We start from the raw sequence: 72089 nt of genomic DNA, 5'->3' as shown, positions 1-72089 counted from the left end.
AACACCAAGCATGCGAGGCTGCTAGGCAGGCTGGTGCTAGCTGCATGGGTTGGCTGGCACTGCTAGCTGGCATCAGCCTAGCAGCCCTTGTTTGAGCCGGTTTTGCATGTGGGGACCATTGCTTGGAGCAATGGCTTAGGGATCAAGGCAATGGTCCCCCCCAAGCCTTTGGTCCTCACTTGGCTTTCTCTTTTATTGTGCCATGTGTCGATTTATGATTGAATTGATTAATCATTTAATTTCAGAATTAAATAATTATCATTTCACCAACTCTCCCACATTGATGGGAGATTGATATCCAAGGGTTCATTTCCCTATAAATACCAAGCTTGGGTATTTGGGAATGAACAACCTTAAGTGGAATTAATAAGGCAACTCGAATTAAGAGTAAACCTTTGATTCGTAAAACTCATAGTTTTGCTTTGTCCGGGTCTTGACTAACCTTCAAGACTTAGGACGCTCGGGTCGGGTCGAGGGTACAATCCGTTGGAGATCTCGTGGTTTCGGGATTTTGAAGTAAGAGCTCTTCGGGAGCGAAGCACGCAACAAAGGTATAATTCTTGTTCTTAGTCTTGTTTGATTAAGTTTATTATGCTTGATAATTGTTTTAATTAAGGGGCGGGTCTTGGGGGGTTTCCTTCCGCGTAGTGTCGGGTCACTACGAAACCCTACAATTGTATCAGAGCCACGCTCCTTTTAATTTTTGAAATTAATTTTTAATTAAGGTGTTTTAAAAGAATTTATTTTTCTGGTTCATGTTCTTCTAATTAGATTAGATGCTCGTTTTAATTAATTTTAAAACTCGATTTTATTCTCGATTTGGCTGCCGAAACAAGATTTTGGCTCAAAAATAGTGATTTTTGGGTGGAATCGACATTCTGGAACAGATTCAACCCTTTTAGAACTGTCCAGAAGCCAAATTCGAACCAGAAACCCATTTTTTCTGGGTTTTTTTCGTTTTTCAACGAAAATTTTAATTCTTTTTAATCCTTGATTAATGAAAGCATTACAAGGTTATATTAAATGCACTTTTGCATCACTAATCTACTGGTTTTAAAATATCCTTAAGCATAATAATGGATTTTTTATTAGTGCTTAAGTTGATATGCCACTTTTCACATAAACTTGTTTTTCACAAATTTTGCAAATAAATTGCAATAAAATGTGAAGCTTGTTGTGATCTTGTAATTTTAAGTTCTTATAATGTTGAAGTTCTAATCTTTAAAGGTTTAAATGATTGGAACCCTAACCCTAAATTCCATGTGGAACAAAGGTTGGATTTTTCATGTTTGGTTGATTAAAATCTATCAAGTTCAATTACTTGTGAGTAAAATTTGATTAATCTTCATATTGGAAGATGTTCTTGGTATTTTACACAAGTATAAAAGTTGGAAAATTTTATCATTGGATGGTTAATTTATTTTTCAAAATCCCATTTGTCAAACCCATTGTTAATTTGCATATTGGCAAGATTAATTATGGACATAGCTCATTTTATTTTAAGCATAAAGTAAGACCTAATTTTGTTCAAAATAATTTTTTTTGAATAATTTAGGCTTGTGCACCAATAAAATAAATTTTATTTAAGTGGGACTTATTTTTATTTTATTTTATTTTTCCTCAAATTGATTCTAAAATGTAATTCAGAATTAATTATTGTCACACACAAATCGGAATTAAATTTCGAGAATTTGCACGCAAATTAAGGCAAGAACACCTAAGCGCCACCAAGGCTAGCCGGGCTGCCTAGCAACCCACATGTGGATGCCTATGGTGCGCACAGGGGTGTGCTATGATGATGCGTGTGGCTGTGTGGCAGGGAGCTGGCTGGGCGTAGCATTGCGTAGGAATGGCTAGGCAGGGGCTGCCTATGCATGATGGCTAGCATCAGTAGGCGCCAGCCCAGCACGTAAGTTGCTCGCAAGCACTAGCGTGCTAGCAAGCATGCGCAGCATGCTAGCAGGTAACTGGGCTAGCAGCGATGCTTGCTGGGCATAGCAGGCCTCACCCACGCACCATGGCGCCATGCCATGGACTGCTTAGCAGCCATGGTGCGCACCCTCAAAGGGTTATGTTGGGGCATTTTGCTTAAAATTTGGGTTATGATTTTTGCATTCCGTCTTTAAAATATTTTATGTAATTATTTTAACGAGGCTAAAAACCTCGATTTTCGGTTTTGCAAAATTTTGACAAATTATAGGTTATGTCGACTTAATTAATCGGATTAATTAAGTGTGGATGCGAAATTTAGTGGGAGCTTAATTAATTGCGTAAGCATTTTGCGTTTAAAAATAATGGATTAAACAACTTTGACTATTTTAATTAGGCGCGTTAATCGGATTAACCACCTAAGTTAGTTACTAGTTTTGCGTGTTTAATTATGTATTTCGTAAAATTGCATGGGCCATTCACAAATAGTGAATGGGTGAATGGAAGATTGTTTTCAAAACAGGTTATTGAAAATGGCAACTAGTGGGGCCCAACTAGGATAGAAAATACGAACTGCGTTCCGTTATGTATTTTTGTAAATCTAAATACAGTCTGCGAACCGTTAAGTATTTTTGTACATTTAGATTAATCTTAGTCGTTCTAGCTAGCTTTATCTTATTTTTGGCCAAGATGTCTCAAGACGGCGTTTCGATGAAGACGAGCCAAAATGAAGACCCATGGAAATTGTAGATTTCAAGGGGTCATGCTAGTTGCCAAATGCATATATTTTTATGCCTTATATATATTTTTGTTATTATATATATATGATTGCTAGATGCATGTCTAGGATTTCTATATGTTGCGATGATTAGTTAAGTTCACTTAAATCAACCAACATAGAAACCCTAGGTCCCTTAATAATATTGAGCTAAAAATTTCCCGTTCCAAGAACAACACTTACCGAACTAATGCGCGTACGTGTTGGACTACGCCAAAGCGAGACATCACTACTTCCCTAGGAACGTAAGGTATACTGGGTATACAAGTTGTCTTGGTTAAGCTCAACGATATCAGTATGGAGTCCTTAGATGTCGTGGCAAAAGAGATAAAATGTCAAGAATGCATTAGATGTGACATTTTATCAAACCGAGAGTAGCTTGGAGCTATTAGCAATTGGATTGCTTACCTTAAGATATTTAATGATTAAGACAAGCCAAAGCATGCTTAACCATTTCTTGATCTTTAGGATCTCGGAATCATTTTATTCTCGCCAAAAAGGGACATTCTTATAAATGCGTGGATAAAATGTTCAATAAGATTGAATATGCATGAACGTTTTAAATTTCAACTTATTGATTTATGAATGGTTTTTCACTTCAAATTCTTTCAATTGTAGAACAATGTCTGCAAGTAATTCAAACAACAACCAATTCTCTTTTTTGCTCAATTCTCGACAAGGAGAAGTTGAGCGTGCCAAACTTTCCCTATTGGCAAAGAAATCTCCGCATTGTACTAATGCAGGAGCAAAAGGAATACGTCCTTGATGAGGAAATGCTCGACGCTCCCAATGAGGAGGTCACTCAAGCTGCCCTTAACCGATGGCAAAGTGCCAATCGGGATGTCAAATGCATCATGTTGGCCACCATGTCTCCGGACCTTCAAAAGACTTTCTTTGAAAAGGAGACGGCTTTTGAGATCATTTCTGAGCTTCAGAATATGTTTCAAGAGCAGGCCCGAACTGAAAGTTTTGAAACCCACAGGCAGATCCTTGAGAGCAAGCTAAAGAAAGGAGAGCCAGTCAGCCCACATGTCCTCAAAATGATTGGATTATTTAAGAACATGGAAAGACTTGATACTGGGTATTCAACCGAAATGGAAATTAACTTCATTCTCCACTCGCTTCACAAAGGCTATGATTAGTTCAAAATGAACTATAATATGCATAGTATGGAGAAAACCCTCACCGAGCTTCATGGTATGTTGAAGCAAGCTGAGCAAACCCTCAAGGATGAGGGCAAACATGACATGCTCATGGTGAGGAAGGGTAAGCCATTCAAACGTCCGGGTAAAAAGAAGAGCTTCAAAGGGAAAAAGAAGAAGTTTCCGCCTAAGTCAAAATCTGCCAAGGGCAGCAAGGACAAAAAGGCAGCCTTTTCTAAATCTGATTCTGAATGTTTCTACTGCAAGAAGAAGGGACATTGGAAACGGGACTGCCTCAAATTCAAGGAAAATAAGAAGAACGGCAACGTTGCTTCTTCATCAGGTATTTCGTTATAGTCTTAAACTTCACTAGCAAAACATCATGGGTATTAGATACCGGATATGGCTCACACCATTGTTCCAATGCTCAGGGACTAAGGATAAATAGGAGGCTAGAGAAGGGAGAGGTCGAGCTTCGGGTCGGCAATGGAGCAAGGATGTCTGCCGTCTCCGTTGGAACTCTCAGTTTGTCTTTGCCCTCAGGGCTTATTCTAGAATTTGAAAACTGCTATCATGTTCTAAGAGTGACCAAAAACATTATTTCAATATCGGCGTTGGATGCCAAAGGATTTGAATTTCGAATCTAAAACAATAGTTGTTTTATTTATTTTGATAATGTTTAATATGGTAAGGCACATTCAGAAAATGGTCTTTATGTGCTTTCACTAGACAAACAGGTTTATAACATCGATAATACTGCCAAAAGGGCTAAGACCATCGAGTCGAATCAAACTTACTTGTGGCATTGTCGTCTTGGCCATATTAACATCAAGCGCATCAAGAAACATCTTCAAGAAGGTGTTCTTGACTCATTCGACTTAGAGTCGTTTGAAAATTGCGAAGGATGTCTATTAGGCAAGATGATAAAACAACCATTCTCCAAGTTGGGAGAAAGGGCAAGTGACTTATTAGGTCTAATACACACGGATGTATGTGGAACAATGAGTACACCCGCAAGACAAGGTTACCGATATTTCATCACTTTCACCGACGATTATAGTAGATATGGCTATATCTCCTTGATGTCGAATAAATCTGAATCTTTTGAGAAATTTAAAGAATTTCAGAAAGAAGTTGAAAATCAGCTTGGCAAGAAAATTAAAGCACTTCGATCGGATCGAGGTGGCGAATATTTGAGCCATGAATTTGACGATCACTTGAAAGAAAATGGCAATCTTTCAGAGTTGACACCTCCCGGAACTCCTCAATGGAACGGAGTTTCTGAACGGAGGAATCGAACCTTGTTAGACATGGTTCGATCAATGATGGGTCTTAGTGAACTCCCTATCTCTTTCTGGGGACATGCGCTACAAACTGCAGCACTAACACTGAATAGAGCTCCGTCAAAAGCTATTGAAAAGACTCCATATGAGTTATGGACTAAGAAACCTCCAAGGTTGTCTTTTCTCAAGATTTGGGGATGCGAAGCATATGTCAAGCGATTAATTTTGGACAAACTTCACCCCAAATCGGATAAGTGTTTCTTTGTGGGATACCCAAAAGAAACCAAAGGGTATTACTTCTACAATAAATCCAAGAACAAAGTATTTGTTGCTCGTGATTGTGTCTTTTTGGAGAAGGAACACCTTTCGAAAATGACAAGTGGGAGGAAAATCGAACTCGACGAAGTTCGAGAGGACGAGCAACAATGTCAACCTGACAAAACTGACAATCTAGATGCTTTGGAAGCATCTAAGAAGATTAGTCAGAATCAAATGACAATGAAAATGCTCAACCGATTACCCTACGTAGGTCGCAACGACAAAGATCTCAACCAGACAGATACCTCGGTATCATCTTAACCGATGATCAGGACATCCTAGTCATGGATGGAGATGAGCCGGCGACATACAAGCAAGCTATGACGAGCCCCGAATCTGCAAAATGGCAAGAGGCCATGAAATTTGAGATGGACTCCATGTCTGCAAATCAAGTCTAGGACTTGGTGAATTTGCCCGAGGGTTATATACCCATTGGTTGCAAATGGATCTTCAAAGTGAAGACAGACAAGGATGGAAATGTATCAATATACAAAGCTAGACTGATGGCAAAAGGTTATAGACAAATCCATGGGATTGACTATGATGAAACTTTTTCACCAGTTGCAATGCTAAAATTCGTCCGGATCATCCTAGCGATTGCTGGATATTACGATTATGAAATATGGCAAATGGATGTCAAAATCGCCTTCCTTAATGGAATTTCGGAAGAAACTGTGTATATGACACAACCAGAAGGTTTTGTCAATCCAGGCAACGCTGGAAAGGTTTGCAAGTTGAAGAAGTCCTTTTATGGACTAAAGCAAGCTTGCAGAAGTTGGAATCTGCGATTTGATGAAGCCATTAGCAGGTTTGGTTTTATCAAGAATCCAGATGAATCTTGTGTATACAAGAAGTTCAATGGGAGTGATATTGCATTCCTAGTCCTCTATGTTGATGACATACTTCTCATTGGAAACAACACAAAATTACTGGAGTCCGTAAAGGGCTGGTTGGTAAAGTGCTTTTCAATGAAGGACTTAGAAGAGGCACAGTACATATTGGGCATCAAGATCTATAGAGATAGATCTTGATGATTGGATTAAGCCAAAGTACTTACATTAATAAGGTACTGGCTCGATTCAACATGGAGAATGTCAAGAGAGGGCATTTACCCATGTCCCATGGCATAAGTCTCAGCAAGAAACAGTGTCCACAGACACCTTTTGAGCGAGAAAGAATGAATCAGATCCCATATGCTTCGCTAATCGGATCGATCATGTATGCCATGATATGTACAAGGCGAGATGTATCGTATGCCCTGAGTGCAACGAGCCGATACCAATCGAACCCAGGAGAGGCGTATTGGATTGGTTGTTCCTGGTGTATGGAGGACACAAAGAACTGGTAGTTGAAGGTTACACCGACGCTAGCTTCCAGACAGACAGAGACGACTTCAAGTCACAATCGGGGTACATATTCTGTCTGAATGGAGGAGCGTTCAGCTGGAAGAATGCCAAGCAGAGCACCACTACAGACTCTACAACTGAAGCCGAGTACTTGGCCGCTTCAGAAGTTGCCAAGGAAGCTGTTTGGATTCGCAAGTTCATCAACGAACTTGGTGTTGTACCCTCAATCAAGGGGCCAATAAACCTCTATTGTGATAACAATGGAGCTATCGCTCAGGCTAGGGAGCCTAGAGAACACCAGAAGGTCAAACACGTGCAAAGGCGATTTCACATGATAAGGGAATGGAAATTCGAAGGTGAAATCAGAATTTGTAAGATTGGCATAGATGATAATGTGGCCGATCCCTTGACTAAACCGCTGCCTCAGGTAAAACACAACAAGCACATTGAGGCGATGGAAATCAAGCATGTTGGAGACTGGCTTTGAAACTCCCTATACATGTGTTTTAATTAAACTGGTAGTTTTAATGTAAAACACTGTATTAAAACCATTCATTTATGGAGTAATTAATTTTTGTGCAAAATTATCATTCACTCCATTACTATTTAATTGTGGTTTAGAATTAAATAATGAGTCTATTCGATTTACGGAAATATTCAAAACAGGGTATCAAGACCATGTCTTGGATAAAGAAACACCTGTTAAGTGAACATTGAATGTTTAAATCGAAAATTGTCCCTAATCGAGGTCATCTAAAAGATGAACGATTGATGACCGCCATAGATTAGTGTGTAGTATGATTTACAACACCGTTTCTTGTGCTGCCAGGACGTGACAGTCATAAATCATTTGCACAGGTACAGTTTGGAACTGTACTGGATAAAACCTATGAGAGTACTTTAAGAAATTTTAAAATTGTCATAAGTACATTTCTCATTATGACTATCAGAACCTGTTTCCTCCGACCATGAGTATTGTGAAGTTTTCTTGTTTGAGTACTAGACTCTTTGATGTTTCCTAACGTCTGCCGTAACTAGGGATCATAACGGGAACACTCAGGAGACTAAGTCCTCTTAGTAAGATGAACTTACAATGCAAGACTGGGATTGTCCCCCTATTAGCAATAGGGACAATGTTTTGTTGTTTACAAGGCCGCTCGAAGAGCGAGACTGTGAAAATGCATGGCCGTGCTCAGATGGATTTTAGAAATCATCTTCTTATTGACATTCGAACTCGGAGATCGAGAAACACTTCTGAAAGTAATAAGGATGACGATGAATCTTACCTTATAGTTCACGAATAAACATTAAGAGACATAGGAAATGGGCTATACACTGTATGCACACTTGTCCGGAAGGACAAGTGAGAGATTGAAAGGAATGGTGTCCTTCCAACAAGTGTATTCTTCCGATAGAGGGTTAAGAACTATTACAGAGTTAATTCTTCAGTAAGATCAAGCGATCGGAATGCCTAGGTGGAGGCCGCTTCCGATTAGTACTATCGAGGTACAATTGATATTACAGCTTAATCTTAACTAAACCCTTCGGGTCGAACCCAATCGAATCACCGATCAGAGACGACGAATTAATCCGAAAGGATTTAATGAGTCGATAGAGTTTTACGAATACGGACGTCGGATATCGAGCCTAGGGCATCGAGACCAAGCGTCGCAAAATCACTAAGCGACAAGTATGAACATAGCCCTAGCACCACACTAGCCTAGCCATGTGGATGCTAGGCTAGTTCGGGCTAGAATGCACTTAGCATGGCTAGGTGCAGCCTAGGCGTAGCATCGCAGCCTAGGTGCACCATCGCAGCCTAGGCGTGCCATGCCAGCCCATCGCAAGCTCTAGGTTCACAATCGCAGCCTAGGTGCACCATCGCAGCCTAGGTGTGCCATGGCTACCTATCGCAAGCACCACAAGCACCAAGCAGCCCATCGCAGCTAGCAGCGTTCTAGCCTGGATGCCTAGGTGCGCATGGCAGGGCCACACAAGCACCAAGCACAGCCATCGCAGTGCTAGGCACTAGCGCATGTGCATGTGCGTGTGTGCGTGCCTCCCACCAAGCATAGCAGTGCTAGGCACTGGCTGATGTGTGTTAGTGAAAGGGGCACCTGGCAGCATCGCCCAACACGCATGCTAGGCCCTTGCGTGTGTAGGTGCACTGGCTGGGCTAGCATTGCGTGTGGCGCATTTGCGTGAGGTGCATGGCTGATGCGTGCGAGTAGTGCGTGGTGCGATGCATGGTGCGTGGCTAGTGCATATGCTGCGAGGCTGATGCGCATAGTGCGAGGCAAAAGGGGGTCAGCATGCGTGGCTCGCTAGCAGCACGCATGCTGGCTATGCTAACAATGGTGTGCGAGAGGTGCTGCGAGAGATGCGAAGGCCGACACCAGCGCCTAGCATCGCCCAGCACCAAGCATGCGAGGCTGCTGGGCAGGCTGGTGCTAGCTGGCTGGGCTGGCTGGCACTGCTAGCTGGCAGCAGCCCAACAACCCTTGTTTGAGCCGGTTTTGCATGTGGGGACCATTGCTTGGAGCAATGGCTTGGGGATCAAGGCAATGGTCCCCCCCAAGCCTTTGGTCCTCACTTGGCTTTCTCTATTATTGTGCCATGTGTCGATTTGTGATTGAATTGATTAATCATTTAATTTTAGAATTGAATAATTATCATTTCACAAACTCTCCTACATTGATGGGAGATTGATATCCAAGGGTTCATTTCCCTATAAATACCAAGCTTGGGTATTTGGGAATGAACAACCTTGAGTGGAATTAATAAGGCAACTCCTAATTAAGAGTAAACCTTTGATTCGTAAAACTCATAGTTTTTCTTTGTCCGGGTCTTGACTAACCTTCAAGACTTAGGACGCTCAGGTCAGGTTGAGGGTACGATCTGTCGGAGATCTTGTGGTTTCAGGATTTTGAAGTAAGAGCTCTTCGGGAGCGAAGCACACAACAAAGGTATAATTCTTGTTCTTAGTCTTGTTTGATTAAGTTTATTATGCTTGATAATTGCTTTAATTAAGGGGCGGGTCTTGGGGGGTTTCCTTCCGCGTAGTGTCGGATCACTACGAAACCCTACATGGTAACTTAGTCCAATAAAAGGTGATGGGACCATAAATTATCACTTAATTTTCAAGTTTTAATTATATCATTATAGTCATCTTAGTACCATTACAACTAGTTATTATACCATATACTCCAATAGCATGATTTCACAACCATAATCAAATTCCCTTTCCGTTCTTTCTTTATCTACACAGGGTTTCAAATTCGATTTGCTTAATTTGACAAAAGTAATTTTAATTTTTACTTAATTAAGTACAATTTAACCATTTACAGTACTATTGTATTAACAATGATGTTTCAGGGTTTTCTGTGTCCCTTGGGAGAGTTACGTCACCAAGACTGGATTCCGGTCACCTGTACCTGCAAAACCACGGAAGCTCCGGTTGGTCGGAGTTCCGCCTCCGACGATGAAGTTAGTAAAGGTCGGAGTAAAAGAGTGCAGAAAAGTAAATATCTTCTCGGGTTTCGAGATTAGGTGTTTTCTCTGTTTTCGAGAATAATAAGTGAAGTAATGATTGAACGTGCCCCCGAAATGGGGAGGAATCTCCCTATTTATAAGGTCCTTGGGATTTGTGCCCATGTCTTAGGTTACGGAACCCTAGGACTACTAGGCTGCGCCGTTTTAGGGCGGTCTAGGAATTGGGCCTTGAAGGCCGCTAATTCCATATGGGGTATCTGCCTGCCACGTGTCTAGCCCTGGTAGGTCCACTTTGGGCTGTCCCTAGGGTGACACGTGTCACGCTATGGTTGGTCCATGTGGCAGGGTAAAAATACCCAAATCATTTGCTTCTCAAAAGGGTGATGTGGCGTGCCACGTGGCGCCTGTGACAGGTGTCACTTGAACATTGGTAAAGAGTTTTTACTGTTCACCTTCCGGGGTAAAATTAGGGTTGACTCCCAAATTTTCACCCCTTTATAAATAGTTTTCACCCCACTCTCACTTTCGCACGTTTTCGAGAAAGTCTTCGAGAGAGAATCTTTGACATTGAGAGAATTTGTCTTTTTCTAAGAAAAGCACCTGCTGCCTGGAACTTGTCCGTCTGTTTCTAAAGCCGACCAATACCTTTCAATCATTCTCAGTGCCTTCAAATCTTAGGTAACCGCCTGCTTTTCTCTCTTTTTATTTTAATTTTGCTTCTTTTCTTTTGAAAATGCTTTCACCGAGGACGGCTGAATCTAGAACTAGGAGTGCCGACTGCCCCTTCTTGGACTGCGAACTTCCCCGAATCCGACCGTCTCTATGTCTTTGCAGGACACCATGGCTAGAACAAAACAAACATCCAAGTAGCGAAATCGGGATGGCTCCTTTGGGGCGCTTGTTAGTGAAATTTATGATCTGCCACCTGGTACTCCAAGTACCCCCAGTGATTCGATTTTGCAAGGATCAGGGGAGGAGTTAGGGAGTGATGTCTCTGGCTCTGTTCATCAGGCCTCTCATTCGAACGTTAGGTCCGATAACTCTGACGACAAATCGGAGCTGTCAACTTCTAGCAGAATCTCTGTGGACTCTGATGAAAAGCGCTCTCGGCTAGAGACAACGAGATATTCCCTCTCCGCAGAGATGGGAGAGGGATGGTCCAAGCCCATCGCCGAGAGCAGTATGCTACCTAATACCACCACGTCCCCGCTAGCAAGCAGAAGGCTATGGATGACGAAGTATGGAAATTCAGAGTTGACCATGTCATGGGACATGGTTTCATTATAAGCGTCTCGGATGCTGAGGACACCATAGTCTTGCCAGAAGGGTCAAGTTATAGGGACGAATGTTTTGGCTGCTATGAAGTAGCCATTCAAGCTGGTCCTAGATTCCCTCTCCATCCGGCTGTGGAGAGAATTTTAGATGGATACCAGCTAGGTGTCTGGCAACTTTCCCCCAACTCTTGGGTGAATATCCTGGGGTATGTTGCCGCTGTTGAGATGCTAGAGGTTGAGCCGAGCTTTGAGGCTTTCGCTCAGATGCACTATCTCAGTCGGACCCCAAAGGCAAGCATGTCCGGATGGTACACCCTTTTCATCCATAAGGGTCACATGATGGGTGTCAAGAAGGAGTCCAACTGGAAGGACTGGAGGAGTGAGTTTTACATTACCACCTCCCCCGACAAGGTGAAGAACAAAAAATATAACCGGTGGAACCGAAATCCACCTCTGCTCTCAGGCGGAGCTGAACTGCCGTATGTCCCTAGGAGGGCCAGGGAGAAAATCTTGGACAAGAGTCTCTTCAAAGTGACCGTTTGGTCAAATGAGGAGACTGGGGATAAAGAGGTCATTCCCCATAACTACATTCCCCACCATGAATGGCTAGCTGATGGGAATTACTTGGCCACTTGTGGCCTAAGCGTTGAGAGGCCGAGAGGTAGACGACCAATTGTGCTTTAACTTCTTCAGTAAGACTTGATTGTTGTTTGTTTATCTTACTAACAACTTAGAACTTTTTCCCATGCAACTAAAGCTATGGAAAAGCTTTCGGCCTCCAAGAAACTGACTACCCACTCCGGTGCCTACTACTGCTTCATTTTGGGCAAGCGAAAGAACGAGGATCCAGAGGCAGTCAAAACGCCCAAGGTGAGCCATATTCTTTAGTTAGATAGGTTGGATTTCTTTTCCCCATCTGCTATTTACTCACTCTGGTTTATGTGTAGGGTGATTCAATCAAACCTTCTCCCTCTTCTCAGCCGGACCCAAAGCTTCAAAAGCAGTCGGACGGTGATGTGAAGACTCCTGACAAGCTCAGGAAGCATGTGGCCCACAAGCTTGACAAGACCAAGGCAGGAGACGGCTCCCACCCCCCAACTAGGGGAAAATCTCAAGCAAGCCTCGAGGCCTTAAAGAAGCCAGACTCCCATAAAGCGTCGAAGAGTGGTAAGGGTCCACTCAAAGCTGCTATCGGCTTAGAAGATGGGGGAAGAAAACCCCCAAAAGACCGGGAGGCAGCCGGTAGGAACAAGGCCCCCAAGGAGAGGGCGGTTGCTGGTGGAAGCAAGCTCCCTAGAGAGAGAGATGAGGCGGACGCGGGAGGTATTACTGGTTTTAATCCCTTGCCCTACCCTTATAAGGTCAAGTTCAATTAAAAGTCGTCCAGCACTTCTGAAGACACTCGATCTTATGGCCGGATTTACGTCAACTACTTACAAAGTGCTGAATGTGCAGATGTCCCCCAAAGGCCAGATATTCAGCATCTAGCGAAGACCATGTTGAGGGTCATCTTCCCCGAGGACAAGGAGTCTATTAGAGGAGTCGGCTCCCTCAACTTTGATGCCATCCTTGCCCTCCTTGCTGAGGTGCAATGACTTGTAATTTTTCTTTTTTGTGCAACTCTTCGAGCCGCTTGATATTAATGTTTTGCCCCTTTGCTGGATGCAAGCTATGTTGTGGGTGAACGGCCTTAAGAAGTCGTTCAACGAGAAGACCAAAGAGGTAAAAGCCGCGAATGCTCGGGCCACCTCTTCTCTAGATACGGCCGCGTTTGAGATTTCTCAAAATGAACTACTTACCACTGATGTATTGTATTCTTAGGCAACGGCCTATCTACAGGTCAAGGGCGATCTGGATGCAGCAAAGAGACGGATATCCGAGCTAGAGAAGGAGGTTAAGGACCTCAAGGCCAAGCTCGAGCCCCTCTAGGAGGCGGAAAATGAGGCAGACGGACTCCGCACCCGGGTGGAGAACCTCAAGAAGAGGCTGCAAAACCTGGAGGTCCAACTCGGAAAGAAGTATACTTCAAGAGCCGAGGAGGAGAAGAAGGTCTTGGTGAAGCAGTTGATGGAAGACTGCGAGGCCATCATGCTAATGACTTGGGAGTCCCTCTTTCCCGGTACTGGCTGTGACGGATGGAAGCATTAATTTGAAGCAGCCGCCCTTGAGTTCAATGATAGGCTTTTGAAAAAAGCCCAAGAGGAGGAGGAGGAGGAAGAGGAGTCGTCCGTCTCTATTAGGGGGTCATCTGGGGGGACTGATCAGGAGGAGGAGGAGTAGGAGGATGAAAATGACCGGCAATCGACTGAAGAGAAAAAGGACGCAGCTGTCGATACAGAGGAGCTCCCTCCTAATAATTAAGCTTGTTGTTTGTTTTTTGCGGCCAAATGGCCATTTATTATCTTTTCCGGCCTATGTATCGTATATCTCTATATCTTTTACCGACCAAGGGGTCGGGTAACTTGACAATTTATGCCGGTTGTACCGGTAAACTCTTTTTTAGTCGACCATGGGGTCGGCTAAGTTAATCAATGAATCATCCGGCCATGAGTCCAGTTTTATCATATTGCACTTGCTTTAAAGAGTTTTAAGTCTTTGAATTTTTTATATGCATAGATTTTAGCTATGTATTTAACTTGCTTTTTTCTATTCAAATTTTTACTATAACGGCTGTTTTTGCCCCTGGACGGCTGTGCAATTGGTTCCAAAGGTGAATTGATTGACTTGGAAATTTTTGATACTTTAGAGAGTATGATTGGTTTCCAAGTCAATCAATCACTATGGTGATTTCCCCAAACCAAGCGGACAGTCGGCCATCCAGCAGGCGAATAAGCATTTAATATTATCCGGCCATTGGCTTCATCAGATCATTCTAAAACGAACAATGCTAGCTGCTAAGTTTTTGGACTTAGCTTATATTTATTATTTGAAATTTGATCGTCTATGTTGCCCCTATGCAATACCAGGCATTTAACGGTGTATGTACCGGAATAAGGTTGTATCCAAATGAAATAGTAGCCGGTTACCGTTTGTTATAAAACAAGCAGTTATTTTCAGCTTTTTAGGTCTAGTTTCTTGTTAGATAGTTCAATACAAACAACTCTGAGCTTATCTTAATCTAGACAGTTGGTAAGGCCGTTTGTTTTTCAGTTTATAGTGCAATGTGCCACCCAAATGGGAGATGCTCTCTGCGACGAAGTCACCCAAATGGATGTCGCTGGATGTCATACTCATGTTGGAGCAGACGGTTAGAATAGATTTATCCGCCTGCACATTGCACAGGTGGTGTTCCCATTGGGAGACATATCTAGTATAGCAACAATAAGAAAAATGGAAACAAAAAGCCACTTCATTCATAAGCTTTTTATTTACAAAAAATTTACAAGTCTCAGAATTAGTACTTTTTAAAGTTATTTACATTCCAGGTTCTAGCTAGCTTCCCGCCGCTGGAGTTTCTAGGCGGTAGGTGTTGCCTCTTACTTCTTCATAGATCTGGTAGGGACCTTCCCGATTGGGCGTCAAATTGCCTTGTTAATTGGCCCTTCCGGTTGCTTCCATCGATCTTTCGTAGCACAAAGTCCCCAACTTTCAAGGGCTGCTTGTGTACTCTTCGATTGTAGGCTCTTGTCATTCTCATACGGTAAATCTCATGACCCATGGTCGCATTGCCTCTGCGCTCTGGGAGTAAGTCCAATGCTAGTCGCATGGCCTCCCAGTTTGCCTCTTCATCATATAGCATGACTCGAAGAGTCGGCTTATAGTGTTTGATGGGCAAGACGGCTTCAGCACCGTACACCATGAGGAATGGGGTCTCACTCGTTGCCCCTTTCTCTGTTGTTCTAATGGCCCATAGGACATGAGTTAACTATTTTTCCCATAGACCGGCAGCTCTTTCAATTTTCTATTTTATGTCGTTTGAGATTTACTTGTTGAAAGCTTCAACTTGGCCGTTTGCTTGGGGTCGGCCGACTGATGCAAAACAATGTGAGATCCCTTAATCTCCCAGCCAATTCCCTTAAGACGGATCGAGGCGTATCACAAGAGGCGGATAATGCCAATTTTGACAAAGCATCCGCCTAATTGTTCTCAGACCTGGGCACTTGGCTTAAGTGAAATTCATCAAGTGTCCCAGCTTCATCTTTGACCGCATGCAGATATTTGTTCATAACCGGATGGGTGGCCTTATAGTCGTCATGGTATTGGCTAATGACCAGTTGTGAATCAGAGCAGGCGTCAATCTTTCTTGACCCTATCGCCCTGCACATGCGGTTGCCAACTAGTAGGGCTTCATATTCCGCCTCATTATTTGAGGCCTGGAACTTGAACCGTAGTGCATATTCGTACTTGTCCCCTTTAGGAGACTGACATATAATTCCTACACCACAGCCGTTCATAGTAGAGCTCCCGTCTACATACATTTTCCAAACCTAGTCAAGATTCTCCAGCTTAGCCGGCCTTGTCATTTCGACAATGAAGTCGGAAAATGCATGTCCCTTCACTGCCTTCCTTGGTTCGAAAGAGATTTCAAAACTTTGCATTTCAATAGCCCATTTGAGCATTCAGCCAGATGATTCCAAAGTTTTCATTGGCCGCTTGAGAGGTTGATCTGTGTATATCACAACCGGATGCGTCAAGAAGTATGGTTTTAACTTCTTGACTGCCATGAAATGAGCAAGGCCAAAATTTTCAACTGTTGGATATCGTAGCTCAGCATTTCGAACAACATGGCTAATGAAATAGATCGGGAGCTAGATACCGTCTATTTCAACAAGAAGAACGGCACTGAGGGCATGATCTGAGACAACTAAATACATGTAAAGCGTTTCCTTGGGCAGAGGGCTAACAAGCCTTGGCAAAGAGTGTAAGTGGTCTTTCAATTTTTGAAAGGCCGCCTCAGCATCATCCCTCCATTCAAACATAGTCTTCTTTCTGATTGCTTGGAAAAAATTAAAGGCACTTGTCACATGACCAGTTGAGGAATCTCCCCAATGTCGCCAGACAACCTGTTAACTTCTAAACTTCTTTAACAGTGCGGGGTGACTTCATGTCAATGACCACCTGTATCTTCTCTGGATTGGCCTCTATCCCCCTTTGATCAATTAAAAATCCGAGAAACTTCCCTGACTCAACACCAAAGACACACTTCTTGGGATTGAGCATGACCTTGTGCTGCCTGAGTATGGAAAATGTTTCTTGGAGGTCAGCAAGGTGGTCTGCCTGTTTTTGGATTTGACTATAATGTCATCAATGTACGCCTCTACATTCCGACCAATTTGATTAATGAAGACTGTATTAATCATTCGTTGGAAAGTAGTGGGCGCATTTTTCAAACCAAACGGCATCACAGTATAACATTATAGCCCCTAATCAGTAACGAATGTCGTCTTCTCTTGATCTTTCTTCCACAGGGGTATCTGATGAAAGCCAGAATAGGCGTCCATAAAGCTCATCAAAGCATGTCCGGCTGTAGATTCGACCAGACTGTCGATCTTCGGAAGCGGGTAACTGTCCTTTGGACATGCCTTGTTCAGATCAGTGTAATCAACAGACATGCGCCAGGTACCATTTGGCTTCTTTACAAGCACAACATTTGTAACCCAATCTGGGAAGTGACATTACCAAATGAACCCGGCGTCTAAAAATTTTTCACTTCAGTGGATGCCGCCTGACTTCTCTCTTCGCCTTGATTTCTTTTCTTTTGCCTCACAGGCTTCTTTTTTGGATCCACGGCGAGCTTATGGACAGCAAGATCGGGCTGATGCCTGGCATCTCTTCCACTTCAAAGGCAAAAATGTCCTTGAATTTTTTCAACAAGTTGTGCAAGTCTGCACCCAGCTTTGCACAGGAAACCATCCCCACCTTAACAGTTTGCTCCAGACGGGAGTCGTTTAGAGCAATATCCATGTATTCACCAGTCGGCTGGGGACGGAGGTGACAGGCTAAAGTCGTATCACCTGATCAAAAGTAATTCCTAAAACCACTAACTAAAATAGATAAGGAAGTAGGGTCGAATCCACAGGGAAACAATGTTATTTTATTCCTAATAAATTATTATAATCTTAATTATCACGAAACAAGTATTGTGAGAATTATACTATACGGTATAATTAAACTAAGGGAATAATCAATAATAAAAAGCCTAGGGTATAGGTTCACCAATAAATAATATTTCAGGGTAAAACACAACAATCAATCATCAACGCATCAATTAATCAGATCATAAAGGGCTTTTGCTACGTATTACAATCACATAATTAATCTACTGGTATTAAATAGCAACTCTCGAATCTTCACTTAACCATTTATAAATTAACCTGCCTATTGAAACTAAGCCTAAACATAAACTCTCATCTCTCGAATCTCGAATCAATATTGCATAACTCATATAATTAAACCAGGCCTAATCTAATTGCATAGCATTAAATCAATCAATAGGAAATCAATAAAGCATTAACAATCAACAATAATAAACTACCCTTTCATATTATTTATGGATCCCCACAAACCCTTAGAATTAAACTACTTACACATAATTAAATCTAAACTAATCAAAGCAATTAAATTACTGAAAACAAAAGGGGAAGAAATCGTTACCAAAATAAACGGAAATGATGAATTGTATAAATCAAAAGTGTAGAGATAAAACAAGAATATTCACCAAAGCTTAAAACTTAAATCTAGAAATTAACTAATGAGGAGAATCGTGCTCGTCACTTGCTAAAAACGTATTTATACTTCAACTTAAAAATCCTAAATAAAAACAACAAATTAAATCGTCAAAACACCCTCAGAAACACGCGCCCGGTCAAGCAGAGCTTCTCCCGACCGGGCTCGCCTTTTTGAACATCGAATCTTCACTCGCGCATGGTCGGGCGCGAAACAGGGCGAAGGCTTCTTTCTTCCTTCTACCTCGCCCGGCCGAGCGCGCCTTAGGGCAAGGCACCCACCTGGTCGGGCGAGCTCCCAGGCAAGAATAGACTCTCTCCTTTGGGCTATGTTCTCAGCCCAATTCCGGGTTTTCCACCTTGGGTCTTGAATACTTGGTCCATTACCTCAGCCTCTTCTTTGCCGAGCCCTTAATCACCGATTTGACGACTCCAACCGGTCTTGGGCTATGAAATATGGTGATAGTTCTCCAATGCTCGTAGCGGTTAATCATAAGTCCGGGAAAATGCTCCAAATCTGCAATTTCCTATAAAACAATGCCAAAACTACGAAAACACTAGAAAACTCATATTAGTAATAAAAGTGGTTCCAAAGAGCCAATAATACTCCTAAATATGACCAAAGAACAGGGGTAAATCTCTGTATAAAATGAACATATCAAACTCCCCCAAGCCAAACCTTTTCTTGTCCCAAAGCAAAGAGTTCATCAATCAATAACTAAAACATACTTCACCCCAAAAACCAATTAAAACCAAACATAACCAATTCAAGGAAAATCTAACAAATATGTATCAAAATCAACTAATCAAACTCATCCAACTACTCATCCTCCCTTACAATAGTTAAATAGATCAAACCACAAGTGTATATGGAATTCAAGACTAGTGCTCACGCACTCTTCACTCTTTTATGTGGCGGATATAAAATGTATCCGATCACTCTCCATCCAACCCCTTTAATGTGAACAATGCCCTCCCAAACTCACAATACTCATGTGTTTAAAAGACATACACTCAACCTAGTAGTCGACTCGAAATATATCAAATCATTCTTTGCATTGATAAACAACTAATTTCACATTCATATAACTCTATGCACAAAGGTCGGATGGTCTTCAAAGCTTGTAATGTAAGGCTTAGGTAAAGGGTAGGAAATATTTGGGAAAATGTAAGAGTAAAGCCATACTTAAGGGAGGCAAATCTTAAAAAAAAAATATAGGGTCAAAAATGAATAATGACCAATCATCTCCAACACAACTCAACTCTACAAAATATTCACCAAACATCCAATTATATTAAAAATTCCCAACACTTACAACTTCACTCGTGTACAAAAAATATAACATTATAGAACTTGAGTGAACAAACAAACTTTGAACTCTTTTGACATGCTTTTCCATACACAAATCTATAGGTGGAAGTACCAATGGGGGTCTAAAATGCAGTTCTATATGCCCAAATAGTGTCATCTAACTTATCGCTCCAATCCTTCCTAGACTTTGCTACCACCTTCTCTAGAATAGTTTTAATCTCACGGTTAGAAACCTCAACTTGGCCACTAGTCTGGGGATGGTAAGCTAAACCCGTCCTTTTGTAAACACCATACTACTTGAGAAAGGTATCTAACTTCCTCTCATGAAAGTGAGATACTCCATCACTAATAACGGCTCTAGGGACTCCAAATCTAGGAAAAATAGTTTTCTTAAAAAGCTTATGGACCACCTTGGCATCATTGGTAAGTGTGGCAATGGCTTCAACCCACTTGGATACATAATCAACGGCGACAAGGATATAGCGATTCCCTTTTGAAGAGGGAAAAGGTCCCATATGATCAACACCCCAAACATCAAAACTTCCAAAATTCTAGTTTGAGGCATCTCATGCCGCCGCGAGATGTTGCCAGTCCTTTGGCAAGAGTCACAATCTTGAACAAAGGAGTGAGAATCCTTATACATGGTGTGCCAATAGAAACCCGACTCATTGATCTTTGCAACCCTCTTGGTGGGACCATGGTGTGACATCTTTTAAGTACACCGTGGACTTCCCATTCTGGAACACACCTGCGAAATAGTCCATCTGCACACTCACGAAACTAAAAAGGATCATCCCAAAAATAATGTTTTACATCATAAAGGTACCTCTTTTTCTGTTGGTAGGACATATTAGGAAATAGAATACTTCCTACCAAATAATTAGCATAATCTACATACCAAGGGTGTTGCTTTACAACTGTAAACAATTGGTCATCAGGGAAAGAATCATCAATAGGAAGAGAATCCTTTCCTTCATCATACCTGATCCTTGACAAGTGATCTGTAACAACATTCTCTGCTCCCTTTTTGTCTTTAATTTCCACATTGAAATCTTGGAGCAAGAGAACCCAACGGAGGAGCCTAGGCTTTATTTCCGCCTTGGCTATTTGATATTTCAAGGCTGCATGATTAGTAAAAACAACAATTTTAGAACCAACTACATATGATCTAAATTTTTCTAAAGCATAAATCACAACAAGAAACTCCTTCTCCGTGGTGGCATAATTAACTTGGGCTTCATCCAAAGTTGTACTTGCATAATAAATAGCATGTAAAACTTTGTTCTTTCTTTTTCCTAGCACGGCTCCTACTGCAGAATCACTGGCATCACACATGCATGATCTCGAAAGGAAGATTCCAATCAGGTGCACATATGATAGGTGCCGATAGCTTAATCCTGTTAAAAGCCTTAAGACACTCGTCAGTAAAATCAAATGGGGCATCCTTGAGTAAAAGTTGAGTCAGTGGTTTAGCATTTTTAGAAAAATCTTTGATAAAATGATGATAAAACCCTGCATGACCTAAGAAACTTCTAACCCCCTTAACATTAACTGGTGGAGGTAACTGCTCAATCACAGAAACCTTAGCTTTATCTACTTGTATACCCTTATCAGATACAATATGACCAAAAACTACTCCTTCTATCACCATAAAGTGACATTCTTCCCAATTTAGGACCAAATTGCATTCTTCACATCTTTTTAAAATTTTAGTGAGATTAGCCAGACATGCATAAAATGAAGACCCATACACACTAAAATCATCCATAAAGACTTCCATGATAGACTCTATGAACTCAGAAAAGATACTCATCACGCAACGTTGAAAAGTAGCGGGGCATTACATAGACCAAAAGGCATCCTACGATATGCAAAAGTACCATAAGGGCATGTAAATGTGGTTTTTTCCTGATTTTAAGGGTGAATTGGAATTTGGAAAAATCCCGAGTACCCATCTAGATAGAAAAAATATTTATGATTAGCTAACCTTTCTAACATTCAATAAAAGAGAGAAGGAAGTGATATTTCTTGGTGGCAATATTTAATCTACGATAATCAATGCACATACGCCACCCTGTTATAGTTCTAGTGGGAATCAATTCATTGTTATCGTTTTTAATCACGGTCATCCCACCCTTTTTAGGAACTACCTGTAGGACTCACCCATTTTGATTCAAAAATAGAATAGATAATACCTGCATCAAGTAATTTCATAACCTCTTTCTTAACTACTTCCTGCATGTTAGGATTCAACCTTCTCTAGGGTTGACTACATGGCTGGTGATTGTCCTCTAAGTGTATCTTGTGCATAAAAAAATTAGGGCTAATACTATTGAGATCATCAATACTGTACCCATTTGCCTTTTTGTGGGTTCGAAGAACCTTAAGAAGTTGGGAAGTTTGTGGGTCATCAAGTGCATTACTAATGATCACAGGGTGTAATTCCTGCTCATAAAAAAATACATATTTTAAATGAGAAGGGAGAGGTTTTAGTTTAGGTTTCTTGACCTATGCAGGTTTTGATTCCTAAACTAATTTTACTACCTTATTGCTCTCCTTAGAGTCAAGTTCTTCAAGTGCAAGAGCCTTCTTTATAACATCCACCTCACTGCTCCAAATATTAGCATCACCTGTACTAAAATCACCACAAACTACTTCCTCCAAAGGATCCCTTGCAAGGACCTGTGGTAAGCTATCTTCACAAATAACATCAATCACATCAATACTACAACAATTTTCCTCACACATAGAACCTTTCAAAACCTTCCCTAAATTAAAAGTGATATTATCATCTTCGACAGATAGAGTTAGTTTTCCATTTTTTACATCAATAATGGCTCCTACAGTGTGGAGGAAAAGTCTACCTAATATTATTGGAATTTGTGTATCCTCAGCCATGTTTAAAACAACAAAATCAACAGGGATAAAAAATTTACCAACTCTTACAGGGACATCCTCTAGAATACCTAAAGGGTATTTAACAGAATGGTCTGCCATTTGCAAAGTAATGTTAGTAACTTTTAAATCACCCATATTAAGCTTTGAGCACACAGACGATGGCATAACACTAACACTAGCACCCAAATCACATAATTCTTTATCAATTAAGACATTGCCAATATTGACAGGGAATAGAAAAACTAACAGGATCCTTTAATTTAGGTGGAGATTTATTTTGTAATAAAGCACTACATTCCTCTTGATTAGGGTATTTTTACCCTATGCCACCTGGCCCAATCCGAGCGTGACGCTTGGCATCTTCAGAATGGCTCATAAGGGCCAATCTCCTCTGGACATGTGGCAAATGCTTTCAGATCCTATAAATAGGAAGATGTTTCCCTATTGGAAACCATTCACAATTAATACTAACCTACCGAGCACATTAAAGTGCAGATCATTTTACTCCCAATCTCGAAATTCAAGATCATTTACTTCCGCATTTATTACACACTCCATTCCGGTTCTAAATTGATCGTTGGAGGCGCAACTCCCCCATCCAGAGTCTCCGTTATTTTGTAGGCACTAACGTCCGGATCCCAGTCTTGGTGTTGTAACTCTCCCGAAGGACACAGAAAACCCCGAAAAATTTGGTGTCGTCTGTGGGGAGAGTACTTCTAAGATGGCATCCAAAGAATATGTACCTCTTGTTCAGGGCAAGCGGCCTATGGCCGAAACCGAGATCCACACGGACCAAGATAGTGGTGACGACCTTGAGGTCGACACCTACGTGGCCCCAGACGGGTCATTTAGGACAAGACGCACCCGTTCCAAAGAAACGAGGGAACGGGGCGAAGGCAAGGCTAGCCCAAGCAATCCAGCCGGTATACCTGCTGGACAACCCAAGGCGGTGGAGGGTGACATTCCCGTCACCCGAGACGAGCTTATGAAATTCATGACGAGTTTCAAGGGGGAGATCACGGACCTCTTAAACAAGAGGACTGGTGGCTTAGGTAGGGGTCATACAGCTAAAAAGCCTTCTCCCATGGGGAAGAAGAAGCCAGTTCAGGACTGTGTCCCTACTCCTCACCCCCAAACCAAAGGAGGGGAACCGACCCTTTGGCGACTTAACTTAGATCCGATTCCCTGAATTGGGGAAAAGGAAGGTCATCCGGCATGTTCAGTCGGATGGTTCAAAGAAGAAGTTCTCGGATGCTCAGATGTTTATCCAGGAGAAGAGAAGTCAACAATTATCTGAGTTGGCTTCAACGTCGACTTACCCAGACAGTTTCTTGAATCTTGGGGAGCAACCTTCTACGTTCTCCAAGGAGATAACTGAAGCAGCACAGCCTGCTAAGGTTAAGAATGTGTTGGTGGGTGCCTATGATAGTACCACCAACCTAGAAGACCACCTAATAACATACACCAACCTCATGTACTTACAGGGGTTGGATGATACCACTTGGTGCAGATGCTTTCCGACTACATTAAAGGGCATCGCCTAATGATGGTTTGACAACTTGCCAGCCGGGTGTATAAACAGCTTCAAGACGCTTGCTTACTTGTTTGCCTCAAACTTCTCTATGAATATCTCTGCGAAGAAAACAAGTCTGGACTTGAGTGCTATACAACAGGGAGATAGAGAAAGGCTTAGGTCTTAGTCAGATGGTTCAATCTGATGAGAATACAGATTTAGGGACTGTCTGACGAAGTGGCTTACACAGACTTCTTTAAGGTTCTGAAAGATAGATCAACCTTCAAGTTTGATCTCGTCCGAAAGAGGGTCACTACCCTACAGGAAGCTTTGATAGAAACAGAAGCCTACATACAGGCTACTGAGCTGTGCGGCATCAAGAAGCCGCCTCAGACTCCAAAAAATCCGACTAAAAAGAGAGCCAGTCTGCTCAGCTGGCTAAAAAAGAAGAGAGCAAGAAAAAAAAGAGGTCTGGGTGGCGGACAATTCTGGTCAGCCATCCCAGAAGAAGAAGGAGTTGAAACCATACACCCCCAAGTACGAGTTCAACAAGGACAGTTACTCCATCCTCATGGAGATCAAGGACCGGGTATCTATCGATAAACCGGCTGCCATGAAGGGTTCCGTCAGAAATCGGAACAAGAACAAATATTGTCACTTTCATGAGGACATTGGCCACGACACCAATGATTGTTTAAGCCTCAAACGGTTGTTGGACCGTCTGACCTATAAAGGGGTACTGAAGTCCTATATTTCTAAGTCCAAGGTGACCCTTAAAGTAAACAATGGACAACCGTCCAAGAAGGCACCCCAATCTGCTAATAGTTCGGACACTGATGATGAAACGATCTATACTTTAGCAGGCGGCTTTGCCGGTGGGGGTCCTACCATTCTAGGCACCAAAGACTACGTCCAGAGGCTGGAAGTCAACACAGTGGATGAGGGCCAGGCGTTGAAAGACACCTTCCTTGACGTCAAAATCACTAAGCAAGATAGGGGCAAGGTCAGGCGGCCGCATGATGACCCTATTGTGATCGAGTGCAAGATAGCCAACCAGAAGGTAGGCCGGATCCTACTCAACACTGGGAGCTCATCCGACCTGATTAAAGTCACAAGTGCTTGGCTAAGCTCAAGTACAGGCCCAGTAGCATGACCCAAGTTTCTCACCCCTTAGTTGGATTTGGGGGAGGGGTTGTGCATCCGGTGGGAAGAATCGACCTACCCATCCGGTTGGGAGAGAAGGGGGCAGGACACCACATGGTGATCCGGTTCCTTATTGTTGAGGAGTTCACCGCCTATAACCTCATTCTAGGCAAGCCAACGCTGAATGAGTCCAAAGCGGTCATCATTCCCTCCCTCATGCTCCTAAAATTTGAAAGAGATGATGGGTCTGTAGGCATCCTGAGCGGTGATCAGAAGACAACGAGAGAATGTTATCTCTCAGACGTCAAACCAACTGTGACTGTAGCCGGTCAGGATGAGGAGCCTGTAAACCTTGATGAGGTCAAAGAAGCTGCGCCTACTTCAAGAGCAACTGGGAAAAAGAGAAAGGCGGACCAATTGGCAAGCGTCAAGAAAGAAAAGCAATAGCAATTACTGACTGGGGAAAGGTCAGACGAACTAAGTCCCAAGCCGGCTGGTGATCACATTGATATCGTTCTAGATGATACCCGTCCAGATCGAAATATTAAGGTGGGGACGGCTGCTTTTGCTGTGTTGGGTGAAAGGAATTCAAAGACAATTTTTCCTTTGAAGTTGAGGAGATGCGAGGCGTCAGCCCAGATCTAGCTGTGCATAAATTCGCCGTGGATCTTAAAAAGAAGCCAGTTAGGCAAAAGAAAAGGAACCACGGTGAGGAAAGAAGCAAGGCAGGTGCCTTCGAGGTAAGGAAGCTCCTAAAGGCTGGGTTTATTCGGTAATGTCACTTCCCGGATTGGGTTGCAAGTGTTGACTACACAGATCTGAACAAGGCATGTCCAAAGGATAGTTACCCACTTCCAAAGATCGACAGTCTGGTCGACTCTACAGCCGGCGATGCCTTGATGAGCTTTATGGACGCATACTCATGCTTCCATCAGATACCCTTGTGGAAGAAAGATCAGGAGAAGACGACATCCGTCACTGATCAAGGGTTATTCAGCTGTACTGTGATGTCGTTTAGGCTGAAAAATGCGCTTGCTACCTTCCAACATATGATTAATACAGTCTTCATCAATCAAATGGGGAGGAACGTAGAGGCGTATATAGATGATATGATAGTCAAATCCAAGCTACAAACGGATCACCTTGCTGACCTCCGAGAAACCTTCAAAACCCTCGGTTAGCACAAGGTCATGCTGAATCCCAAGAAGTGTGTCTTTGGTGTTGAGTCGGGGAAGCTTCTCATATTCTTGATTGATCAAAGGGGGATAGAGGCAAATCCAGAAAAGATGCAGGCGGTTATTTACATGAAGTCACCCCGCACTGTAAGGGAAGTCTAGAAATTAACCAGTTGCCTAGCGGCATTGGGGAGATTCCTCAGCCGGTCAGGTGACAAGTGCCTCTACTTCTTCCCGGCAATCAAGAAGAAGACAAGATTTGAATGGGGGGGATGACGCCGAGGCGGCACTTCAGAAATTGAAAGAGCACTTGCATTCATTGCCAAGGCTAGTAAGCCCTCTACCTAAGGAGGTTCTCTACAGGTACCTAGCTGTCTCGGATCATGCCCTCAGTGCTGTTCTCCTTGCTGAGAAAGACAACATAAAGCTCCCGGTGTATTTTATTAGCCACGTTCTTCGAAATGCTAAGCTCCGGTACCCCTGGTTGAAAAATTAGGGCTGGCTCTTTTCGTGGCAGTTAGGAATTTAAAACCATACTTCCTAGCACATCCGGTGGTGATCTACACAGATCAACCCCTCAAGCGGCCCATGACAACCCTAGAGTTATCTGACAGAATGCTCAAATGGGCTATTGAAATGCATAGTTTGGAAATCACTTTCGAACCTAGGAAGGCGGTGAAGGGTTAGGCGTTTGCCGACTTCATCGCCGAAATGACAAGGCTGGCTGACCCGGAGAATCTTGACTAGGTTTGGAAAGTGTATGTAGACGGGAGCTCTACCATGAACGGCTGTGGTGCAGGCATAATTTGTCAGCCTCCCGAAAGGGATAAATATGAATATGCTTTACGGTTTAACTTCCGTGCCTCAAATAATGAGGCGGAGTATGAGGCTCTGCTAGCTGGTATCCGCATGTGTAAGGCAGTAGGAGCAAGGAAAGTTGACGCCTGCTCTAATTCTCAGTTGATCGTCAGCCAATATCATGGTGACTATCAGGCCACCCATCCAGTTATGATCAAATATCTGCAGGCGGTCAAAGACGAGGTTGGGACACTTGATGAATTTCATCTAAGTCAAGTGCCCAGGTTAGAAAATAACCAGGCGGATGCGCTATCTAAGCTGGCATCATCCGCCTCTTGTGATACGCCTAGGGAAGTCATGGAAAAGAGAAGCATCGAGCATGATCCCATTAGAATTCTTGACCGAAGCTCGACCTGGATGGATGTCATCCGGGCCTATCTGACAAAGAGCATCGTGTCGGATGTCCCATCAGAGGCAAATGTGTTGAAAAAGTGAGCCGCAAGCTTTGAGGTCCACAAGGGAGAACTCTTCATAAAGGGTTATCTTCAGCCGCTTCTGAAATGTGTCACCCTAGAAAGGGGGTAGGAAGTGCTAGAAGATCTACACTCGGGCTTTTGTGCATCACATATAGGCAGCAAAACTTTAGCGAAAAGGGCCAGGCGGCAAGGCTACTTTTGGCCCACTCTTGCGGTAGACGCCATGGAAATGGTGAAGAAGTGCGATAAGTGTCTAAGGTTTGGCCGGCTCATACACCGATCGGCTACTGATTTGACGGCAATATACAACTCAGTTCCATTTGTAAATTGGGGCATGGACATCCTGGGTCCATATACGCCTGCTTCAAGCGGACGAAGATATATCTTGGTGGCTGTAGATTACTTCACCAAATGGGTTGAAGTAGAGGCGGTCAAGGGCATTAAGACAAAGGATGTCATCTATTTCATCTGGAGGAACATCATCACCCGGTTTTGGGTACCTATGTCTATGGTCTTTGACAATGGCCCTCAGTTCAAAACGCCTACCCTCAAGAGCTAGTTAGGAGATCAAGGGATCTCACATTGTTTTGCATCAGTCGACCGACCCCAAACAAATGGCCAAGTTGAAGCCTTCAACAAACTCATCTCAGACGGCATCAAGAAGAAAATTGAAAGGGTTGGCGGTCTATGAGCAGATGAATTACCTCATGTCTTATGGGTCATCAGAACAACTGAAAAAGGGGCAACCGGTGAAACCCCATTTCTCATGACATACGGCACTGAAGCCGTCCTGCCTATTAAGCATTACGAGCCAACACTTTGAGTCATGATCTATGATGAAGAGGCCAACTGGGAGGCCATGCGTCTAGCATTGGATTTGCTCCCTGAGCGTAGGGGTAATTCCGCCTTGCGTCATGAGATATACCGTCTGAGAATGACCAGAGCCTACAACAAAAGAGTGCACAAGCGGCCCCTAAAAGTGAGGGACTTTGTGTTCCGAAAAATGGAGGCAACCGATAGGGCCAATGAGCAAGGAAAGCTGAATCCTAACTAGGAAGGCCCCTACCGGATCTATGAGGAAGTTAGAGGCGGCACCTACCGCCTGGAGACACCAGACGGTAGGCAGCTAGCCAAAACTTGGAATGTGGATAACTTGAGAAAGTACTATTTCTGAGATTTGTGTAATTTTTTTTTTCTTTGTAAATAAAGTATATCAATGAAGTGGCTTTGTTTGCAGAACATTTTATTTGCTTTCTGTATATATAAACCGTCTATGCAATGCGCAATCGGGTGTGTTTATTTTTTTCTATATCTGCTCCTACATGAGCAATATCAAGCTAAGTCCAAGGACCAAGCGGCTAGGTCGTTCTTTTATGACCAAACTCAGGAGGCCAATGGCCAGATATTACAACTAAGTGCCTACTCCAACAGTATGCACCTGGAGACACCCCTTTCAGGTGAATTCGTCGAAGAGAACATCTCCCATTTGGGTGGTACATTATTCTATAAACGTAAAAACAAGCGGCCTAACAGAGTGTCTAGATTAAGATAACCTAATCGTTTGAAAGCTTAATTGAAGCCTTGATAACTCGTCTCACACCTGTTCCAATACAGCCAGAGACTGTTGATTTGAATGGATAAAACCGTCTGTCGCTCAAAGGCACCACAGACAGCTAATTTATAAATTTAAGCCTCATCTTAGTGGCTAATTCACATCCGGTATTTTTCATAATTATCCTGGATGTCTGGTAGACGGGTGTCTGCTCAATTTAAAATTCAACAATAATCAACCAAGCATACATCCGTCCAACGACAAGTAAATCTAGGACATCTAGCTGACTATATGGAAATAGCTACTTGGAAAAAACTAACAAAAAGCGCAACATGCGAAATTTCAACGGAATTGTAAAAAAATTGAAATCAAACTTGCAAAGCCGACACACTCGGAAAATAATCATAAATCAAACCCGACTAGAAGGCCGGGAGCAAATTGTTGACCGGATGCACATTCGGGAAAAGAGAAAAGATTGTTAAATTACAAAGATACGCGGCACGCAGGCCGGAGAAGGGAATAAAAGATTAAAAGCTTAAGCTTGAGGACCCGGGCGAGGCGCGTCTATGGAGGCTGACTCTAGGGAAGGATTCTCCTGATTTTCCGCTTGGTTCTCCTCCTCATCCCATCAGAGCCCGCATTCGCTTGCATGGCCTCAATCTTTTTCTTTGCCCACTCCTCACACGGCTCGGGCTCCGGTTTGTTCTCCTCTTTGGCCAGAATGGCAAGATCTACATATTTATACGCAAGGTCCTAGACGGCGTACTCCGTCTCCGGATGCACCAGGGACCAGGCCATTTTCATGCGATTTTCGCAGTCTTGCTCATTCTCCTCGATGAGCCGGCTCTGCTTATCATGAAGAGTGGTTTCAAAGTTTTTGCTGGCGGTAGCCGCCTTTTTCTTCAAGCGTTCATTCTCAACTTTGAGGGAGGCGTTCTCTTTCTTGGCGCCCTTCAAAGATTCGAGAGCCTCCCCCGTCTTCTTAAGCTCGTCTTCAGAATTTTTGTACGCCTCCTGAAGATTGAAGAGTTTGGTGTTGGTCTCATCGAGGGTTTTTTTAAACTGTTGATGGGGTCCGCCTGTTGCATGATTTGAATTTTAGTTTCAAGTTCATGCACTATCATGGAATATTGAGCAACTTTATGGGTCTTAGACGCCTCTCTTTTGACCTGTCTTAACTCCTCCTGCTTCTTGGTTTTCAGCCTCTCCACGCACACATTGACTACATGACCACAGCCGGGATTAGAAGTTAGTAAACAAAAAAACGGGGGGAGGTAGAGGAAATATGCAAACTCATACCTTAGCCAGGCCAGCCAGGACCCAGTCGGAGTTAAAGACACCGATCCCTGGGATCGCCTCCTTCTCCTCCTTGAGGATGGCCTTCAGCATGGCCCGGGAGTATTGTTGTACGTCTGGCCACCAGGGGGGAGAGATATGTGAAAGGAATGGTGTCCTTCCAACAAGTGTATCCTTCCGGTAGAGGGTTCAGAATTATTACAGAGCTAATTCTTCAGTAAGGTCAAGTGATCGGAATGTCTAGGTGGAGGCCGCTTCCGATTAGTAATATCGAGGTGCAATTGATATTACAACTTAATCTTAAATGAACCCTTCGGGTCGAACCCAATCGAATCACCGATCCGAGACGACGAATTAATCCGAAAGGATTTAATGAGTCATCATAGTTTTATGAATAAAGATGTCATAAATCGAGCCTAGGGCGTCGAGACCGAGCGTCGCAAAATCACAAGCAACAAGTATGAGCGTAGCCGTAGCTAGGCTAGGCTAGCTCATCGCAAGCCTAGCTGCACCATGTGTGTGCTAGGCACTATCATAGCCTAGGCGCGGCCTGGCAGCCTATCACAAGCAATAGGCGCACCAGGCGCACCTAGCACCCCATCGCAGCTATCGCAGCCCTAGCATGTGGCTAGGGACCATTGCTGCCTATCGCAGGCACTAGGTGATGCGTGCGTGCGTGCCTGGCATGGCAGCACCATCGCAGGCACCATGCGCACCATCGCAGGCACTTGGTGCTGCGTGCGTGCGTGCCTGGCATGGCATGGCAGCACCATCGCTGGCACCAAGTGCTAGCATGGGTGCCTGCCTAGCATCAGCGTAGCATATGTGCTGGCTTGTGTGCTAGCCTTCGCATGGCAGCACCAAGCATCGCACCATATGCGAGGGCCTGGGCGCCAGCGTAGTGCTAGGCCACGCACAGCATCCCAGCATCACCACGCACCAAGTCTGTTGTGTGATGCGTGGGGCATGCGTGTGCGTGGTGTGCAAGGCAAAGGGGGCCAGCATGCGTGGCTCGCTAGCAGCACGTATGCTGGGTGTGCGAGCATGTGCAAAGGGTGAAGCATGCATGCGTCAGGTGCGTGGGATGCCAGGGGCAGCACCAGCGCCAGCACGCACTAGCGCCTAGCATTGGCACGCACCAGCGCCAAGCATCAACCAACACTGCCTAGCTGGGATGCGAGGCTGGGCTGGTGCTGGCTTGCTGGGCTAGCTGGCACTACTAGCTGGCGTGCTAGCTGGCAGCAGCCCAGCACCCCTTTGTGAGTGGCGTTTTAGGAGAGGTGGGGACCAAAGCCTCCAAGCTTCCCTTGGGGAGCAAAGCAATGGTTCCCCCATGGGATATGGTCCTCACCTAACCCATTCTCTCCTTTTGCCACTTGTTGGCTTGTGATTGCTTTTGCCTAATTATTTATTTTGGAATTAAATAAATTATTGCAATTGCACATGATCCCACATTGATCATGAAAAGGGGTTTCAAGTCCCCATTCTCTATAAATACCCACTTGGTTGGGATTTTGACAATACAACCTTGAGTGGAATTAAAAAGGCAACTCTAAGAAAGAGTAAACCTTTGATTCGTAAAACTCATAGTTATTTTGTCCGGGTCTTGACTAACCTTCAAGACTTAGGACGCTCGGGTCGGGTCGAGGGTACGATCCGTCGGAGATCTCGTCTTTTCGGGATTTTGAAGTAAAAGCTCTTTGGGAGCGAAGCACGCGTCAAAGGTATAATTCTTGTTCTTAATCTTGTTTGATTAAGTTTATTATGCTTGTTAATTGCTTTAATTAAGGGGCGGGTCTTGGTGGGTTTCCTTCCGCGTAGTGTCGGGTCACTACGAAACCCTACAATATACACCAGAAAGAGACGGTGAGAAAGCTGCATACGCTCCTCCTATAGATTGCCGGATGCCAGAAGAATCTTCTGGCTGGAGCTGAGAGTGTGACTTGACCCGCATGGGTCTGGCAAGCACTAGAGGGTTGAAGGGATCTGCTGTACCTTGGGACAATATAACTATAGATGTCTCTACACCCGTAGTTTTGGGAGCCTCAGAGGCATCCGGTTGTCGGGCGGTGAGATCGAATCCCACGCCGGTTCTTTTAACGCTCTTGCCCCCAACAGTCACGCGGCTCGGGGCCGCCTGGGCAAATATCTTTTATTTGAGACTTGCTGGGGGAAGCAACCTCCCCCCCTGGCCTTGGCTTGATCAACTTTGTTAACGATCAAGGCGCCTTGCTTCCATCTTGAGTAAAAATCAAAGTCTTTACAGTCAGCCCATGTAAATTAATATTGATGAATGCCCAAAAAGAGAGAAACGGGCGTTTTTACCTTGCTTTTAGCTGCCTAGGCAGCTTTCTTCTTTTCCGCATTTTCTTTGCGGATGTCTGCGGCGGATCTTGCGGGGGTTTTTCTTTCTGGCAACATCCTTAAAGCATTCACTGCAAAAAGAAACCGTCTAATTAGACCATTATGCAAAAATTTCACAAGTTAAAGAGACAAAGGCGGCATAAAATGTGCCGGATGCATTCTAAACATACGTTTCTTGAAGTAAGGGCTCTTTGGGAGCGAAGCACGCGTTAAAGGTATAATTCTTGTTCTTAATCTTGTTTGATTAATTTTATTATGCTTGTTAATTGCTTTAATTAAGGGGCGGGTCTTGGTGGGTTTCCTTCCGCGTAGTGTCGGGTCACTACGAAACCGTACTGCGGTATCGGAGCCACGTTCCTTTTAATTTTTGCAATTATTTTTTAATTAAGGTGTTTGAAAAGAATTTAATTTTCTGATTCATGTTCATCTAATTAGATTAGATGCTCGTTTTAATTATTTTTTTTAAAACTCGATTTTATTTTCGATTTGGCTGTCGAACCTAGATTTTGGCTTAAAAATAGTGATTTTTGGGTGGAATCGACATTCTGGAACAGATTCATCCCTTTTAGCACTGTCCAGAAGCCAAATTCGAACAAGAAACCCAATTTTTCTGGGGTTTTTCGTTTTTTAATGAAAATTTTAATTCTTTTTAAGCCTTGATTAATGCAAGCATTACAAGGTTAGATTAAATGCACATTTGCATCACTAATCTACTGGTTTTAAAATATCCGTGAGCATAATAATGGAGTTTTTATTAGTGCTTAAGTTGATATACCAATTTTTTCACCTAAACTTGATTTTCACAAATTTTCCAAATAAATTGCAATAAAGTGTGATAACTTGTTGTGATTTTGTATTTTAAGTTCCCAAATAATGTTAAAGTTCTAATCTTTAAAGGTTTAAATGATTGGAACCCTAACCCTAAATTCCATGTTGAACAAAATTTGGATTTTTTTCATGTTTGGTTGATTAAAATCCATTAAGTTCAATTACTTGTGAGTAAAATTTGATTAATCTTCATATTGGAAGATGTAATCTTGGTATTTTACACAAGTATGCAAGTTGGAAAATTTTTTTTATCATTGGATGGTTATTTTATTTTTCCAACTCCCATTTGTCAAATCCATTATTAATTTGCATATTGGCAAGATTAATTATGGACATAGCTCATTCAATATGGTTGCATCAAGTTAGACCTAAAATTAATTCAAAGAACCATTCTTGAATAATTTAGGCTTGTGCACTATTGAATTTTTTTTTAAGTTAGACTTGTTATTTTATTTTGCTCCAAATTGGTTCTAAAATAAAATTTAGAATTAATTTTTAACACACAAATATCGAGATTTAAATCCCGAGTCAAAAGCACACAAATCGAGGCAAAGGGCACCCAAGCAACACCTAGGCTAGCCGAGCTGGTATCGCAGCCCACATGTGGCTGCCTTGGTGAGCATGGTGCTGGCCTTGCCTCGCTGTGTGGCTGTTGTGTGTGGGGAGCCAGTAGTGCACATATGATGCGCCGCAATGTGCTGCATGGCTGCTGAGCACTACTCGCATATGCTGCCAAGCAGCGCGAGGCAACCAGCCACACATGCCAGCGCCCACACTCGCATGCCAGCATGCGAAGCGCTATGCGTGCTAGGGCTAGCAGGCGCAGCAAGGCATGCTCGGCTAAATGCTTGCGCCTAAGCACTGCATTGCCGCAGCATTAATGCTAGGCATCCAGTTTTGTTTGTGGGCCATTTTGATGCATGAGCTATGTAATTTTGCGATTATCCCGTTTTAAAATATTTTAATAATTATTTTAAAGAGGTTAGAACCTTGGTATTTGGTTTTGCTAAATTTTGACAAATTATGGGTTATGCCGACTGAATTAATCGGATTAATTAAGTACGGATGCAGAATTTAGTGGGAGCTTAATTAAGTGCGTTAGCCTTTTGCTTTTAGAAATAATGGATTAAACAACTTTAACTAGTTTTAATTAGGCGCGTTAATTGGATTAACCACCTAAGTTAGTTACTAGTTTTACGTGTTTAATTATGTATTTCGTAAAATTGCATGGGCAATTCACAAATAGTGAATGGGTGAATGGAAGATTGTTTTTCAAAACGGGTTCTTTGAAAATGGCAACTAGTGGGGCCCAACTAGGATAGAAAATACGGACTGCGTTCCGTTATGTATTTTTGTAAATCTAAATACGGTCTGCGAACCATTAAGTATTTTTGTACTATTAGATTAATCTTAGTCGATCTAGCTAGCTCCTTTTATTTCATTTTGGCCAAGATGTCTCAAGACAGCATTTCGACGAAGACGAGCCAAGATGAAGACCCATGGAAATTGAAGATTTCAAGGGGTCATGCTAGTTGCCAAATGCATCTATTTTTATGCCTTATATATTGTTATTATATATGATTGTTAGATGCATGTCTAGGATTTCTATTATGTTGCGACGATTAGTTAAGTTCACTTAAATCAACCAACATAGAAACCCTAGGTCCCTTAAAAATATTGAGCTAAAATTTGTCGTTCCAAGAACAACACTTACCGAACTAATGCGCGTACGTGATGGACTACGCCAAAGCGAGACATCACTACTTCCCTAAGAACGTAAGGTATACTAGGTATACAAGTTGTCTTGGTTAAGCTCAACGATATCAGTAAGGAGTCCTTAGATGTCGTGGCAAAAGAGATAAAATGTCAAGGATGCATTAGATGCGACATTTTATCAAACCGAGAGTAGCTTGGAGCTATTAGCAATTGGATTTCTTACCTTAAGATATTTAATGATTAAGACAAGCAAAAGCATGCTTAACCATTTTTTGATCTTTGGGATCTCGGAATTATTTTATTCACGCCCATTAGGGACAATTTTTTAAAATGCGTGAATAAAATGTTCAATAAGATTGAATATGTGCATGAACGCTTTAAATTTCAACTTATTGATGTATGAATGGTTTTTCACTTCAAATTCTTTCAATTGTAGAAAAATGTCTGCAAGTAACTCAAACAACAACCAATTCTCTTTGCGCTCAATTCTCGACAAGGAGAAGTTGAGCGGGCCAAACTTTCTTGATTGGCAAAGAAATCTCCGCATTGTACTAATGCAGGAGCAAAAGGAATACGTCCTTGATGAGGAAATGTCCGACGCTCCCAATGAGGAGGTCACTCAGGCTGCCCTTAACCGATGGCAAAGTGCCAATCAGGATGTCAAATGCATCATGTTGGCCACCATGCCTCCGGACCTTCAAAAGACTTTCTTTGAAAAGGAGATATCTTTTGAGATGATTTCTGAGCTTCAGAATATGTTTCAAGAGCAGGCCCGAACTAAAAGGTTTGAAACTCACAGGCAGATACTTGAGAGCAAGCTCAAGAAAGGAGAGCCAGTCAGCCCGCATGTTCTAAAAATGATTGGATTATTTGAAAACATGGAAAGTCTTGATGCTGGGTATTCAATCGAAATGGCAATTGACATCATTCTCCACTCCCTTCACAAAGGCTATGATCAGTTCAAGATGAACTATAATAAGCATAGTATAGAGAAAACCCTCACCGAGCTTCATGGTATGTTGAAGCAAGCCGAGCAAACCCTCAAGGATGAGGGCAAGCATAACATGCTCATGGTGAGGAAGGGAAAGCCATTCAAACGTCCGGGCAAAAAAAAGAGCTTTAATGGGAAAAAGAAGAAATTCCCGCCTTAGTCAAAATCTGCTAAGGGCAGCAAGGACAAAAGGGCAGCCTCTTCTAAATCCGATTCCGAATTTTTCTACTGCAAGAATAAGGGACATTGGAAACGGGACTGCCTCAAATTCAAGGAAGATAAGAAGAACGGCAACGTTGCTTCTTCATCAGGTATTTTTGTTATAGACTTAAACTTCGCTAGCAAAACATCATGGGTATTAGATACCGGATGTGGCTCACACCTTTGTTCCAATGCTCAGGGACTAAGGATAAATAGGAGGCTAGATAAGGGAGAGGTCGAGCTTCGGGTCAGCAATGGAGCAAGGATGTCTGTCGTCTCCGTTGGAACTCTCAGTTTGTCTTTGCCCTCAGGGCTTGTTCTAGAACTTGAAAACTGTTATCATGTTCCTAGAGTGACCAAAAACATTATTTCAATATCGGCGTTGGACGCCAAAGGATTCGAATTTCGAATAAAAAACAATAGTTGTTTTATTTATTTTGATAATGTTTTATATGGTAAGGAACATTCAGAAAATGGTCTTTATGTGCTTTCACTAGACAAACAGGTTTATAACATCGAGAATACTGCCAAAAGGGCTAAGACCATCGAGTCGAATCAAAACTACTTATGGCATTGTCGAATCAAACCTACTTGTGGCATTGTCGTCTTGGCCATATTAACATCAAACGCGTCAAGAAACTTCTTCAAGAAGGTGTTCTTGACTCATTCGACTTAGAGTCGTTTGAAAATTGCGAAGGATGCTTATTAGGCATGATGATAAAACAGTCATTATCCAAGTTGGGAGAAAGGGCAAGTGACTTATTAGGTCTAGTACACACGGATGTATGTGGACCAATTAGCACACCCGCATGACAAGGTTACCGATATTTCATCACTTTCACCGACGATTATAGTAGATATGGCTATGTCTACTTAATGGCGAATAAATCTGAATCCTTTGAGAAATTCAAAGAATTTCAGAAAGAAGTTGAAAATCAACTTGGCAAGAAAATCAAAAAAGCACTTCGATCGGATCGAGGTGGCGAATATTTGAGCCATGAATTCGACGATCACTTGAAAGAAAATGGCATTCTTTCAGAGTTAACACCTCCCGGAACTCCTCAATGGAACGGAGTGTCCGAACGGAAGAATCGAACCTTGTTAGACATGGTTCGATCAATGATGGGGTCTAAGTGAACTCCCTATCTCTTTCTAGGGACATGTGCTACAAACTGCAGCACTAACATAGAATAGAGCTCCGTCAAAAGCTGTTGAAAAGACTCCATATGAATCATGGACTAAAAAACCTCCTAGGTTGTCTTTTCTCAAGATTTGGGGATGTGAACCATATGTCAAGCGGTTAATTTCGGACAAACTTCACCCTAAATCGGATAAGTGTTTCTTTGTGGGATATCCAAAAGAAACCAAAGGGTATTACTTCTACTATAAATCCGAGAAAAAAAATTTTGTTGCTCGTGATGGTGTCTTTTTGGAGAAGGATCACCATTCCAAAATGACAAGTGGGAGGAAAATCGAACTTGACGAAGTTCGAGAGGACGAGCAACAATGTCAACCTGACAAAACTGACAATCTAGATACTTTGGAAGCATCTAAGAAGATTGGACAGAATCAAACAGACAATGCAAATGCTCAACCGATTACCCTACGTAGGTCGCAACGGCAAAGATCTCAACAAGATAGATACCTCGGTATCGTCTTAACCGATGATCAGGACATCCTAGTCATGGATGGTGATGAGCCGGTGACATACAAGCAAGCTATGACGAGCCCCGACTCTGCAAAATGGCAAGAGGCAATGAAATCCGAGATGGATTTCATGTCTGAAAATCAAGTCTAGGACTTGGTGAATTTGCCCGAGGGTTATACACCCATTGGTTGCAAATGGATCTTCAAAGTGAAGACAGACAAGGATGGAAATGTATCAATATACAAAGCTAGACTGGTGGCAAAAGGTTATAGACAAGTCCACGGGATTGACTATGATGAAACTTTTTCACCAGTTGCAATGCTAAAATCCGTCCGGATCATCCTAGCGATTAATGCATATTACGATTATGAAATATTGCAAATGGATGGCAAAACCGCCTTCCTTAATGGGATTTTGGAAGAAATTGTGTATATGACACAGCCAGAAGGTTTTGTCGATCCAGGCAACGCTGAAAAGGTTTGCAAGCTGAAGAAGTCCATTTATGGACTAAAGCAAGCAAGCAGAAGTTGGAATCTGCGATTTGATGAAGCCATTAGCAAGTTTGGTTCTATCAAGAATCCAGATGAGTCTTGTGTATACAAGAAGGTCAGTGGGAGTGATATTGCATTCCTAGTCCTGTATGTCGATGACATAATTCTCATTGGAAACAGCACAAAATTGTTGGAGTCCGTAAAGGGCTGGTTAGGAAAGTGTTTTTCAATGAAGGACTTAGGAGAGGCACATTACATATTAGGCATCAAGATCTACAGGGATAGACCTAAGAATATGATTGGATTAAGCTAGAGTACCTACATTGATAAGGTACTGGCTCGATTCAACATGGAAAATGCCAAAAGAGGGCATTTACCCATGTCCCATGGCATAACTCTCAGCAAGAAACAGTGTCCACAGACACCTGTTGAGCGAGAAAGAATGAATCAGATCCCATATGCTTTGCTGATCGGATCGATCATGTATGCCATGATATGTATAAGGCCAGATGTATCGTATGCCCTAAGTGCAACGAGTCGATACCAATTGAACCCAGGAGAGGCGCATTGGACTGCGGCCAAGAACATCCTTAAGTACCTGAAAAGGAACAAGGATAAACTCCTGGTGTATGGAGGCCACAAAGAACTGGTTGTTGAAGGTTACACTGACGCTAGCTTCCAAACTGACAGAGATGACTTCAAGGCACAGTCAGGATATGTATTCTGTCTGAATGGAGGAGCGTTCAGCTGGAAGAGTGCCAAGCAGAGCACCACTGCAGACTCTACAACTGAAGCCGAGTACTTGGCCGCTTCAGAAGCAACCAAGGAAGTTGTTTGGATCCGCAAGTTCATCAGTGAACTTGGTGTTGTACCCTCAATCAAGGAGCCGGTAGACCTCTATTGTGATAATAATGGAGCTATCGCTCAGGCCAGGGAGCCGAGAGAACACCAGAAGGTCAAACACGTGCAAAGGCGATTTCACATGATAAGGGAATGGAAATTCGAAGGTGAAATCATAATTTGTAAGATCGGCACGGATGATAATGTAGCCGATCCTTTGACTAAACCTTTGCCTCAAGTGAAGCACAACAAACACGTTGAGGCAATGGGAATCAAGCACGTAGGAGACTGGTTTTGAAAATTCCCTGTACATGTGTTTTAATTAAACGGGTTGATTTAATGTAAGACACTGTATTAAAACCATTCATTAATGGAGTAATTAATTTTGTGCAAAATTATCATTCACTCCATTACTATTTAATTGTGGTTTAGAATTAAATAATGAGTCCACTCGATTTATGGAAATATTCAAAACATGGTATCAAGACCATGTCTTGGATAAAGAAACACCTGTTAAGTGAATATTGAATATTTTAATCGAAAATTGTCCCTAATCGAGGTCATCTAACAGATGGATGATTGATGACCGCCATAGATTAGTGTGTAGTATGATTTACAGCACCGTTTCTTGTGTTGCGAGGACGTGACGGTCATAAATCATTTGCACAGGTACAGTTTGGAACTGTATTGGATAAGACCTATGAGAGTACTTTAAGAAAATTTAAATTTTTTCATAAGTACATTTCTCATTATGACTATCGGAACTTGTTTCCTCCGACCATGAGTACTGTGAAGTTTTCTTGTTTGAGTACTATACTCTTTGATGTTTCCAAACGTCTGCCGTAACTGGGGATCATAACGTGAACACTCGGGAGACTATGTCCTCCTAGTAAGAAGAACTTACAATACAAGACTGGGATTGTCCCCCTACTAAAAATAGGGAAAAATGTTTTGTTGTTTACAAGGCCGCTCGAAGAGCGAGACAGTGAAAATGCATGGTCGTGCTCAGATGGATTTTAGAAATCATCTGCTTATTGACAGTCGAACTCGGAGATCGAGAAACACTTCTGAACGTAATAAGGATGACAAAGAATCTTACCATATAGTTCACAAAGAAACATTAAGTGACATAGGAAATGAGCTATACACTGTATGCACAATTGTCCGGAAGGACAAGTGGGAGATTGAAAGGAATGGTGTCCTTCCAACAAGCGTATTCTTCCGGTAGAGGGTTCAGAATTATTACAGAGCTAATTCTTCAGTAAGGTCAAGTGATCGAAATGCCTAGGTGGAGGCCGCTTCCTATTACTAATATCGAGGTGCAATTGATATTACAGCTTAATCTTAACTGAACCCTTCGGGTCGAACCCAATCGAATCACCGATCTGAGACGACGAATTAATCCGAAAGGATTTAATGAGTCAGCAGAGTTTTACGAATACAGATGTCGGAAATCGAGCCTAGGGCGTCGAGACCGAGCGTCGCAAAATCACAAGCAACAAGTATGAGCGTAGCCGTAGCTAGGCTAGGCTAGCTCATCGCAAGCCTAGGTGCACCATGTGTGTGCTAGGCGCACCATGGTGTGCTAGGCACTATCACAGCCTAGGCGCGGCCTGGCAGCCTATCACAAGCAATAGGCGCACTAGGCGCACCTAGCACCCCATCACAGCTATCGCAGCCCTAGCATGTGGCTAATGACCATTGCTGCCCATCGCAGGCACTAGGTGCTGCGTGCGTGCGTGCCTGGCTAGCAGCACCATCGCAGGCACCATGCGCACCATCGCAGGCACTGGGTGCTGCGTGCGTGCGTGCATGGCATGGCAGCACCATCGCTGGCACCAAGTGCTAGCATGGGTGCCTTCCTAGCATCAGCGTAGCATATGTGCTGGCTTGTGTGCTAGCCTTCGCATGGCAGCACCAAGCATCGCACCATATGCGAGGGCCTGGGCGCCAGCGTAGTGCTAGGCCACACACAGCATCCCAGCATCACCACGCACCAAGGCTTCTTTGTGATGCGTGGGGCATGCGTGTGCGAGAGATGCTGCGAAGGTGTGTGCGTGGTGTGCGAGGCAAAGGGGGCCAGCATGCGTGGCTCGCTAGCAGCACACATACTGTGTGTGCGAGCATGTGCAAAGGGTGAAGCATGGATGCGTGTGAAGCGTGGGATGCCAGGGGCAGCACCAGCGCCTAGCACTGGCACGCACCAGCGCCAAGCATCAACCAGCACTGCCTAGCTGGGATGCAAGGCTGGGCTGGTGCTGGCTTGCTGGGCTAGCTGGCACTGCTAGTTGGCGTGCTAGCTGGCAGCAGCCTAGCACCCCTTTTTGAGTGGCGGTTTAGGAGAGGTGGGGACCAAAGCCTTCAAGCTTCCCTAGGGGAGCAAGGCAATGGTTCCCCCATGGGATATGGTCCACACCTAACTCATTCTCTCCTTTTTCCACTTGTTGGCTTGTGATTGCTTTTGCCTAATTATTTATTTCGGAATTAAATAAATTATTGCAATTGCACATGATCCCACATTGATCATGAAAAGGGGTTTCAAGTCCCCATTCTCTATAAATACCCACTTGGTTGGGATTTTGAGAATACAACCTTGAGTGGAATTAAAAAGGCAACTTTAAGAAAGAGTAAACCTTTGATTCGTAAAACTCATAGTTATTTTGTCCGGGTCTTGACTAACCTTCAAGACTTAGGACGCTCGGGTCGGGTCGAGGGTACGATCCGTCGGAGATCTCGTCTTTTCGGGATTTTGAAGTAAAAGCTCTTTGGGTGCGAAGCACGCGTCAAAGGTATAATTCTTGTTCTTAATCTTGTTTGATTAAGTTTATTATGCTTGTTAATTGCTTTAATTAAGGGGCGGGTCTTGGTGGGTTTCCGTCCGCGTAGTGTCGGGTCACTACGAAACCCTACAATATGCACCAGAAAGAGACGGTGAGAAAGCTGCATACGCTCCTCGTATAGATTGCTGGCTACCAGAAGAATCTTCTGGCTGGAGCTGAGAGTGTGACTTAACCCGCATGGGTCTGGCAAGCACTAGAGGGTTGAAGGGATCTGTTGTACCATGGGACACGATAACTATAGGTGTCTCTACACCCGTAGTTTTGGGAGCCTCAGAGGCATCCGGTTGTCGGGCGGTGAGATCGAATCCCACGCCAGTGCTTTTAACGCTCTTACCCCCAACAGTCACGCGGCTCGGGGCCGCCTGGGAAAATATCTTTTATTTGAGACTTGCTAGGGGCAGCAACCTCCCCCCTGGCCTTGGCCTGATCAACTTTGTTAACGATCAAGGCGCCTTGCTTCCATCTTGAGTAAAAACCAAAGTCTTTATAGTCAGCTGAATTAAATTAATATTCATGAATGCCCAAAAAGAAAGAAACGGGCGTTTTTACCTGGCTTTTAGCTGCCTAGGCAGCTTTCTTCTTTTCCGCATTTTCTTTGCGGATATCTGCGGCGGATCTTGCGGGGGCGATACACCTTTGGAACCCCCATCCTTAAAGCATTCACTACAAAAAGAAACCGTCTAATTAGACCATTATGCAAAAATTTCACAAGTTAAAGAGACAAAGGCGACATAAAATGTGCCAGATGCATTCTAAACATACGTTTCTTGAACTGAGTGCTCAGCCCGCAGGCGGACAAGAAAGCCTCATCCCTTATAAATTCGTGTTTGGGTACCTAATTCTTGGGTACGCTTATTAATTCACCGGATGAAAGGGAGGTGGTAGGTATTTCAAAGAACCCCGCCTCTATTGTCCTCTCATAGTCCTCATCCAGGACTTGGGGAAACTTGCACTTCTGCCCTAACACACTCGACTTCCTGTTGTATATCCTAAGCTCAGAGTTCTCTTGCTTTGTTTGGGCAGAGACGAGTTAGAAGCGGTTCTTCTAGTTTGACTACTTAGATGGCTTGTCTAAGGTCATCAGGTACATGGGGTGGGTAGTCAGGGTATACCATGCCCTCCACCCGCCTGGACTTCGGCTTAAGTAATGCATGTGGGCAAAGGCCTCCCAGCCGGGATGGAGGCCCTGCATTTCACAGGCAGCGATGTAGCCTAAGATGTTAACCCAAGAGTTGGGGGTTAACTGCCACACGCCTAGGCCATATCCTCTTAGGATGGCCTTTATTGTATTGTGTAAAGGGAAGCGGAGACCGGCTAGAAAGGCCGCCTCATAGCAGCCAAAATACCCGTTTGCATTGCGCTGGTTGTCTTCCCAAGCTATAGTGCTCAACTCAGGCGGCACCCGGATGGTATAACCCGGTCCTAGAGGTCGTTTGCGAATGAAGGTTTCTAGGTGCCTTTCCATATTGGCCCTATCTCTGGCTGAGACTTGAATCTGGAGGGGATCACCCCTATTATTCAAAGTTGGCCTCTCTTCTTCCTCGCTATCTACAACCGGTTAAAGATAGCTGCTGCTGCTATTTTCATCAGATCGAGACCTAGAGGCGGCCTCACTGTTGTCTCCCTCATCGGAGGGCTCTCCTTTCTCAGCTCCAGAGATAAAGGCGGCTTCTTCACCGTCTCCGCTATCAGACCCCAGAAATCCATCGCTAGGGGTGCTAGGGGTACCTCCCGGAGGACCCCCTTGTCATCTCAGCTTGATCCATCTCAAGCGGACCTTCTTCAGAGCTTTCCCCTCTATACTCCGGGTCTATAGCCGTCTTTTTAGTTTGAGCCATAGTGTCCTGCACAGACACGAAGATGGTCGGATTGGGAGATGGACAAGGGGAATCCCAGTACCTAGAGGCGGTTCCCCTAATCCTAGACTAAGCCATACCAGGGGACCGGTTGCCCTCTAAATTGTGGTGTGCCGTGTGTGTATTTGGTGAATCCATTTACTTTTATAAAAGCAAAAAAGAATAAGGCACAAACGAAAATACATGAAAGAGCTAAGGGAGGTAGAGACGGTACCTCAAAAGAAAGCCGAAAGAAACAAAGTGTTGACCGGCTGAAGTAGCAGGCAAAAATAAGATGATGGCTTGCAAAGGGCACAAGCACTTGACCGGATGTACCCTCTGTGAAAGCAGTGGTATTTGTAGGGGGGTACTCAAACGGTTTGAGAAGTTTGAGCTAATTGATGCACAGACAGTATACCCGTATGTGCCTTTGGAAATGAAAGGGATTGCTTGTAAACCCCTCAGACAGTTTTTAAGAGGTTGTGCTGTCTAACAAATCACAGACGTATTACCGGATGTGGTGGAATTTGAGAGCAGGCGAGTTTTTCACTCTAATTCTCTCTGGAAGCCGGCTGAGTCTCTCTCTTTCGGAGCTTTGGAAAATGACAAAATGAGGGGGGTGAACGACTATATAAAGAAGGGTAGTGCGAAGGGTCACCAAAGAAAACTACCCTATAAGGCAAACTGTTATTGCCGTTAGCCAATGATTGAGTGACAAGTGTCACAGATGCCACGTGGCCTGCCACGTCACATCTGTGAGGGGAAAATGATTAGGGTATTTTTACCCTATGCCACTTGTCCCAATCCGAGTGTGACGCATGGCATCTTCAGAGTGGCTCATAAGGGCCAATTTCCTCTGGACATGTGGCACATGCTTTCAAATCCTATAAATAGGAAGATGTTTCCCTGTTGGAAACCATTCACAATTAATACAACCTACCGAGCACATTAAAGTGCAGATCATTTTACTCCCAATCTCAAATTTTGAGATCATTTACTTTCTCATTTATTACAGACTCTATCCCTGTTCTAACTTGATCGTTGGAGGCGGAACTCCCCCATCCAGAGACTCCGTTATTTTGCAGGTACAGACGTCCGGATCCCAATCTTGGTGTTGTAACTTTCTCAAAGGAGACAGAAAACCCCGAAACACCTCTGTAAAACCTACAATCTCTACCTCATTAAAGGCTCTTCCTAGTCAAAATATCTTTCATAAATTTAGCATATACAGGAACTTGTGTAATTAACTCTGTGAAAGGAACTGTTACCTGCAAGTTTTTTACAACCTCCAAAAACTTACCAAACTGCTTATCCAACTTAGTCTTCAATTATCTATTGGGAAATGGTAGTTTGAGAACTGGTTTCTATACATCTTCACTCTTGTCTTGAGTTGTAATTTTCTTGGGAGTTGTACCCTGCAATGCATCATCAGAAATGTTAGGTTTACCCTTGATCCCTGCAGGGTCAGTAACAAAATCATTTGGTATAACAGAATCAGGATTAGCAATTTATGTTAAAGCGTGTTCATTATCCTTGGGCATAGGATGCCCATCATAGTGTGAACCACTCCTTAGGGTAATTCCATTTGCATGATATGTAGGTTGTTGTGGTTGCGATAGTAGGGCTCCCTGTTGGCGAGTTTTTAGAGTAGAGTAAAGTTGCGCAATTTGATTATCCATGATTTTATTATGAGCTAAGATCGAATCAATTTGTGCATCCCTACTCTGTGTGTGCTTTTGCATACTAGCCAACATAGTTTTAATTTCTGACAAGGCAGGGTCAGTAGATGGAGGTGGAGTTTGTAGTTGGGTCCTTTGGTTGGGTGGTTGATAATATTTTTGCTGTGGTTCTTGTGGTGCTTATTGTTGTGGTTGTTGTGGAGGTGAAGGGTTTTGAACATTTGTACTCCAGTAAGAAAGATTTGTATGGTTCCAAAGACCAGGATTATAAGTGTTGGAGTATGGGTTATTTAGCCTATAAGTTTGGAAGGCATTAAATTGCTCCATGGAACGCCTACAATCTTGTGCCCAATGACCTACAATTCCACAATTTTCACAAAAAGCATCGTTAGCATTATTGACATCAGAAACATTAGCTACAAAAGTAGAAATAGCAGTACTAATATTATCTAATTTTTGGCAAATAGAGGTTAACTGAGCTTGCGCAAAGGATACGGAATCAAAATTATGTTTCCCCTTGTTTGCAAAACCTCTAGGATTCCCCTATTGGGAATTATGAATTGCCATCTCTTCAATAACTGTTCCTACTAGATCTACTTCGAGATTCATAAATCTTCCATTGGCTGCTGAGTCAAGAATTGATCTAGAAGCATTTCCAAGCCCGTATGTAGAAGGCTTGGATTATCTACCACTGCGCTAATCCATGATGGGGACATTCTCTTTGCAAATCCTTAAACCTTTCCTAAGCTTCATATAGACTTTCATCAGCTTCTTGGGCAAAATTTTGGATTGAACTCTTTAATAAAGCTATCCTCTCTGCAGGGTAATATTTATTATAGAAATTCAAAGCAAGAGTATCCCAGTTAGTAATACCAAGTGCAATTCTATTCAACCCATTGTACCACAATTTAGCTTTACCAGATAAAGAAAAGGGAAAAAAAATCTCCCTGATTTGGTCCTGCGTGAAACCAGCTTGCCTAATAGTATTGCAATATTGGCAAAAATCTAAGATGTGAAGATTTGGATCTTCACCCTTAGCTCCTCTGAATTGCTTCCTTTCGATCATGGTAATAAACTGGGGTTTAATCTCGAATTGTACTCCCTCGAGATTGGGTGTAGGAGCAAGGTGTGGAAAATCTGCCAGGGAAAGCCGCTAATAATTGCTGAGCTTACGAGGTGGTTGAGCCATCACTAATTCTGGTTCTAAAGAAACTTCTGTGTCACTGGAATAAGATGGGGGTTCCAAAGGTGTATCTCCCTTGGAAGTAGCTTGTACCTATTTAAAAAGGTTCTTCTGTCTATGAAAAGAACGTTCGATTTCAGGATCAAATGGAATGTAACCTAATCTAGAACTTCTGGGCATAAACACAGAACTAAACAAACAGATATGAGAAACTGTCTCAAAGAACTTGCATTCTCTATGACAAAAGGAAATAATCTAGACTACAAAAACAATTAGAAATAAAAATAAAACCGTCTCCCCGGCAATGGCGCCAAATTTTGACAAGCTAAAGTTGTATCATCTAATCAAAAGTAGTTCCTAAAACCACTAACTAAAATAGATAGGAAAGTAGGGTCGAATCCATAGGGAAACAATGTTTTTTTATTCCTAATAAATTATTATAATCTAAATTATCATGAAACGAGTAAGAATTGTGAAAATTATACTACAGGGTATAATTAAACTAATGGAATAATCAATAATAAAAAGCCTAGGGTATAGGTTCACCAATAAATACTATTCCAAGGTAAAACACAACAACCAATCATCAATGCATCAATTAATCAGATCATAAAGGGCTTTCGCTACGTATTACAATAACAAAATTAATCTACCGGTGTTAAATCGCATCTCTCGAATCTTGACTTAACCATTTATAAATTAACCTGCCTATTGAAACTAAGCCTAAACATCAACTCTCATCTCTTGAATCTCGAATCAATATTGCATAACTCATACAATTAAACCAAGCCTAATCTAATTGCATAGCATTAAATCAATCAATAGGAAATCAATCAAGCATTGACAATCAACAATAATAAACTAGCCCTTCATATTATTTATGGATCCCCACAAACCCTAGAATTAAACTACTCACACATAATTAAATCTAAACTAATCAAAGCAATTAAGCAAGACATAATTAATCAAAGCAATTAAATTACTGAAAATAAAAGGAGAAGAAATTGTTACCAAAATAAACGGAAATGATAAATTTTATAAATCAAAAGTGTAGAGAGAAAACAACAATATTCACCAAAGCTTAAAACTAAAATCTAGAAATTAACTAATGAGGAGAATCGTACTCGTCACTTGCTAAAAACGTATTTATACTTCAACTTAAAAATCCTAAATAAAAACAACAAATTAAATCGTCAAAACACCATCAGAAACACGCGCCCGGTCAGGTGAACCTTCCTTTTTGAACATCGAATCTTCACTCGCGCCCAGTCGGGCGCGAAATAGGGCGTAGGCTTCTCTCTTCCTTCTACCTCGCCCGGCTGGGCGCGCCTTAGGGCAAGGCACCCACCCGGTCGGGCGAGCTCCCGGGCAAGAATGGACTCTCTCCTTTGGGCTATGTTCTTGGCCCAATTCCAGGTTTTCCACCTTGGGTCTTGAATACTTGTTCCATTGCCTCGGCCTCTTCTTTACCGAGCCCTTAATCACCGATTTGACGACTCCAAATGGTCTTGGGCTATGAAATATGGTCATAATTCTCCAATGCTTGTAGCGGCTTACTATAAGTCTGGGAAAATGCTCGAAATCTGCAATTTCTTATAAAATAGTGTCAAAACTACGAAAACACTAAAAAACGCATATTAGTAATAAAAGTGGCTCTAAAGAGCCAATAATACTCCTAAATATGACCAAAGGACGGGGGTAAATATCTATATAAAATGAACATATCAAGAGGTTTTCCAACCGTTCCCCGGTCAGTAACTATTATTGCTTTTCTTTTTTAACAGCCACCAGCTGGTCGACCTTTCTTTTCTTATCGGCCGTTGGTGGAGCGGGCTCTTCCTCCTTGACATCATCAAGGTCTATTGGCTCCTCGCCCTGGCCAGCTGCGGCCACTGTGGGCTTGACATCTAAGAGCTAACACTCTCTAGCCATCTTCTTATTCCCATTCAGGGAGCTAACAGGTCTGTCATCCTTTTCGAACTTCAGTAGCATGAGGGATGGGATAATGAAGACCTTGGATTTTTTCAAAGTTGGAAGACCTAGATTGAGATTATAGGCGGTCAGCTCCTCCATGACTAGGAACTTGACAACCATGTGGCGTCCCTTTCCTTTCTCTCCCAGTTCGATGGGTAAGTCAATCCGACCAACTGGGTGCACAACCCCACCCCCAAAACCAACCAAGGGGTGAGTAACCTTGTGCATGTTGTTGGGCTTGTACTTCAAATTGGATAAGCGCTTGTAGCTGATGATGTCAGACGAGCTACTAGTGTCTATGAGGATCCGGCAAACCAGTTGGTTAGCAACCTTGCATTCGATGACTACAGGGTCATCATGCAACCGGCGGATTTCGCCTCGTTCCTTCTCACCAATGATAACTTTAGGGAATCTGCTGGCAGACGCCTGGCCTTCATCAACTGAGTTAACATCCATCTTTCTCAGATGGTCCTTGGTGCCCCTGGTGGTTGGGCCCCCTCCGGCAAAGTCGCCTGCTATGGTGTAGATCGGCTCTTTGTCAGTGTCCGAACTATTAGTAGGCTGGGCAGTCTTTTTAGACGACTGTCTTGTAACACCCTAAAAATTTCTTTCCTTTAAATACATGTTTTGCCCTTTTTGAAGTAGGAAATTCTAGGACATTCTAAGACAATACCGCCACCGTGAAAACGGCTAAGGCAATTATCAAAGACACACAGCGGAAGACTTTCTTTAAAACCATTCAAAACAAGTCAACTTAAAAGTCAAACCAAACGAAAGTAAAGTGAAACAAAGTTGACCTACAGCTTGGAACCTTCGTAGCCCCTTAAAACCAAACAATACTGAAAACCTTTACGTTAGTTTAATGAGCATAATAAAATAAATAGTATTCAAAGCAAATAAAATACATCATATTCCTATGGAAACTAAGCATGATTCACTCTTCACTCGTGCCCGTCATGAAAATGCTTCATCACCTGAAAAACTTATCTCTACTTGTCCCCACTACTCGCCATTAGAAATGAGTCGTCGTAGGGCAAAGATAAAGACAAGGCCAACCAAACATACAACACACAATCAGCAATGCTGAGTACATAAGCGTAATAAAACACACTATCATGCTTTCATCTTATCATCACACAACTTACCTTGTTACATCTGTAAACAAGCATACAAGACATTCAACACTTAACTAGACAAATACCAATGTTCATTTAATGGATTACGCATCGAACGGGTTTCCCCCTAACCTGCCCCAATAAAGGGATACTAACACGGGAGCTAGATGTGCCAGTATAAAAGAACCACTCGTAAGTGGCAGAATTCCTACGCATAATAAAAACGAATATACAGCGTCCTGTACTCCCAGTAGAAGTTATGGTCAAATATAAAGTCGCATAACGCACCCCATATGTTCATACTCAAAGTATATATGTTTCAAGAGTATTGGTGCGTAATCTCTTTCACTTTACTTTGCTTTACATATTATTATACTTGTTGATGACTCTCAAACCATAACATAATCAAACATTATAATTCATTCAAGCAATCAAACATACCAATTTAATTCTTGAATAATTAGTGACCACATAAATTTAATGTTGAATCCTTTTTAAACTACCTCGGTGCTAAATAACACCTTAAGCGCATAAAGCACCACAAATCCTATCCATTGGTGTTTAGAATACCTTAAGTGCACTTAGGCACCAAAATATAATTTATTCCTCGTGTACATAGACACTTAAATAGCTCATTCCTCATGCTTATAGCATCAATAAAAATTTTATGAACCATAATAAAATTTCATTTTCATATTCCAAACCAAATTAAACATTTAGTTTAATTAAACATGTCATCAATCATGATAATAATAAAAGTGTAGTTCATATCCAACATGCCAACATATTTAATTCCAATCACCAATTCACCATAAATAATTCATACCTCACAAATCATTTACCAACATCAATCCAATCAACAAATTCCAACAAACACCTATCATGATACTAGTTGGAACTAATTTATCAAAGCCTAGCATGCTTCTATATATTCAAATAATTACCAAGTACGCGAACATACCTTGAATATGATCTCAAAATCGCCACGACTAAATAAAATCACTCACTTGGAAATCTCCTACAAACCAAAATTACAAAGAGCCATTATTACCTATTCAATATAAATTTCAAACAATATGTACACTCCTTAAATCACTCATAAATCCTTTAAAACAAGTTAAAAGTTAATTTAAAACCCTTACTTTTATTCCCAATTAATGGGTAATTAAAAAATCCTTTCAAGAAACGTAATTATAGCTTATATATAAAATATTCAACTTTATTAAATCATCTAAAATTGTTTTAATTGGGTTTTAAAACACTTATTTCAATAATTTAAATCACCCATAAACAATTTCCATCAATATACATAAACTTAGAAAACTAGGGTTTATAATTTGGGGCTTTTTAATTCAAAACCAAATCTAAAAATTTATGTACATCATACTTAAAATAAAACATCATAAAAATCATCACAAAACCCAAAATCAATAATTAAATCAAGGCTAGATTAGGATTAAAAACAAAAGAGAATTTTTTTTTTTTGTTTAAACACCAACAGCCACAACACCAAAGCAGGGTTGCTGCCGCGCGCCCGCTAGTGGTGCCGCTGCTGGCGCTGGCGTTCACTGGTGTCTGCGGCGGTGACCAGCGACGTGTGGTGGTGGCCGGCGTGTGGTGTGAAGAAAATAAGGGGAAGGGGGAAAATAAGAGGAGAAATAGAGAGAGGGTTACCTTTGGGTATTCTCCACTTTGGGAAAGGTTCAATTTGCCCATGTAATAGGTATTTATACCCCCTCTCTAAACCCTCCTACTTAAATTCCCCTTTCTACCCTTAATGATCCCTTCTCCTATTCAAACTACTCTTTTGACTTTTTTTTAAAACTCGTTGACTTTAAAATTTCCTTTTATAAAATAATATGCCCCAAAGTTTCCAAATCATGAAATAAAATATTTTCAAGATTTTTAAATAATTAAAAATAAAATTTTAATTAAAATAATTCTTTTTAAATTAATGAAACACCATAAATAATTCATTTCGAATTATTTAAATACTTTAAGAAATACTTATTTAAGTTAAAATACGTATAAAAATACGGGGTATTACCTGCCCGGGGTCCGTCTTCAGAGTCACCGTGGACTTGAGGATGTAGGATTTCAGATCAACACCCACTTATCAGCCAATCAGTCCAACAGCCGCTTCAGACTATAGCAGTCGTTGGTGTTATGGCCAATATCCTCATGGAAGTGGCAGTACATATTTTTGTTCCGAATTTTGGCGAAACCTTTTATTGCAGCGGGCTTCTCTATGGTCGACCGATCTTTTTATCTCCATGAGGATGGAGTAGCAGTCTTTGTTAAACTCGTACCTTGGAACGTACGGTTTAAACTCTTTACTTTTCTTCTAGGCCGGCTAATCAGAATCCTCAATTGCCCAGATTTCTTTTCTCTTTTTTATTTCTTCAGCCTTTTGAGCCGGTTGTTCTTGCCGACTCCCTTTTTGTTTGTCAGACTTCTTAGAATCCGACTGCTTACTAGTGGAGCAGAGCTCGGTCGCTTGCATATAGGCTTCCGCCTCCATCAGCGCTTCTTTAAGAGTAGCAACCTTCTTCCAAACGAGGTCGAACTTAAAAGTTGACATGTTCTTCACACCCTTATTGAAGTTTGTGTAAGCAACATCGTCAGACATTCCTTGAATCTGGATTCTCACCAGATTGAACCGCCTGACGTATGATCGAAACCCCACTCTGTCTCCCTGTTGTACCGCGCTCAAGTTGAGGCTTGTCTTTTTGGCGGGTATATTCATGGAGAAGTTAGAGGCGAACAAGAACGAAAGCGTCTTGAAATAATTGATGCACCCAACCAGCAGATTGCCGAACCATTGTTGGGCAATGCCCTTCAATGTAGCTGGGAAGCACCGATACCAGGCAGCATCATCCAACCCCTGTAAGTACATGAGGTTGGTGTAAACCATGAGGTGGTCCTTAGGGTTGGTGGTACCATCATAGATACCTACCAAGACATTTTTAACCTTGGTCGGCTGTGCCGCTTCGGTTATCTCCTTGGAGAACGCAGAAGGTTGTTCCCCAAGTTTTAAGACACGGAGCTACTAGTCCAAAGGTTGGACATTATATGTCGCCTGACCCTTGAAGAGAGCCGGCTGCATGTAAGGCTGGGCATACAGCTTGTATGGCTGCTGGGGCGCATACTGAGCCAAACTAATCACATGAGGGCCTGTGTAGACAGAAGGGCCGCCTGACTGGCTCTCATGCATAGATTGAGAATACCTCATCAAAGTATTCTTGAAGTTGTCTGGGAAACTCGACGTTAAGGCCGAATCAGACAGTTATTGATTTTTCTTTTGCTTAATGTAAAGGCAAGCATCTGAAAATGTCTTCTTGGTGCCATCTGGCTGAACATGCCGAATGACCTTCCTCTTCTCTGTCTCGGGGAAGTGAAACTTAGACAGATCAGTCAAGGGCCGACTCCTCTCCTTTGTTTTAGGATGCGAAGTGGGCTCTCGATCCCTGACAAACTTGTTCTTCTCAGAATGAGAAGGCTGCTTGGCCGACTAATTCTTGTTGGGAATAGTCGTCCTTTTGGTGATCAGATCCTTGATCTCTCCCTTGAAACTCGCCATGAGTTTCATGAGCTCATTGATCTCGGGTAACAAGGGCAGTCTCTCCTGCCGCCTAGGGCTGACCAGATGGCTGGCTAGATGACTTTCCTGGACTCTATTGGTCATTTCCCTATTCCCTTATATCTTTGGGATGGATGCGTTTGGTTCTAAGTGACCCATTTCCGGCCACATACGTTTCGACTTCAAAGTCATCAATATCATGGTCTAATTAGACCTCAAATTTGGCCGTAGGCCGTTTCTGATTAGGAGGTGGTACAGACTCTTGTGAAACCATATTAGAGGTACTCTCCCCACAGATGGCGCAAAATATTTCGAGGATTTCTGTGTCCCTTGGGAGAGTTACGTCACCAAGACTGGATTCCGGTCACCTGTACCTACAAAACCACGGAAGCTCCGGTTGGTCGGAGTTCCGCCTCCAACAATCAAGTTAGTAAAGATTCGGAGTAAAAGAGTGCGGAAAAGTAAATATCTTCTCGGATTCCAAGATCAGGTGTTTTCTCTGTTTTCGAGAATAATAAATGATGTAATGATTGAATGAGCCCCCAAAATGGGAGGAATCTCCCTATTTATAGGGTCCTTGGGATTTGTGACCATGTCCTAGGTTACAGAAACCTAAGACTATGGGCTGCGCCGTTTTAGGGCGGTCTAGGAAATTGGGCCTTGAACGCCACCAATTCCATATGGGGTATCTGCCTGCCATGTGTCTAGCCCTGGTAGGTCCACTTTGGACTCTCCCTAGGGTGACACGTGTCACACTCTGGTCAATTTTACCCAAATCAAATGATACATTTCACATATCAATTTTTAATATTTAAAATATTTACGAATTGTCATGTTATATACCAACAAATACATAACATTACTCCATTTTACTTCTTCAACAAGACAACTGAAAATTGGTTTTTCACCACCAACTAATTCAAAGAATTCGTTGAGTGGGGTCTATCATGTCCACGTGTCATCAATATATTGGGTGCAAAAAAAGGAAAAATAAAAGAAATTAAAATAATTAAAAAAAACAGTGAAAAAAAAAAATCAACCCCTACCGCCACTTGCCCACCCCTGTGCATCCCACCCCACTACCGACCCCATCCTGACCCTCGAAACGGCCACCTCCCCAGCCCTCGACCACCCCCGACCCTAAAAAAACCACCCCATCTATTTCCCAAAAAATATTGTAACGGAAAACGGGTGGATTTTGGTAAAAAGGTTTGTTTTGAGAAACTAAGGGTGAAAGGCCAGCTTGTTCTCAGATTATGCAAAGGTTGGCTCATTTTGAGAAGATCAATGAACTATAAGATTATTTATTTCAATTTTTCTTTAAAAATATCACCCCCCCACCTTTGTTTGCTCGATGTTTCATCTTCCAACCCCAATCCCTAAAAATGGTGAAATTTGTTCATCTTTAATTCTCAGCATACCATACTAATCTCTCTATCTCATTTTGGACTTACAAATTGAAATTTTCTGCTCAAAGATTCAATCCTAGTGGTCCATACCGAATAAGAACGTGTGATTATTATGAAACGGATTTTAACCAAAAAAAAAATAATAATAATAATAAAATAAAATATTGCAATTATTACAAAATTGAGGGAACATAAAGCAAAAATGTGGATCAAAGTGGTGTAAGTAAATAGTGCAAAAGTAGAGCTTATCAAGTATGGCCCGGCCCGATTTTTGGGACGGGTTTGGGAATGCGATTTTATTCATTTTAGTTAATTTTTAGGCCCGACCCGAAACTGGCCCGAAAAGCCCTAACGGCCCGGCCATTTTGGACGGGTTTGGGCACAAAAAATTCGGCCCGAAACTTGGAGATTAGAAAAAAATCATTTTAGATTAGATTAGATAAGTTAAGCAAAAATAAGTTAAGCAAAAATAAGGGTACACAATACACATGAATATTGCAAAAGTCAAATTGTAATGCTCCCTCTATAATTTTTTTTGGCCCATTTGCTTTTACAAGTAGCACAATCACCAATGCAATATTGCAATTAAAATATATCAAGTCAATTTATGTATAATAAAAAATTAACTCGTTGGACTTTTATCACTATTTTGAAACCTAGAATCGAGACGAATCTAAGAAAACCTCACATGATTATATTTTGAGCAATAAAAAATCTTGAAAATAAAATGAAATCTCTTAAAATTTCAAATGGTAAAAACATTTAAAAAAATATGGAATATTTATACTAACAACGCTTTTTTTGTGTGGTCAGTGGTCAGCCACATCGTGCGGCAAGCTGACACACCCCAGAACACTGACCGGGTAATCCCTGATCGATCATGTAACCCTTGACCAACCGAGTAACCTCGACCACACCGCGTGGCCAACCACATATGAAAATTTGTGTTACACCAATACATTAAAAGGTGTTCTTAAGAATGTCTATGTGTCACATAGTCCCCTTTACGTCATCCAATAAATCAACATTACTCCATATATAAAAACATAAGGATAAAAAGATTTAAACATCCAACCTCTCAAAGAAGGATGATTATTTAACCATTTAAGCAACATCAACCATATTATATATATATATATATATATATATATATATATATATATATATATATATATATATATATATATATATATATATATATATATATATATATATATATATATCAACAGCTTAATAGTTAGGAAATAAATTACATACCTAGTAGTAAGGTCGGTAAACTACCCAATGAAGTCTTACTAGCTCCAATGGTACCAACATTACAAATACAACTTCAATACAACTTCCTTACAAGAACTAGCCGATCTGAAAAACCAAGTACAAGACTTCGAGCTTGCTTAATGAGGTACCAAATTTTACCATTGTTGACTTTGTCTCTCACATCCCATTGAACCTGGAGAATGGATGGAACAGCAGAGAAAGAACAGCTTTTGGCAGACAACAACATGATCCCCAAAGAACACAAATAGTCCCGAATTGTAGGTAAAAATGATAGGAAAATGAGACGACCATGGCTTGACAACACAAACTGGGTCGCTTTTACAAGTAAAAGGGACTCGGTACCCTTAACTGTGGATACCTTTGATCTCTTTTCTAAGGAAGTGATCATTATCATACTAAAAACCCCTACAAGAACTTATGAGAGCCCCCATGTTGGAGAGCAGGGTTGAGATAAAGGTTTTTCAAAGTAATCGATTGAAAATCCATTGCTAAGCTGAAATGAAGGGTACCAAGAGATAACCTTCCAAAAATGTGTTGATTAGAGAAATCAAAAGAGGTAACGACACACAAGCAACAAGCCAAGACCAATCTCATAAACCAAATCAGTCCACAAGAAACCGCAAATCCAAAATTTACCCAAGCCCGAATAACACCGAAAGAAGAGGCTACACACCCCCCTAGCTCCCTTAAACTCCTGTAAAGCACAAGAGTACACATGACCAAACCCAATTGGAACAAAGAAGGTTGCATCGAAGAGCATTTTACACTTTCGACAATTAAGTTTAAAAACAAGAAAGCCGCAATACATACTAAACCACAAACTTATCTCCCACAAACTGAAAAAAAGACTAATACACATCAAGAAGCTAAACATGGTAACATGCAAACTAAGATTAAAGAGGCTAAAAAAATAAATGAAGAAACCCTAACCAAATCTTTACCTTTACCGTCTAATTTCGTTCAATATGAAATTACACACGGCGGCGATGAAGTTAGCTCCGATTTTAAGCCAAAACCCCTGTCAACCAAATTCGACACCCCATAAACAACAAATCCAAATCCTAATCCAAACAAGAAACCCTAACTATAACGCCCCGATTTCACGTAACCTTAATTGGCTTTACTAAACTATACTAAACTCGTCATTCGCTGCAGAATTAATCATAATCATATATAACCTCATATCTGTGGGTTATGGGCCCACAAATAAACATACTCCTTAATGAAAACATTCAATAAATAATACAACTCCGGTCTTCCTTACTATAATAAAATAATCAATCTATCTCAGCTCTTAATGATCTATAATACATAAGACTTGATTCTTTTTCCATAAGTCCTCAACAGTAAAAATAATTCCTTTAATCCCTTAGCCTTTACGAACTTGAGCTTTGTCATACTTATACCTGTAAATATCCATAAAAATAGAAAACAGAGAAAACCCAGGAAAATTCCAAAAATGAGTGGAAAACTCAGTAAAATTACTCTAGCCCGCAAAACTGTTCTTCTTTTAAAATCATTTGAGAACATATCTTACACTTTATACATACATAGTTGTTCAGAAATAATCTAATGTCATCATTTTTAAAGTTGTGTCGGCAAGGATCATTCCCTTTACATAGGATCATAAGTAAGTTCAGGTTTTGGACATAACATAATTTTTATTCGTGTTGGGATTACAGTTTCCCCATTTCATTTCATACTTTCCTCCACATGTAACTCAACCATTTACCATGTTAGTTCATTTTCCAATGTCGACAAAAGTAACATCTATCATATCATATTAAATCATTTCAGAACAACTTTATACCTCATATAAATTCATAGCACATTGGCACATTTCATAATCATTCATTCGTAACACTTAAATAAAATAACCATAATTATTAAACATTTAACAGGGATAGGACATTTCCTACTATCAGGGGGAGCCAGTGCTAAGTTAGTGCTCCATATCAGGAATGGGCCATTATCCTCAGGGAAGCCATTACTCAATCATAACAGATCAATTTTACATTTCTTATAAATTAACAGAATAACAAGAACAACAATCATGCATATCTTGTACAATGGTAAGACATTTTACAATCAATCATACATTTCAGTATATCGTAAAACTCATCCATATAGTATCCTTGTGAGTTCTCATAAGTCCTTCAATAGAATTCATGTATTCATAACCTTTTTGATGGACATGCTAGTCGCTGGACAGTATGACATGGCGGAACGTCTTCCGCGATGGGTAGGTGCCCATAACATAGATCAGGTGCTCGACATAATTGGGCTGGTGCCCCATGGGTACATGCATTGCATGACCGAAAAGTCGTAACCTGTAAACATATACTATCAGACGGACTAGGTCTTCACTGTTATTTATCATGTTGTGTAACTTTTAGATAAGTTATTCGTAGATTAATAACGAAATTTCGTGAGATCTAAATATCAATAACACATCGTATATTCATAAAATCATTCATATAAATCATAAGAATAAGATACCTCATTTATTCTCCAATAATCATCATCCGAACTCTCAACCTCCATCATTAGTTTCTCATTGCCACGACTTTTTTAACCATACCCAATAATAATAAGTACTCATTAGTAAGTTCTTAATTCAAAACCTTTAATAAAATAAATATAGACTTATTTTGAGAGAATAAAACAAGTATTACATCATTCAGAGTAAAACAAGCACTACTTTGAAAATAGATACTACAACTATTCATACTAGTAGAAAAAGATAAAAACCGTAAATACTTTAGTTATTTAGCATGAAATTGCCAAAACTTATTTCTAGAAATGTATATTACGTAGCTTTTGGTAAAAGGAAAACAAGCATACTGCTTCAATATGAGTAAAACAAGTACTATCACTATTCCTTTTTACATACTACCTCCGTTTTTTTTGACACGTTTTAACTTTAGCACTATTCATTCATTCTTTTTGACCATATTTTGTGCCTTATATGTAATGAAAAATATAGTCATGTGGGATCTTGTTAGATTCATCGCGATATATATTTTCAAAATATCAACTTTTCAAATTATTTGTCTATCGATAATTAGAGATATTAATGGTTGAAGTTGTGCATTGCCAAATGTGACTAAAAAAACGTGTTAACTAAAAAAACGGAGGAAGTATAGCAACTTCTATTAATTATTGATAGCAAAAGTGGACATAAAACAAGTATTAATTAAAAATGAGTAAAACAATAACAACAAAACTCATTTGAGAAATGAGTATTATTACTACGTAAGTAATGATAATTTACTATATAAAAGCAAATACTACCATAATCATTTATTTAAGAAATAAGAGTTGTTTTCCCAAAATTAAGTCAAACTTATACTCAAATTTACTAGCAAAAAGAGTAACTTACTTTGGGTATTCGTAAGAGCAAGCTCAAGAGTTGGGTCTTATGTGGTTTTGGCAAGAACAAAACCACGAAAGGAGGGAGGAGAAGTTCGCGGCAGCCGTTAACTTGGTCGCCTCGAGCAAGAGACGGTAAAGGTGGTGACGTTTAATATCTTTGGAGTATTATTGCTAGAATTTAAAAGAAGAAGAAAGATAGAGTTTGTCATGTGGATTGATAAACATAAAATTGCTAGAAAATGTGAAGATTAGTGAAACAATTGAACAACAAATGGGAAAGAAGCAAATTCTGACTTTGCTCATTTTTCTCAGTTCTTAACCGTGAAGGAAGAAGAAATTACGAGGTGGCTTTTGTCTTTTTGCTGGAGGGGATAAGCTCATGGGGCTAAATTTAATAAATCAAGTTTGGGATTGTAAAATTGAGCAGCAAGTAAAAGAAGAAGCAACACTAAATTTGGCTTTCAATACTTAATCGTGAAGAGAAGAAGGAGATGGGTCTTATCTCATTTAGTAAGTAAGGATATTTTGGTCATTTTACTTTCTCAGTTAAAATACAATTTTTGATGTAAATCTTTGAACATTTAACAAAAACATAAAAATATCACTTGATCGGAAATAAACTTTTAAATAATAAATACTTTCCTTCGTAAAATTAACTTTCGCAAATAATACTTCGTATGTCGTTAAAATAAAATTAAGACTAAAACATTCGTTTTTCGTGAAATAGAGATTAAAATTTAATTAAGCTTATAATATAGATTAGAGTATAATAGATCATGTTTTAAAATCTCGGGTATTACACTAACCCTAACCTTTACCTTTGCCGGTGAAATTACCAACGGCTGCGATTGGGAAAGCTTTGAAAAGGACCCATGATTTTATTGAGATTGTTGATAAATTGAACTAAGGATGATGGGTTTAATGCTTGATTTCTTTCTAGCCAATTGATTTCATGATTTGATTGCTATTATGCTAGTTGTGCAGAAGTGAGCTAGCCTAGTAGAAGAATTTCATCGTTTAGTTGACCACGACCTTATAGGCGGGGTTGAGAGTTTGACTACCTAGAGTGTGCGGGAGTGACCTAGGTTTTTGAACAATTTCTCCATTCTATTGACTTGATCAATTAGAATATTGATGTTTATTTGTTTGCGATTGATTAGTGCCTATATAATGATGTATTTGGGTATTTCTTGGTGTATTGAATGTACTCATTGAGGTGTGCTTATTGCTTACTTTCTTTCCGACTGATTGAATGCATGATTTAATTGCTACCCTTATTAGTTGATTGGAAAAGAGCTAATTAGGTAGATGTGAGCCTCCTTGAGTTGATCACGTGTCTTTGGCCAGGGTTGGGTGCTTGATTATGTAGTGTGCTCGGAAGAGACCTAAATGGTTAGGAAACACCCCCTCTAATTGATTGAGAATGCCCATGTTCATTGTTATGTTTGTGCTCGTCTCGTTAATTTACTTGATCCCCTTTCCCTAGTGCCTTCACTTCTTGTTTTGGCTTCTTCTTTTGTGTTCTATTTGCTAGTTTATAGGTTTTAGTTGCCTTTTATACACCAAAAAGAAAAAAAAAAAACCTCGATAAGTGAATTTAACTTTAACCAATTCTTTTCACCTATTTAACTAGGTTCCTAGACCCACGACACCTAGGGATCCGATCACATATATGTAGCATAAGGGCAAAGAATAAGCATTTAATATTTTCTATTTTTCTTAATTTGATATTAATTTAGGAACGCATGACAAAATCACTTGCAAATTAGTGTAAGTAATATTCTTTTTTTTTCCATTTTGAGCTTCTTATATGTAGCACTTAAGACTATGTGTTTCGGGGTTTTCTGTGTCTCTCGGGAGAGTTATAGCACCAAGACTGGATTCCGAGCGCCTGTACCTGCAAAACAACTGAGACTCCCGTTGGGTGGAGTTTCGCCTCTGACAATCAAGTTAGAACGTGTTCGGATGATGTAAAAAGTGCGAAAAGTAAAGTATCTTCTCGGATTCCGAGATCAAGAGTGCTCTCTCAGTGGAGAATATCTGCAATTAATGATTGCTTTGTTTTCAGAGAATATTTGTGAATATGCTCCCAAGTGGGAATTTCCATATTTATAAGGTCTTAGAATTTGTGCCGTTATCCTAGGTCATAGAAACCTAGAAATGGTGGGTTGTCTCGGGAATTGGGCCTTGAAATTGGAGATGCCACGTGTCAGCAGATGAGAGGTTCATTTTGAACCTCTTCAAGGGTGACACTTGTCACCACCTTATTGGGCCATGTGGCCTTGGGGTATTTTTTACCCAAATCATTTGCCCTCACAGGTGTAACGTGGCGTGTCACGTGGCACCTATGACAGGTATCACATGCTGAAGGGTGAACAGTATTTTTTTTTATTTGTGACGGTTCACCTTCTGGGGAAGTTATAGGGGTGCCCCTATTTTCATCTTGGAAAACTTTTAAAGAGAGGGAAAGAGAAGACTTAGGAAAAGCTCTAATATTGCCTGCACTTGCTTTCATAAAATTCTCTACTACTTCCGCCTGACACAGCCGGTATACCGTCTGTGTAGCCTTCGCCTAAGGTACACCAAAATCGTCTGGGTATATTCCAGTAGATTCGCTTGTTTTCGAAGTACCTACAGCCGGTCATCCGCCTGTGGACTCAACAACTAGAGCTTTAGGGAACCGCCTAGGTACACTTCCAACAACTTCTCTTGCTTTCCAAGTAGTTACACCCGGTCAACCGTCTATACCTCTCTCAAGCAGCTGACTGATTTCCGTCCATCTGTCACAGCCGGTCAGCGCTTTTCTTCACTCTCAGAAGCATTTTCGAGGTACCGTCTCTACCCTTCGCAACTCTTTCAATCTTTTACCGTCTGTATATATATTGCATTGAATACTGGATTCACCCATCACACACACGGCACAGTCTAGGATAGTAGTCAACCGGTCTCCTGGTACGGCTGAGTCTAGGACTGGGGGTGCTGCCTGGGGGTGTTTGGACCACCCTTGCTCTTCCTCGAATCCGACCGTTTATGTGCATGTGCAGGACAATATGGCTCGGACGAAGCGGACGGCCATTGACCCAGATTATAGATTAGACGGCTCAGTTGAGACGCCAGCTGACATAGAGTATGACTATATTCCGGGTGCACCTAGCACTCTAAGTGACGGTATCTTAGAAGACTCTGATAAAGGAGACGACGCTAAGGTCGTCCAACGATCCGGCTCAGAGGAGTCGACCTCACATCAGACGGATGCCGTCAGTGAGGAAGATGAGGCGTATAAGTGGCCGTCTATAACTGACCCAACTGAGGTGCGCATGTCCGCCAGAGATATTGTCACCCTAACAGCCACCTTTCCTTCCTCTATAGAAAGATGCCTAGTATGGGAAAAATGGGAAGTAATTGTGCCGCCTGCTGAGGTGACAGTCTACCGGGATGACAACATTAACCATGCCAACAACTATTTCGGCTGTTATGAGGCGGCATTCAAAGTCGGCCTCCAGTTCCCCCTTCATGATGCAATAAAAGCAATCTTGAGGGGCTATGATCTTGGCGTATCGCAACTCACCCCCAACTCCTGGGTGAACATCATTAGCTATATCGCCGCCTACGAGATGCAGGACATAACGCCTAGCTTAGAGGCGTTTGCACATACGCATTACTTAAGTCGCGCCCCAGGCGGCTGGGAGGCGTGGTACACTTTAACCACGCATCCGGAGTATATGATGACACTTGATAAATCGTCTAAGTGGAGCAACTGGAAGAGCAAGTTTTACTTGGTTTCCTCTCCTATAGACGTCTGAATCGTAGGCTCCGTCACTATAATAAAGAGCTGGCTCTCTTGGGGAAAAAGTGTGTCCTTTCGCGTGTCCTGGAGGAGGCTTGAGCATAAATAATGGAGCCTGAATTTTTCAAAAGGACCACCATGCCTCTGGATGATGGAATTGAAATAATTGTACCCAAGAACTGGTACCCCATCCGGACTGGCTTAAGGATAAGGCTTTCCTCTCCGCTTGTGGCTTGAGTACCCTTTTTGATAGACGTACGTAAACCACTTAACCGGCACATTTGTGCCGCCTCTATTGTTCTATGTTGTATTGTATTTAACCAACCGATTTTCCTTTTGCAGAAAAAGGTCTAGAAATGGTTCCGCCTGAGAAGACGCCGGCTAGGTCAGCAGCCCAGATTTGGAAGGATCAATTGGAAAAGAAAAGGGTCCAACCGGCGGCCAAGGATGATGGGGTAAGCAGCAGTTGCATCCTTTATCTTGTAAAAATTTTGTCATCAGGCGGCTTTTAACCGGCTTTGACCTTGGTGTTTGACTTTTCAGGGTGGGAGTAAGAACATTCCACTCTCCATCTCCAAGATGCTGCTCAAACGGAAGGCTGAGGAACCTTCCAAAGTTCCCTCTGAGGCCAGGAAAGCCCCGCCTGCCCAGTTGGCATCATCAAGGCCGCCTATACATGATAAGCCAACTTCTGCAGGAAAAAGCCTGAAAGATCTCGGTCTGAATACTAAGACGGCTGACAAAGAGTCGGGCGTCCCTAAGACGCCGAAGAGTGGCATGCCACTCAATGCTGCATCCAGTTCTGCAGCGGCTGGGGGTGGGGTGACCCCCCAGTCTGAACCTCAAGGTATGGCTTACAACTTTGATCCCTCATGGCTGCTTGGGCCTATGCGAGTCAAATCTCAAGTTACCCAATCAAGGGATTCTTCTAGTAGCCGACACAATGTTGGTGCCGCCTATGCTGCTGTCTCACCACATCATTCTCTTGGTGCAAATGCCTCTCCAAGATGGTTTGACCTCCAGCAATATTCCAGACGGATGCTGAGGTACCTTACCAGGTCTGAAAAGGAGTCGATCTCGGGAGTGCATCAGGTCAATATGGACCGCATCAATGCCTTGCTTGCTAATGTAACCTAACTTTGTGCCAACTGTGTTCACTGAGCTTAATTAACCTTTGGCCGGCTGAGGTATCCATGATGAATCAACCCTTTGCCGGCTGCGTTAGCTGAAATGAACTAACTTTTTGCCGGCTAATCTTTACAGGTAATGTTGAGAGGTAGAAGGGATCAAAGCCCTTTTTAAAAAGAAACAAGAGGAGGTAAGAGACGCCAATAAACGGGGGGCTGATACCCTTGATGTTTCTCAATACAAATGTATTGTGCAGGAAATTAGGACTAAAGCCAAGGAGATGAAACAGGAGGAGCTAGTAAAGGAGCTCACGACTGCTGTGGAGACGGCCAATAACAAGGCGTCTGACTTTGAGCTCTAGCTTAAAAATGCTCAGTCAGACCTCAAGGCCTTGGAGGATGCTGACAAAGAGAATACCCAACTTCGAGCAAACGTCTCTCGGTTAAAGATTGAGTTGGCCTAGGTGCAGGCTGACCACAAAGCTGAGCTGGCGGATGGTGGATGAGAATGAGCGTGATTGCGAAGCACGCATGAAGATAACATGGAATCTCATCCATCCGGACTACGACTGAGACTTCTTCAACTTGAGGTATAAGTATGCCGTTGAGGTATACGATGCCTAGTCTCTCAGTCTTGAGGCGTAGGCTCCGTTTGAAGAGTGGGTCGGCATTGGGCCGTCTAATGAGGAGCATGAGGATGAGGAGCTCAATGAGCAAGAGAAAGTGTCGGTTGATACTAACCAAGTTCAACCAGGGCAACCTAATGGCAAGCTCCCATTCGGTCAGGACCAGACGGTGCCTCCACCTCAGCAGCAACAAAATTAATCTTGTATTTGTTTCCAACCTACGTACCAAGTTTCTGTTTTATTTGTTTGACAATAATTCTCTTTCTCCCAGATGTATATCCGGTTTTATTATATGATTTACCGACTGAGTTAGTTTTGTCAAATTTGCTTTTATTTTTCAATCTTTGCAATTTTCGATATGCATATACTTTACCAAGTGCGTTGCCTAATACATGCGGTTTGCCGGATGCACCAGGTGTATTTGCCCCTGGACGGATTTATGTTGGGTTTTAAAGGTAATTGCCCCAAACCAAGCAGATAGTCGTCCATTAAGCATCCGGACTGAATATTAGACAGTTATTGACCGTATTTGAATCAGCTTTTCAGAGATATTTAATCCTAGTAGGGAAGGCAGATGTGTAGGGTTTCGTAGTGACCCGACACTACACGGAAGGAAACCCACCAAGACCCGCCCCTCAATTAAAGCAATTAAACAAGCATAATAAACTTAATCAAACAAGATTAAGGACAAGAATTATACCTTTGACGCGTGCTTCGCTCCCAAGGAGCTCTTACTTCAAAATCCCGAAAAGACGAGATCTCCGACGGATCGTACCCTCGACCCGACCCGAGCGTTCTAAGTCTTGAAGGTTAGTCAAGACCCGGACAAAATAACTATGAGTTTTAAGAATCAAAGGTTTACCCCTTTAAAGAGTTGCCTTTTTAATTCCACTCAAGGTTGTATCAAATCCCAATACCAAGCTTGGTATTTATAGGGAAATGATCCCTTGATTTTTCATCCTCCACCAATGTGGGAAAATGCATTTTGCTAATTAATTTATTTCTAAAATAAATTATTAAACAAAACTAATCACAATGCAACAAGTGTCAAATGGAGAGAGAAGGTTAGGTGAGGACCATGAACCTTGGGGGGGGACCATTGCCTTGATCCCCAAGGCATGCTCTAAGCCAATTGGTCCCCACTCCCTCAAACCGCCACATACAAGGGGCATGCTAGGCTGCTGCCAGCTAGCACGCCAGCTAGCATGGCGCTGGCCAGCCCAGCCAGCTAGCATGGTGCTGCCCAGCAGCCTCGCATGCCTGGTGTTAGGCCATGCTAGGCGCTGGTGCTGGCCAGTGCTGGGCGTTGCTGCCGCTGGCAGCCTAGCACTGCCTATCGCACCACGCACACTCTGTCTCGCATCGCATCGCTGGCACAGCAAGTGCTAGCTGGGCATCACTAGCGCTGGCCTTGCATGCTACGCACTGGCTGGTCGCACATGCATCACGCACCAGCCATGCGCCACGCACCACGCACATACTCGCGTCCCTCGCTGCACCTCACGCATTGCCAGCCCACACGCATCAATGCGCCTGTGGTGCGAGGCTGCTTGTGCGAGGCCAAGCATCAAGCTGGCGCGCAGCCTCTCGCATGTGCTGCGATGCTTGGTGCTGCCATGCGAAGGCTAGCACACAAGCATACGCACATGGCGCGCCACTGCCAGGCAGCCAACCATGCCAGCACTTGGTGTTTCCGATGGTGCTGCCAAGCTAGGCACGCACGCACGCAACACCTAGTGCTAGCCATGGTGCGCCTGGTGCGGCCATTGCCTGCGATAGGCGCCATATGCACCCAGGCACCACGCTAGCATGCTTGCTAGCTGCTATGGGTTGCCTGGTGCCTGTGTGGCTTGCGATAGCTGCTATGCGCACCTAGACACCCATGCTAGCATGCTGCTAGCTTTGCGATGGGCTGTCAGGGTGCGCCTAGGCTGCGATGATGCCTAGCACACCATGGTGCGCCTAGCACACACATGGCGCGCCTAGGATTGCTATGAGCTAGCCTAGCCTAGCTATGGCTACGCTCATACTTGTTGCTTGTGATTTTACGACGATCGGTATCGACGCCCTAGGCTCGATTTCCGACGTCTGTATTCGTAAAACTCTGTCGACTCATTAAATCCTTTCGGATTAATTCGACGTCTCGGATCGGAGATTCGATTGGGTTCGACCCGAAGGGTTCAGTTAAGATTAAGTTGTAATATCAATTGTACCTCGATATTACTGATCGGAAGCGGCCTCCACCTAGGCATTCCGATCACTTGACCTTACTGAAGAATTAGCTCTGTAATAATTTTGAACCCTCTATCGGAATAATACACTTTTTGGAAGGACACCATTCCTTTCAATCTCCCACTTGTCCTTCCGGACAAGTGTGCATATTGTGTATAGCTCATTTCCTTTGTCACTTAATGTTTCTTCGTGAACAATAAGGTAAGATTCTTTGTCATCCTTATTACGTTCAGAAGTGTTTCTCGATCTCCGAGTTTGACTGTCAATAAGCAGATGATTTCTAAAATCCATCTGAGCATGGCCATGCATTTTACAGTCTCACTCTTTGAGCGGCCTTTTAAACAACAAAACATTTTCCTTATTGTTCGTAGGGGGACAATCCCAGTCTTGTATTGTAAGTTCTTCTTACTAAGAGGACATAGACTCCCGAGTGTTCCCGTTATGATCCCCAGTTACGGCAGACGTTTGGAAACATCAAAGAGCCTAGTACTCAAACAAGAAAACTTCACAGTACTCATGGTCGGAGGAAATAAGTTCCGATAGTCATAATGAGAAATGTACTTATGAAAAAATTTAAATTTTCTTAAAGTACTCTCATAGGTCTTATCCAGTACAGTTCTAAACTGTACCAGTGCAAATGATTTATGACTGTCACGTCCTCGCAGCACAAGAAACGGTGCTGTAAATCTTACTACACACTAATCTATGGCGGTCATCAATCGTCCATCTGTTAGATGACCTCGATTAGGGATACTTTTCGATTTAATATTCAATGTTCACTTAACAGGTGTTTCTTTATCCAAGACATGGTCTTGATACCCTTTTTTGAATATTTCCGTAAATCGAATGGACTCATTATTTAATTCTAAACCACAATTAAATAGTAATGGGGTGAATGATAATTTTGCACAAAAATTGATTACTCCATTAATGAATGGTTTTAGTACAGTGTCTTACATTAAATCAACCCTGTTTAATTAAAACACTTGTACAGGGAATATCAAAGCCAATCTCCTATGTGCTTGATTCCCATTGCCTCAACGTGTTTGTTGTGTTTCACTTGAGGCAAAGGTTTAGTCAAAGGATCGGCTACATTATCATCCGTGCCGATCTTACAAATTCTGATTTCATTTTCGAATTTACATTCCCTTATCATGTGAAATCACCTTTGCACGTGTTTGACCTTCTGGTGTTCTCTCGGCTCCCTGGCCTGAGCGATAGCTCCATTATTATCACAATAGAGGTCTATCGGTCCCTTGATAGAGGGTATAACACCGAGTTCACTGATGAACTTGCGAATCCAAACAGCTTCCCTGGCAGCTTCCGAAGCGGCCAAGTACTCGGCTTCAGTTGTAAAGTTTGTTGTGGTGCTCTGCTTGGCACTCTTCCAGCTAAACGCTCCTCCATTCAGACTGAATATATACCCCGACTGGGACTTGAAGTCGTCTCTGTCAGCCTGGAAGCTAGCGTCGGTGTAACCTTCAACAACCAGTTCTTTGTGGCCTCCATACACCAGGAATTTATCCTTGTTCCTTTTCAGGTACTTAAGGATGTTCTTGGCCGTAGTCCAATGCGCCTCTCCTGGGTTCGATTGGTATCGACTCGTTGTACTCAGGGCATACGATACATCCGGCCTTGTACATATCATGGCATACATGATCGATCCGATTAGCGAAGCATATGGGATCTAATTCATTCTTTCTCGCTCAACAGGTGTCTGTGGACACTGTTTCTTGCTGAGAGTTATGCCATGGGACATGGGTAAATGCCCTCTTTTGGCATTTTCCATGTTGAATCGAGCCAGTACCTTATCAATGTAAGTACTCTGTCTTAATCCAATCATCCTATTAGATCTATCCCTGTAGATCTTGATGCCCAATATGTACAGTGCCTCTCCTAAGTCCTTCATTGAAAAGCACTTTCCCAACCAGCCCTTTACAGACTCCAATAATTTTGTGATGTTTCCAATGAGCAATATGTCATCGACATACAGGACTAGGAATGCAATATCACTCCCACTGACCTTCTTGTATACACAAGACTCATCTGGATTCTTGATAAAACCAAACTTGCTGATGGCTTCATCAAATCGCAGATTCCAACTTCTGCTGGCTTGCTTTAATCCATAAATGGACTTTTTCAACTTGCAAACCTTTCCAGCGTTGCCTGGATCGACAAAACCCTCTAGATGTTTCATATACACAGTTTCTTCCAAAATCCCATTAAGGAAGGCGGTTTTGACATCCATTTGCCATATTTCGTAATCGTAATATGCAGCAATCGCTAGGATGATCCGGACGGACTTTAGCATTGCAACTGGTGAAAAAGTTTCATCATAGTCAATCCCATGGACTTGTTTATAACCTTTTGCCACTAGTCTAGCTTTGTATATCGATACATTTCCATCCTTGTCTGTCTTCACTTTGAAGATCCATTTGCAAATTTACCAAGTCCCAGACTTGATTTTTAGACATGGAGTCAATCTCGGATTTCATGGCCTCTTGCCATTTTGCAGAGTCGGGGCTTGTCATAGCTTGCTTTTATGTCGCCGGCTCATCACCATCCATAACTAGGATGTCTTGATCATCAGTTAAGACAATACCGAGGTATCTGTCTGGTTGAGATCTTTGCCGTTGCGACCTACGTAGGGTAATCGGTTGAGCATTTACATTGTCTGTTTGACTCTGACCAATCTTCTTAGATGCTTCTAAAGTATCTAGATTGTCAGTTTTGTCAGGTTGACATTGTTGCTCGTCCTCTCGAACTTCGTCGAGTTCGATTTTCCTCCCACTTGTCATTTTGGAAAGGTGATCCTTCTCCAAAAACACACCATCACGAGCAACAAACACTTTGTTCTCGGATTTATTGTAGAAGTAATACCCTTTGGTTTCTTTTTGATATCCCACAAAGAAACACTTATCCGATTTGGGGTGAAGTTTGTCCGAAATTAATCGCTTGACATATGCTTCGCATCCCCAAATCTTGAGAAAAGACAACCTGAGAGGTTTCTTAGTCCATAATTCATATGGAGTCTTTTCAACAGCTTTTGACGGAGCTCTATTCAGTGTTAGTGCTGCTGTTTGTAGCGCATGTCCCCAAAACGAGATAGGGAGTTCACTAAGACCCATCATTGACCGAACCATGTCTAACAAGGTCCGATTCCTCCGTTCGGACACTCCGTTCCATTGAGGAGTTCCGGGAGGTGTCAACTCTGAAAGAATGCCACATTCTTTCAAGTGATCGTCGAATTCATGGCTCAAATATTCGCCACCTCGATCCGATCGAAGTGCTTTGATTTTCTTGCCAAGTTGATTTTCAACCTCTTTCTGAAATTCTTTGAACTTTTCAAAGGATTCAGATTTATTCGACATTAAGTAGATATAGCCATATCTACTATAATCGTCGGTGAAGGTGATGAAATATCGGTAACCTTGCCTTGCGGGTGTTCTCATAGGTCCACATACATCCGTGTGTATTAGACCTAATAAGTCACTTGCCATTTCTCCCCCCAACTTGGAGAATGGATGTTTGATCATCTTGCCTAATAAGCATCCTTCGCAATTTTCAAACGACTCTAAGTCGAATGAGTCAAGAACACCTTCTTGAAGAAGTTTCTTGATGCGTTTGATGTTAATGTGGCCAAGACGACAATGCCACAAGTAGGTTTGATTCGACTCGATGGTCTTAGCCCTTTTGGCAGTATTCTCGATGTTATAGACCTGTTTGTCTAGTGACAGCACATAAAGACCATTTTCTGAATGTGCCTTTCCATATAAAACATTATCAAAATATATAAAACAACTATTGTTTTTGATTCGAAATTCGAATCCTTTGGCGTCCAACGCCGATATTGAAATAATGTTTTTGGTCACTCTAGGAACATGATAACAATTTTCAAGTTCTAGAACAAGCCCAGTGGGCAAAGACAAACTGAGAGTTCCAACGGAGACGGCAGACATCCTTGCTCCGTTGCCGACCCGAAGCTCGACCTCTCCCTTCTCTAGCCTCCTACTTATCCTTAGTCCCTGAGCATTGGAACAAAGGTGTGAGCCACATCCGGTATCTAATACCCATGATGTTTTGCTAGCGAAGTTTAAGTCTATGACGAAAATACCTGATGAAGAAGCAACGTTGTCGTTCTTCTTATCTTCCTTGAATTTGAGGTAGTCCTGTTTCCAATGTCCCTTCTTCTTGCAGTAGAAACATTCGGAATCAGACTTAGAAAAAGCTTCCTTCTTGTCCTTGTTGCCCTTGGCAAACTTTGACTTAGGCGGGAATTTCTTCTTTTTCCCATTAAAGCTCTTCTTTTTGCCCGCACGTTTGAACGGCTTGCCCTTCCTCACCATGAGCATGTCCTGCTTGCCCTCATCCTTGAGGTTTTGCTCGGCTTGCTTCAACATACCATGAAGCTCGGTGAGGGTTTTCTCCATACTATGCATGTTATAGTTCATCTTGAACTGATCATAGCCTTTGTGAAGGGAGTGGAGAATGATGTCAATTGCCATTTCAGTTGAATACCCAGCATCGAACCTTTCCATGTTTTCAAATAATCCAATCATTTAGAGAACATGCGGGCTGAC

General features: G+C 42.1%; 1 protein-coding gene and 1 long non-coding RNA gene across 2 annotated transcripts; both read right to left on the bottom strand.

Annotated features, from left to right (window-relative positions):
- Positions 1–52448: 52448 nt before the first annotated feature.
- LOC110697465 lies at positions 52449–53009 on the bottom strand. Its single transcript, XM_021874832.1, has one exon. It carries the CDS (start codon positions 53007–53009, stop codon positions 52449–52451), a length of 561 nt encoding a protein of 186 aa, XP_021730524.1.
- Positions 53010–58153: 5144 nt separating this feature from the next.
- On the bottom strand, positions 58154–60245 carry LOC110697489. Its single transcript, XR_002506489.1, has 3 exons — positions 59745–60245; positions 58862–58928; positions 58154–58692 (listed from the first exon to the last, which is right to left on the bottom strand). It is a non-coding gene; the product is annotated as an uncharacterized LOC110697489 (long non-coding RNA).
- Positions 60246–72089: the final 11844 nt, after the last annotated feature.

This window comes from Chenopodium quinoa, unplaced genomic scaffold (assembly GCF_001683475.1).
Source record: "Chenopodium quinoa cultivar QQ74 unplaced genomic scaffold, ASM168347v1, whole genome shotgun sequence".
Taxonomy (NCBI): Eukaryota; Viridiplantae; Streptophyta; class Magnoliopsida; order Caryophyllales; family Amaranthaceae; genus Chenopodium; species Chenopodium quinoa.
This window is presented reverse-complemented; position numbering and strand designations above follow the sequence as displayed.

Bases quoted from the DNA above. Each gene is read 5' to 3' on its own strand.
- LOC110697465 (XM_021874832.1), bottom strand. From the start codon at position 53,009: ATGGTTTACACCAACCTCATGTACTTACAGGGGTTGGATGATGCTGCC.